At 37.9% G+C, this 72,089-nt stretch overlaps 7 protein-coding genes across 7 annotated transcripts; 2 read left to right on the forward strand and 5 right to left on the reverse strand.

Moving 5' to 3' along the window:
• LOC102187674 (olfactory receptor 14J1) lies at positions 5,197-6,298 on the forward strand. The gene has a single exon (XM_005701655.2). The coding sequence runs from the start codon at positions 5,254-5,256 to the stop codon at positions 6,217-6,219; it is 966 nt and encodes a 321-aa protein (XP_005701712.2). The 5' UTR covers positions 5,197-5,253; the 3' UTR covers positions 6,220-6,298.
• On the forward strand, positions 11,935-13,928 carry LOC102187941 (olfactory receptor 14J1-like). Its single transcript, XM_005701656.3, has 2 exons — positions 11,935-12,921; positions 13,898-13,928. The coding sequence occupies exons 1-2, from the start codon at positions 11,987-11,989 to the stop codon at positions 13,926-13,928; spliced, it is 966 nt and encodes a 321-aa protein (XP_005701713.2). The 5' UTR covers positions 11,935-11,986.
• On the reverse strand, positions 28,669-29,622 carry LOC102188213 (olfactory receptor 5V1). The gene has a single exon (XM_005701657.2). It carries the CDS (start codon positions 29,620-29,622, stop codon positions 28,669-28,671), a length of 954 nt encoding a protein of 317 aa, XP_005701714.2.
• On the reverse strand, positions 38,486-39,460 carry LOC102189577 (olfactory receptor 5V1-like). Its single transcript, XM_013977028.2, has one exon. The coding sequence runs from the start codon at positions 39,458-39,460 to the stop codon at positions 38,486-38,488; it is 975 nt and encodes a 324-aa protein (XP_013832482.2).
• Positions 48,188-49,126, reverse strand: LOC102189855 (olfactory receptor 12D3-like). The gene has a single exon (XM_005701661.2). It carries the CDS (start codon positions 49,124-49,126, stop codon positions 48,188-48,190), a length of 939 nt encoding a protein of 312 aa, XP_005701718.2.
• LOC102190122 (olfactory receptor 12D3-like) lies at positions 57,664-58,620 on the reverse strand. The gene has a single exon (XM_005701662.2). It carries the CDS (start codon positions 58,618-58,620, stop codon positions 57,664-57,666), a length of 957 nt encoding a protein of 318 aa, XP_005701719.2.
• Positions 63,763-64,712, reverse strand: LOC102188493 (olfactory receptor 12D3). The gene is given in 2 exon segments (XM_005701658.2): positions 63,763-63,806; positions 63,809-64,712. Coding segments are annotated over 2 exon segments (948 nt in total).

Consider the following 72,089-nt stretch of genomic DNA (forward strand, 5'->3'; position numbering starts at 1 on the left):
ATTTTAACATCTACCTTCTAATTCCTTTGGGACCACATAATTCAGGAAAATAAAATGTGAGTCTAACAGATACATGTCTTTTCTGGATTGACAGTTTTTAAAAAAACAATTTTTTTAAGGAATCTCCACACTGTTTTCCATAGTGGCTGTACTAGTTTGCATTCCCACCAACAGTGTAGGAGGGTTCCCTTTTCTCCACATCCTCTCCAGCATTTATTGCTTGTAGACTTTTGGATCGCAGCCATTCTGACTGGTGTGAAATGGTACCTCATTTGTGGTCTTGATTTGCATTTCTCTGATAATGAGTGATGTTGAGCATCTTTTCATGTGTTTGTTAGCCATCCGTATGTCTTCTTTGGAGAACTGCCTATTTAGTTCTTTGGCCCATTTTTTGATTGGGTCGTTTATTTTTCTGGAGTTGAGCTGCATAAGTTGCTTGTATATTTTTGAGATTAGTTGTTTGTCAGTTGCTTCATTTGCTATTGTTTTCTCCCATTCAGAAGGCTGTCTTTTCACCTTACTTATATTTTCCTTTGTTGTGCAGAAGCTTTTAATTTTAATTAGATCCCATTTGTTTATTTTTGCTTTTATTTCCAGAATTCTGGGAGGTGGATCATAGAGGATCCTGCTGTGATTTATGTCTGAGAGTGTTTTGCCTATGTTTTCCTCTAGGAGTTTTATAGTTTCTGGTCTTACATTTAGATCTTTAATCCACTGCTGGGCATACACACCAAGGAAACCAGAATTGAAAGAGACACATGTACCCCAATGTTCATCACAGCACTGTTAATAATAGCCAGGACATGGAAACTACCTAGATGTCCATCAGCAGATGAATGGATAAGAAAGCTGTGGTACATATACACAATGGAATATTACTCAGCCATTAAAAACAATACATTTGAATCAGTTCTAATGAGATGGATGAAACGGGAGCTGATTATACAGAGTGAAGTAAGCCAGAAAGAAAAACACCAATACAGTATACTGACACATATATACGGAATTTAGAAAGATGGTAATGATGACCCTGTATGCGAGACAGCAAAAGAGACACAGATGTATAGAACAGACTTTTGGACTCTGAGGGAGAGGAGAGGGTGGGATGATTCGGGAGAATGACATTGAAACATGTATACTATCATGTAAGAAACGAAGTGCCAGTCTATGTTCAATACAGGATATAGGATGCTTGGGGCTGGTGCATGGGGATGACCCAGAGAGATGATATGGGGTGGGAGGTGGGAGGGGCATTCAGGATTGGGAGCTTGTATACACCCATGGTGGATTCATGTCAATGTATGGCAAAACCAATACAGTATTGTAAAGTAAAATAAAGTAAAAATAAAATTTAAAAAATAAAAATAAAAAAACAATTTTTCCTACTTCTTGCATTCTTCGTCTAAGCCATATTTTGAGATGACTGGATCCCAAGATAGATAAAATCTGGATCTCCCAATTATTGGAAAGAAGGAAGCATCAACTTCCCAAGTCAGATTTTATGTGCATAAGAAATACAGTGGTGGTGGTGGTTTAGTCACTAAGTCGTGTCCAACTCTTGTGACCCCATGGACTGTAGCCCACCAGGCTCCTCTGTCCATGGGATTTTCCAGGCAAGGATACTGGAGTGGATGGCCATTTCCTTCTCCATGGGATCTTCCTGACCCAGAAATCGAACCCAGGAATCTAACCCATGTCTCCTGCATTGCAAGCAGATTCTTTACCGATTGAGCTACAAGGGAAGCCCAAGTATTTTGTTTAAAATCACTGGGATTTGGAATTGATTTATTACTGCAGCAAAACCTATGTTACTTTGACTAATATAAGTACCATACACATAAAATCCCAAATGTAAGAAATTGTATTATTTAAATAAAATTGTAAAAAAAAAATGCTTAAAACTGATACCTGCAGTAAATATTGCAGTTAGGTAAAATATCAGTATTCCTATTATGAATCATGTAAAATTACTAGAAATATAAGCCACTTTTGTTCATGCTGCCCCTTACAACAATAGTCCTGTATATAAACATAAGCCAGCACATGATTGTCTGAGCTAGAATTATAAAATTTAAAATCTCTAAATTTCTTTCGAAATCTACAGCTTGATTGGTGACAGTGTTATATAGAGAACGCAAACCAGCGAGCAGGTTTAAAGTCATATTTCTTACATTAGTTGAACTTGTACAAAAAGATGGCACGACTAATATAAATGTATCCAACTGAAACTTTATCACTCTTTTTACCACAAATACTTGGATTTTTCATAAACTAAATTCTGGGGGAAATTTTCAGTTAATAACTACATTGGACCATAGCCTTAGGACCACTCACTTATGGCAATAATTCTACATGAATCAATCTTACTAGTTACTTTAATTTTCTAGATTAAGGAGTAGCAGAAGAAAAAAGAAACATGTTAAACAAGTTCTAGTATTTTAATCCTTGGTATTCAGAAGGAAAAATAGAGGGGATAGTTAGGTCTTTCTTCTCAATCACACAGCACTAGGTTCTAAGTCAGCAAATCCTTGAAACTAAAAGGTGAATGAGATTTCAGGTCTTAAATTCCTCACTTATCTATCTGTGACATGTTCTCAGACCATAATGAAATTAAACTAGAAATCAGCAACAGAAAGATAACAGAATATCCAAGCCTTTGAAACCTAAGTAATATTCCTCTAAGTAATCCATGGATCAAAGAGAAAATCAAAGGAAATTAGATAGTATTGGGAAGTAAGTGAAAATAAAAATGCCACATATCAAAATTTGTGGGATGCAGTGCTTAAAGGGTAATACTTATTATTAAGTGTTCATTTTAAAAAAAGAATAAAGATCTTGAGTCAATAATCTAAAATTTTACCTTAAATGAAAAACTAAAAAAGAGAAACAAAATGAACCCACATAAAGTAGAAACAAGGAAATACTAAAGAAAAGTATAGAATTCTGATTTAACCCTCCCTGCAACATTTCCCCTTTGGTAACCACAAATTTGCTTTTGGTACCTATAAGTATGTTTCTGTTTTGTAGATATGTCCATTTATTATCTTTTAAAAATGAAATTCTACATATGAGTGATATCATATGATATTTTTCATTCTCTGAGTTACTTAGTATAAAAATCTCTAGATCCATCATATTTCTGCAAATAGCATCATTTTGCTTTCTTTTAAATATGTAGGAGTAGATGAAAGATTAAACATTTAAAAATTTTTATCTTATTGTTTAAAAGGTAGATCTCATCATGTTCAATGTTGGTACCACGATTTTTTTTTTAAATGCCTTTCCCATTGTCATAGGATTTGAAAACAGAATACATTCATTTTGGGATATATTGCCCATCTGTGGTAGCCTATTGTTAAAATGGTGAGTGGATGATCAGGTTCAGAGTTATTTTAGAAAAGATACAGTATTTGAATGAAGCCTAGACTCAGTGACACAGAAGTCATCTTTTAACTCTAATTTCCTTTGATTCTGTAATTTTGTATGTGTTTATGTAACAATTACTAAACATTCTCTTTTTAAATGAGGTCCATACAAACATGCATGACTTCATGGGTGACCAGTAAAGTTAAAATTGATCATTTTTACTTGAGAAACTTAAGTCTGAACTTATACTATAGAAAATAAATGATATATGTTGTATATTTTTCACTCTCTGGAATGCAGAATCTAAGATTCAGTTCAACCCAGACGATAATTAACTACTTTTCACTGAAGCAGTCCTTGAGGGACAGGTCCATGAAGTCCCATGCTTGAACTCATAGTGTTTACGTGAAACATCAACCACGCTGAACAAGTTTGTTCCCTAGTGCCAAGGCAGCACTGACTTCATGGGCTGTCCATAGGCTCATGGGTATCAAGCGCTCAGTGGAAAGTTAAAATGTCTCTGGGTCTATGCTCACTGTTTAATCTTACATGAAAACATCTCAGTCTTTTCCTTACATGAAAATTACAAAGATCAAGCCACCAGCTCAATTCTAGAATAAAGATGTTCAATTTTAGGATTAAAAGAGATTGGTTCCTACTGACGAAGATCAGCTCTGGTGAGTGAAACTTCTCTATATTTTATGAAACATTTTATAGGTGTACTCCAAAATTTTTATATTTCCTTTCACATTTCATTTGTTTTTATTTTTTTTTAGTTTTTTATTTTTTAAATTTTAAAATCTTTAATTCTTACATGCGTTCATTAAAACCGCGTTTTTCATGCTTTTGTACCCATTAGTCCTCCCAAATGCTTCTAGCAAATCCACAAATGACCCTCACAATGGTAAATTCAATACTTTTATTGTTATTTTACACTTCCTTTCTAACATTAATGAATCTACTGTACATGGGGGCTTCTCTGGTGGCTCAGTGGTAAAAAAAATCTGCCTGCAATGCAGGAGGTGCAGGAGATGCAGGTTTGATCCCTGGGTTGGGAAGATCCCCTGGAGAAGGACATGGCAACCCACTCCAGTATTCTTGCCTGGAGAATCCCTTAGACAGAGGAACCTGGTAGACTACAGTCCACAGGATCACAAAGAGTCAGACACAACTGAAGCAACTTGGCAAAAATTGTACATTATTTTTTTTTTCTTTTAAAACATCTGTCTTCCATTGGCTCTATGATGTTACTCCTTACAGGTGTTCTTCTTCTGTAAATATTCTTTTTCAGTCTGACTCAGTCCTCTTCTCTACATCTATTTAAATTTGATGGTATCTAAAAGTCTATCCTCAGACCTCTTTTCCATCTGTGTTTTAACTCAAAAGTATTCTTGTAAGAGCACTCTTACTGAATTGGCGGTGTTTCAAGCACTGCCATAGTCTACTGAGTTCCAAATCCTCATATCCAACTTTATGGTTGGCACACCTCCAACTGGGCTTCTCCCATCAGAACTCATTTCTTCTCCCAATCATCTCCCTGTCACTGTTATCTGTTTCAAAAAATAGGAAAATTTATCTTTCATCTGCACATTCATCAACCTTCAAGACTTTATCTGCTTATTATCTCTCCAGAAAATTCTCATAACTTTTTTTAACCTATGTGAAGCTGTTGATCACATTTAGAAGTTCAGTTTTTGAAAAAGGGCTGAAGATTTTTCTGAATTAAATGTTGCCACATTCCCATGAAGATAAATTTGTCTTGATTTTAGTAGCTCCTTGCTGAGTACACTTAGTTACTTGACTAATAGCTATATCAATATCATACATTCTTTCCTGCTGTTCCTTGGCTTCCTAAACAGAGTCATCCCAGCTACCTTCAGAGTGATCATGGCCAACCTGACCTCAGCGAGTGGATTCCTCCTCGTGGGGTTTTCTGCTGACCGTAAGCTTCAGATTTTACATGCACTGCTGTTTTTGGTGACATACCTGCTGGCCTTGACAGGCAACCTCCTCATTATCACCATAACTACCTTGGACCATCGCCTCCATTCCCCCATGTATTACTTCTTGAAGCACCTCTCTCTTCTGGACCTGTGTTTCATCTCTGTCACAGTCCCCCAGTCCATCACAAATTCACTTATGAACAATGGTTACATTTCCCTTGGTCAGTGCATTCTTCAAGTGTTCTTTTTCATAGCTCTGGCCTCGTCAGAAGTGGCCATCCTCACAGTGATGTCTTATGATCGGTATGTAGCCATCTGTCAACCACTGCAATATGAGACCATTATGGACCCCTGTGCCTGTAGGCATGCAGTGATAGCTGTGTGGGTTGCTGGGGGCCTCTCTGGGCTCATGCACACAGCTGTTAACTTCTCCATACCACTCTGTGGGGAGAGAGTCATTCACCAATTCTTCTGTGATGTTCCTCAGATGCTGAAACTAGCCTGCTCTTATGAATTCATTAATGAGATTGCAGTGGCTGCATTCACAACCTCAACAGCATTTATCTGTTTGACCTCTATTGTGCTTTCCTACATTCGCATCTTCTCTGCAGTGCTGAGAATTCCATCAGCTGAGGGAAGAACCAAAGTCTTCTCTACCTGCCTACCCCACCTATTTGTAGTCACCTTCTTCCTCTCAGCTGCAGGCTTTGAGTTTCTAAGGCCCCCTTCTGATTCCCAGTCAGCTATGGATCTCATGTTCTCCATTTTCTATACTGTGATACCTCCAACGCTCAATCCAGTTATCTATAGTTTACGGAATGAAGCCATGAAGGCAGCTCTGAGGAAGATACTGTCAAAAGAAGAATTTACTCAGAGAAAGATGCATTTAAAAGCCATTTTTAAACTCTAAAGTACCATACAAATAAAAGGTACTGTTATTATGTTTCAGATTGTAGCAGGAAAACATCTGATTTCTTTCCGGAACTCCCTCCTAACTTTTCTGTTCTTTATAGTCTTCTCAAAACATAATTCTTCAGAATTTAAGATGTTATGGTTTTAGGGATATTGGCCTTCTTTCTACAAATTCAATTTTTATTTTTAGGCATCTTATAGGATTTTTTTCTGAAATAAAAGAGAAAAGGTAATTAGTCTGGGACATGGTGAGCACAATTTAAAGCTGGCTTTTATAGATATATGTGTATACCTGAGTCCCTTCGTTGTTCACCTGAAACTATCACGACATTGTTTGTTAATGAGCTATACCCCAATAAAAAATAGAAAGGCTTGACAAAAATAAAGTTGGCTTTTAACAAATAGATTCCAGACTGCTGTCACATAAGTTGATTGTGTTCATGAGATAGTATATCTGTGGTGTATTATGTGAATTCCAATAGACCTCCAGGTTTCTTATGTGCATTAAGTACCCATATAATTTTCCCTTCCTTTTATGTATTATAATAGCTTTTCCCATACCTATTTATTCAGTCTCTAATAAATGTCAGGTACAGTATACACATTTTTCTTTTAATTTTATCAAGCAACTGTTCTCAGTTCAGTTCAGTCGCTCAGTTGTGTCCGACTCTGCAACCCCAGGAATTGCAGCACGCCAGGCCTCCCTGTCCATCACCAACTCCCTGAGTTCACTCAAACTCTCATCCATCGAGTCGGTGATGCCATCCAGCCATCTCATCCTCTGTCATCCCTTTTTCGTCCTGCCCCGAGTCCCTCCCAGCATCAGCGTCTTTTCCAATGAGTCAGCTCTTTGCATGACATGGCCAAAGTACTCGAGTTTCAGCTTCAGCATCATTCCTTCCAAAGAAATCCCAGGGCTGATCTCCTTCAGAATGGACTGGTTGGATCTCCTTGCAGTCCAAGGCACTCTCAAGAGTCTTCTCCAACACCACAGTTCAAAAGGATCAATTCTTCGGCACTCAGCTTTCTTCACAGTCCACCTCTCACATCCATACATGACCACTGGAAAAACCATAGCCTTGACTAGATGGACCTTTGTTGGCAAAGTAATGTCTCTGCTTTTCAATATGCCATCTAGGTTGGTCATAGCTTTCCTTCCAAGGAGTAAGCGTCTTTTAATTTCATGGCTGTAGTCACCATATGCAGTGATTTTGGAGACCAAAAAAACAAAGTCTGACATTGTTTCCACTGCTTCTCTGTCTATTTCCAATGAAGTGATGGGACCAGATGCCATGATCTTAGTTTTCTGAATGTTAAGCTTTAAGCCAACTTTTTCACTCTCCACTTTCACTTTCATCAAGAGGCTCTTTAGTTCCTCTTCACTTTCTGCCATAAGGGTGGTGTTATTTGCATATCTGAGGTTATTGATATTTCTGCCGGCAAACTTGATTCCAGCTTGTGCTTCTTCCAGCCTAGCGTTTCTCGTGATGTACTCTGCATAGAAGTTAAATAAGCAGAGTGACAATATACAGCCTTGACGTGCTCCTTTTCCTATTTGGAACCAGTCTTTTGTTCCATGTCCAGTTCTAATTGTTGCTTCCTGACTGGAGAATGAAATGGCAATCCACTCCAGTGTTCTTGCCTGGAGAATCCCAGGGACGGGGGAGCCTGATGGGCTGCCGTCTATGAGGTCGCACAGAGTCGGACACGATTGAAGCGACTTAGCAGCAGCAGCAGCAGCAGACCTGTTCTACCTATGCCCCATTCTATCAATTAGGACACTAAATTTAGAACAGATTAATTTCTTGAGACTTCTCCAAGAATAGTAAATAGTGATTCAAAGTTATATTTGTCTGATTCCAAGCTCACTTATTTTCCTCGGCTGCTGCTGCTTCTAAGTTGCTTCTGCTGCTGCCAAGTCGCTTCAGTCGTGTCTGACTCTGTGCAACCCCAAAGACAGCAGCCCACCAGGCTCCCCCGTCCCTGGGATTCTCCAGGCAAGAACACTGGAGTGGGTTGCCATTTCCTTCTCCAATGCATGAAAGTGAAAAGTGAAAGTGAAGTTGCTCAGTCGTGTCCGACTCTTCGCGACCCCGTGGACTGCAGCCCACCAGGCTCCTCCGTCCATGGGATTTTCCAGGCAAGAGTACTGGAGTGGGGTGCCATTGCCTTCTCCGTATTTGCCTCTACTCATTGCAAATGATTTGTTTCTCCACGTGTGTGCATGCTAAGTCGTATACATGTTTTTGTATCATCTGTAAAAATAAGCGTATTCTACTATTATACTCTAATGAGATAGCCTTCAGCAGAATGCTGTGTAGCTTTTAAAACAGTAAATCTATGTCCTTACAGCTTCAGAAGAAGCCTTTGTAATATAAATTGAATAAATTTATAGTCATATGATTATTACTGAAAAATATTAATAATGTATATAAAAGATGGTAAGAGAATTCAGAAATTACAAAACAACATCATGGATTTACATTCATTTTAAAGTATATTTATAAAGTAGTTGCATATATTTAAACAATAAATTTTAATGGACTGAGCCTCTTTATGAGATTCTCAGGTACTATTGCTAAATTTGTTTTAAGATCTTTTAGTAGATAGTTTTATGTTTATTAGAGACCACAATGGTTGCCCAAATTAGCTGTTCCAAATCTGAGATGCAATTCACAGACCTCAATTTCTATAAACACTGATTTCTAGCTTCCAAGGACACCTAACATTAAAAATTTCTTTTAATGTTTAAAATTTTGTTTGCCTTTCTGGAATGCATGATTTAGCTATTACAGTGGTTCTCTAAATGTGGCATTCAGTCCATCAGCAGCAGCATCAGGCAGTTTGTTAGGCATTCAAATGTATAGAGGTAACATTAAACCTTCTGAATCAGAATTACTAAGTGTGAGGTTTAGGTACCTGTTTTATCAAGCTCTCCAGGTGATCCATACCTCTGCTAAAGTTTGCAAACCTTTGAACTAGGAAGAAAATCCCCACAGTTTACCAACTCACTCCCCCTCTGTGTGAAAAGTTTCAAGTCCCAGGTGACAGAGAAGGAGAGAAAATGAGATAGTCTCATCATTCAGTTCAGGCTTCCATTACAAAAGATGGGGGAAAAAAGATCCCAAAAGCAACAGAAACCTTGGGTTCTCAAGGGAAACAACATGTTTTAAAACATGTCATTATAGATGAGAAAGGTCAAAAATTTTTGATCAACTTTCATAACTACCCACGCACCAATAGTGGCTGTGGTAAGTTTTATAATCTTAAGTGAGGAAAAAGAAAAATGTTTTATGGAAATTGACAGAACACTATATTCTTCAAACTGAATTTAAAAAAGCAAGACTATTCATTCTAACAAGGAAAATGAGCTGTTAACAAAGGTCATAGATTTACTTCACATGAATATATTATAAAATGAGCAATTTAAGAAAAGTCAATCAATTAAGAAAGGGTAATATTTTATATGTTTATATAAACATTTAGTAAAGTGATTGCACTATACCATGTGTAGTACTTATACTGTACTATAACAGGAGAGTAACTGTACTATAGTGATATCATAGTCTCTGATATCACCATGAAAGACAAAGCCTTGAATAGATAAATGTTTGGTGTAATTTTGGCTTTTTTCCCAATGTTTCTGCGTGTCTTCCATAAATACTCAGAGATTTTAGATGTAAGACAGTGGTATGAATTGCAAAGGAAAAGGTTTGGTGCTTAGATTCAATTCTGTCACTTAAGTATTCTGAATCTTATTTTTTTCTTTTAAAAATAGAGATTAAAATGCTTAGGCCATAGAAGATAAAAAAATAAAACTTGAGGCATATTTTATGACAAACTCTAGCATGGTGTCTGTCTCATGAAAATGAATGCTCAAAATTTTTCAGTTTATTTCCCAGACTGTTGATAATCACTGGTGGAAATTTGGCAGACTAAAATACTTTATGTACCAATATCAAGATTAAGTATGGATAATGATGTCATTTATTATTTTATTAGTTCAAGGGAAAGAGAGACAAAAAAACAGGCAGCAACTGCTTCTCCAATGCAGAAAGGGAGAAACTGTTGAAAGTGTAGCCTTTGCTCTTTAATTCTTTCTGTTTTCTATTAGCTGTGTGAGGCTTTAATAAAAATGGAGTAACAGGGTGATATTCTAGATTAACTTTGCAATTCACATGCATAGAGAAAGAGAAAGACTTTTAATTTGGCAGCCAAAACAAAAGTTTAAAAATTTAAATTTAATGTAAAATTGTAAATCTAATACTACTGACCCCTGCTGGTAGAAGGAGGGGGGCAGATGTTGAGTTCATTCTTCACAGAGGTTGATTTCCAAGAACCTTAATTAATGAGACACACACACACAAAAATTTCTGGTGAGATTTCACATCTGTTAATCATATCTAATTTGCTAATCATATTTAAGAAAATCTTATTTAGATCATCACCCCACCCCCATTTCTCATCAGTCTGAGAGGCTTTTGTTAGTTCAATAGCCTTTCTCATTTACTTTCTTTTTCTCTTCTCTAATGTCAAACTTTCCTGTTCATAGTTCAGATTTATTCTGTCTCCCTCATGTCTCCTCTGACAACTCTTTCCTTCCTGCCCTCAATTTTGCACATGGTTCAGAATAAAACTCAAAGAGATTGTTTCATTCAGCAGTTTTTCATTTTATTTTTTTTCCCCCAGCTGCTGCCTAGAACTCACAGACAGATGAAAAAATTAAGGAATATGAGAGGCTTATAACTAAATGACTGGTCAGTTCTCATATACTGAGGTATATTTTAATGAATGGAGAACTTTTGTTTATCTCCATCCTGCAAAGCCCAAAACACTATACAATGGCCTAAAACCTCATTTATTTCTTTTCTGAATTGTAGATCACTTTATACCTTTTTAGAGTGTTTTTCTGAAGTTGTATATTGGGTTTTTGAAAGTTTTCCTTCCACATAGAAAGCCAACTCAGAGCAATCACTCTTTCTTCCTCTTCTTTGCAAATGCCTTTGCATGTAGTAAATAGTCAATACATACTGAATGACTTTAGCTGAAGACAATGTGAAAAGAAATGAAATGAAATTTCAGAGAGAAAACCGTTAAGTACCAGAAGAAGCCCTAGACAGATTAAGCACTAAATCTGATTGTGAAATGTAAGTAATTCCTTCGTAAAAGCTTTTTTGTTCTTGATTTCAAGACATGTTTATTAAATAAAATGTTAGCTGGAAAGGCAGTAACACTGTATAATTTGGTTGTTGGCCTCACAATTATAGGAACTTTCTCTTTATTAGAATGGCTTGCCAGGGAAGAACCTTAGATATCATCCCATCCAACCACAATTCCTCTAAAGGGCCCTTCAGAATACTAAAATAGAGCAATATAATCTATCCAATTTTGTGAAACCCCTAATTAAGAACTGGTCACTTAATTTCTGTTCTTGACTTAAAGCAAAGCAACAGGTTTCACTTTGTGGAGATGGAACAGTGTTTTTAGTGGCGGAAATGCAACCATTTTTCTGTGATAGGACCAGTGACTCTGATCACATCTGCACTCAGGTTTACTTTTGTTTTCTGTAAGCTCCCTGCACACAAGATATACATATCTCCACCTTCGAGTCCCCAACATCTAGGGCAGAGCTGATGAATGACAGGTACTCAAAAATTAATTGTTGAAAGAAGCATTGATGAATAAATGAATATTTGAACATCTCTCTACTGCATTTCCTCCATCCTTTTTATCTTCCAGCTGCCAACACAATTTGTACCTTCAAAATGGTTATGGCAAATGTAACCACAATGAGCGGATTCCTCCTCATGGTGTTTTCCAACAACCGTGCGCTGCAGATCTTGCACGCATTGCTTTTCTTGTTAATATACTTGTTAACCTTAGCAGAAAACCTCCTGATTATCGCCATCACAACTCTGGACCGACATCTCCAAACCCCAATGTATTACTTCTTGAAACACCTTTCGCTGCTGGACCTCTCCTTCATTTCTGTCACGGTCCCCCAGTCCATTGAAAACTCACTGACAGGCAATGGCTATATTGCCCACGGTCAGTGCATGCTTCAGGTTTTCTTCTTCACGTCTTTGGCCTGGGTTGAGGTGGCCATTCTCACAGTGATGTCTTACGATCGCTATGCCGCCATTTGCCTCTCACTGCACTGCGAAGTCATTATGGATCCCAGAGCCTGTAAGCGGGCTATGATAGCTGTATGGCTGAGTGGTGGCATCTCTGGAATCTTGTATACAGCTGCCACATTCTCCATCACATTCTGTAGGGCCAAAATAATCCACCAGTTCTTCTGTGATATCCCCCAGTTGCTGAAGCTCTCCTGCTCCAGTGATTACCTAGACGTGATTGGAGTGGCCGCTTTCATGACTGTGCTGGCGTTCATCTGCTTCATCTCCATTGTTCTTTCCTATACGCTCATCTTTTCCACGGTTTTAAGAATACCCTCTACTGAGGGACGCTCCAAGGCTTTCTCTACCTGCCTACCCCACCTCTTTGTTGTATCATTTTTTCTTTCCACCGGCATTTTTGAGTTCCTAAAACCAACTTCAGATTCTCCAACTGCTTCTGACATTATCATATCTATCTTTTATACAGTAGTGCCCCCAACGCTGAACCCTATGATCTACAGCTTGAGGAATGAAGCCATGAAGGGAGCTTTAAGAAAGTTACTGTTGGGTGGTGAATTCACCAAGTAAAAAACATTTTTGTCCTGTTGTCGATGGCCATCCAATATTACACACAAGGAGCATATTTAATAACTGGAATCCATTATATACAAATGGTAAATACTGCCAAAGAGTCAGACACAACTGAGCAACTGAGCATGCATGTAATATGTATATAGTGATGTTGAGGAAAAACAACACTTTTTTTCCTGTTGCTAAGCCAAATACTATAACCATAATCATAATGAAAATGCTTAGTTTGACATCTTCACTTTTTTAGACACTGAAATAAGACTTTTTGTTATTCTTTCAAATTAAGAGAAAATAAACAATTATATATAATATTTTAGTGTAGGTCCACTACTTTCGTTTTCCTCCCAATACATATAGACATGCAGATACAAACACATATCAGGTCATACCAACAAACATAGCGCTTTTGGAAAAATGGCATAGACAAAATAATAGTGAAAAACAGTGACAATTTATCCACAGTTCCACTCACCAATTGTTTAATTCCAAATGTCCATTTAAATTTTTGTCTTTTAAATGCCGAGTTTACATGCTGATACAAACATATACAATTATTATGCATATTTAAGTAGTTTCACTAATATAATTTTCTTGAATACACAGAATTCAATGGAATTCGTATCATAATATGTTTAATCATTCACCTATTTTATACATATATGTTTTTTCCAATTATTCATTCATGCTAGAAATTGAATTTCTACTCTTCATAATTCCATGGAATGAGATTGCTGAGTCTCATGTGAAATGTTAAGCTGCTTTGGGTATGTGACTGTATTGTTTTCTAAAAATGTTAAATCATTTTATGTGGCTATTAGGAATGTATGGCCATGTCAGTTCTACATGTCTCCCATGATTTATGAATTTATACAACAAACATGCAGAGAGATTCTATTAGGTGGCTGAAATCATAACAGGTGCCTGAAACATAAAAGTATATAAAATATACACACATTGGGTAGTGTAGAGATTTTTAATCTTTATAGCTGCAATATTTTAACTTTAATTATTTTTAATGTGATAGATGAAGATATTAAATATATTATAATTTTTATTTTGCTCTCATATTATTCCTTTTAATTTTAAATATTTTTATTCTTTATCCATTATGTAAAAAGTTTTATAAACCTTAGAATTCTGTGTTTTACAACAGCAAAAACCATTTTTTCAGTCCCTCTTTAACTTTACTATTTTAGTTTTCTTTACTATGCAATCTCATATAATTTGATATGAGTTTCTAAACGTTGTAGCAACAAAGCTTAACCAGTCTAAGTTACCAGGGATAGTCTTGAATGACAAATAATTAAATCTTTTTTGTTAGTTATTCAATCCATCTGCAATAATGTGTAAATTATATTTTTTATGCTACATACCAACTAAATATGTTAATTTATAAAATATTTCTTTTATTGATGTATTATTTAATGAGCCTACTGAATTATAATGTATGTCCATTTTTATCTCCATTTCTATGCTTTCAAATTTTTATTAATTTATGTTTATATATTTAAGCTAGTTAAGTAATATTGTATTTTTTTTTACTGTAGTGATTTAGGTAGAGGACTATTCTTTGATTTACAAAGTATTTTTATTGCCTTGTATTCTTATTTTTAACCTCTTCATTCAGTTCAGCAAACACTGCATTTGTTCTTGAGAGCATTCAATCATACAAAATTTACAAATTAACTTGGGATATGTACTCTGTTATATAGTTTCCTTTAACCAAGAAACACTAAAATGTTTTACACTAAATGATATTTTGCTAATTCTCTTTATGAAAGTAGCTCTCACTTCTCAATAGCCTTTTTCTATGATTTTACATTTGTGTGGCTACTATAAACCTGATTCAATTTCTATTCATGTTAAACACTCACTGCAGATACCAAGCATCTTTGAACAATGCCATAAATTGTAGGAATTCCCACACTACTCTTACCACTATCTCCCAAGGCAGAAAACAAAAACTTACTTTCTTGATGTTTATTTCAGCTAGAACGTAAACATAGGACCTTGATTCTGAGATTAGATATTTCATCCTGAAATTTTAACTAAGAAAACAAAAATGTGAGAAGCAAGAACTATGTGGCATCCATTTCTAAAGAAGTTAGTGGTCCAGGCATTCAGTTTTGGGGAGTGGAAGTAGTAGAGTCTGTAACCCTGTTCCCCACATCCATGGTAGGAAATGCAGAGTCTGTCTAGCAGTGATAGCAGGGTACTCCCTTCTAGGACAGTGTCATTGTCCTGAGCTCATATCTTCCAAGCTTGATTATCAGACCTTCCAAGAGACTGTGTGGTATAGCTAAATGCAGTTAGGATTGGTTCTGTGTGATGCTACTAAGAAATTTGAGAACTATAACTGTTAATACTACACTGATTCTTAAATCCTGAACTTAAACCTAGCCACTTTATTAATTTCTAATAACTCTAGCAGTAATTGATTCCTGTGAAGGTTAGACTCTTACTCTCCCAGAGATACTAGGAGATCAGAAAGGTTTCTTCCTTGACAATTATATTTCAAAATGATGGCTCCCATCCCTGAGAAAGACATTCCTGGGTTGTAAAACTGACAAGAAAGGATGTTCCCTGGTGGCCTAGTGGTTAAGATTCCAGGCTTTCACTGCTGCAGCCCTGGGTTCAATCCCTGGTCAGAGAACTGAGAACCTACAAGCTTCACAGTGATGCTGAAAAAAGGGGAAAAAATGATAGGAAGTTTTAAAAAGATTTTTTTTAATGTATTTGAATTCTTATTTATTTATTTATTTATTTTACTTTACAATATTTCATTGGTTTTGCCATACATCAACATGGATCTGCCACAGGTATACACATGTTCCCCATCCTGAACCCCCCTCCCTCCTCCCTCCCTGTACCATCCCTCTGGGTCATCTCAGTGCACCAGATTTATATCTCTTTAAAAGGGGACAGAAAAAGAGTTTACCATTTCAAATTTTCTAAAGGCAGGAGCCTAGAGTGAGGAAGAAGCCAGTGGGTTGGTTGATCAGTCATTTGATGGTGATATGGCCTTTGAATTACCGCTGTTAACCCAAAATGCAAAACAACAGTTACTACATGAGCAACTGGGAAATACAGAACTTTGTACCATCTAGAGCAGTGATGCGCAGAGAGGGTGATTTCATCTGTAGGAACATTTGGCAATGTCTGGAGGTATCTTTGGTTGTCACAGTTGCTTGGGAGGATGCTCCTAACATTTAGTGGGAAGAGGCCAGTGGTGCTGCTAAACATCCTACAATGTATAAAACTCCAGACATAAAGAATTATCCAGCCCCAAATGTCAATGCAGCTGCCACTGAGAAATCCTGATCTAGACGCACTGTGGCTTAAGGAAGCTACTGCATGACAAGCTAAATATGTTTGAACAATTTTTTTCTCCAAGTAAGTACATTACAGCCAAATATAGAAGTAAGAATAAGTTGATAGGATGATGTCAATCATCCAACATCATATGTGAAGAAATGGAAAAGAGGTCATGGGAAAGACTGCATACTGCATTTATGAACAGTCTCTATATGATAGGCTGCGTCCATTCATGCTGCATCCTGTAATCAGGCTTTCACTTCCATTACTACACCAAAACTTCCTGCCTATGGCCAGTAATCACTTCCTTGCAATTAGCAACAGTGTCATGGTTGAACAATATTTCTTGACAATAATTGTATTTGGTGATGCCGACATGAGAGAATTTGTAGAAGATGGCTGAGAATATGAAAAATGCCATTAAATGATGCCACCTAAGGACTTACGTTCTTCTGTAAAACAGAAGGTGGGGGCACCACCAATAATGAAGAGAGCATAGATAAGTTAAAGAAAAATGGTAAATTTTGAAACAATTCCAGAAGGAAATAGGAAAAATTGGGAACAAAGGACAAATCACTGAAAAGTAAGAGTGAGTTCATTATTTTATAAAGATATCAGAGTACATTATCATGGAATTTTCTCCAGATTTTCTGAGCAATATGAGTGGAAGAGACTGCTGCTTTGGTGTGTGTGGTGGAAATAAGGAAGGAGAATATATACTCTGGGGAGCTAGAAGTCACAGAAAAAAGCAGTTTTCTACTCTCACTCTTAGAGATGTGAGTGCTGGCTCTAGAGGGTGTGGTCTGAAACTGAAGTTATTTTTTAAGCCAAAGACATGAAAAAGAAGTAGTGTAAAAGACTACATATTATTTGATTCCACTTTTACAATTGTTTATATGATTACTTTCTGGAAAAGCTGGAACTATAAGCACAGAAACAGATTATGGTCACAGTGGCTGCTTGGGGGAGAGGATTTACTAGAAAGGGGTGTATGCCAATTTTAGGGGGTGATAGGAGTTTTCTAGGGGCTTCCCAGGTGGTGCTAGTGGTAAAGAACCTGCCTGTCAATATAGGAAACATAAGAGACAGGGGTTCGATTCCTGGGTCAGGAAGATCCCCTGGAGGAAGGCATGGTAACTCACCTCAGTATTCTTGCCTGGAGAATCCAATGGACAGAGGAGCCTAGCAACCTGCAGTCCATGGGGTCTCAGAGTCATACAGGACAGAAGCAACTTAGCACATATGCAGGGGATCATTCTATGGCTTGAATATGGTTATGACTACATGACTACAAATGTTTGTTTAAAATCACAGAAATATGTAGTCAAAGGGTGATTGTTACTATATGTAAATTATACATTAATAAAAATTTTGGAAAAAGAAAAATAGTGGGAGAAAGAGAGAATAGTAATTATATGAGTTTATTCCAAGATCAAGCATTGAAACGAAGATAGGATAGTTGGTAGATGTGTGGGTTGTAACATGATGAGATCCTAAAATCCTTTAGTCATCTCCTTTGAAATGTCTTTCTAGGACTCGTCTATGTCTTTGTGACATCTTTTCATGTCAACTGTTGCATTTACCATATTATATTCTAAACATCTGAAATCAATATTTGTTTTCATCTTTACATGATGAATTATTTGAGGGTGGAGAATCAAGACTTGACTTTTTTAAAATTTCTATTTTCTGATGTCCAGCAGATATCACATCCCTTATATTAAGTTGGTAATCAACAGTCACTTTGAATAAAAATAAATAAATGAAGTCAAAGAGTTCTGAGATTAATGAGGAGGCTCAATCCCAGGGACTGAACCTGTGTCTCTTATGTCTCCTGTATTGGCAGGAGGATTCTTCGCCACTAGCCCCACTTGGGAAGCCCCTACTAATACTAAATTTGTTTATATCTTGAAATGCACACCAGGCTAGTGGGGAAACACAAAGGTCAGTTTAGATTTTAAGACTTTTTTGACTTATAATTTTTAAACTAAATCAGGTTAAAATTTAAAAAAAACAATTTCCATTTGAATTAGATGATATTAACACCATTTTAAAATGTGCTCTCTGCCACTTTGAATGGGATAAAAGTTTATGTCCTGTGCCAGTTAATAACATGAAAACACCCTTGCATAATGTACTTCTGCCATGCATTCATTTATTTAATTATGGATGTAGTTTAGTCATTGTAGTTTAGTCATTGTAGTTTAGTCATTTAGTCATTGAGTAGTCATTAGACATTTATTTTAGAAAATAAAATATAGGAAAGATGTAAGTTCAGTTCAGTAACTCAGTCGTGTCCAACTCTTTGCGACCCCATAGACTGCAACACGCCAGGCCTCCTTGTCCATCACCAACTCCCAGAGCTTGTTCAGACTCATGTCCATTGATGCCAACCAACCATCTCATCCTCTGTCATCCCCTTCTCCACCTGCCTTCAATCTTTCCCAGCCCCAAGGTCTTTTCCAATGAGTCAGTTCTTCGCATCAGGTAGCCAGGGTATTGGAGTTTCAGCTTCAGCATCAGTCCTTCCAATGAATATTCAAGAATGATTTCTCTTAGAATGGACTGGTTGGATCTCCTTGAAGTCCAAGGGACTCTGAAGAGTCTTCTCCAACACCACAGTTCAAAAGCATCAATTCTTTGGCACTTGGCTTTCTTTATGGTACGACTCTCACATCCATACAAGACTACTGGAAAAACCATAGCTCTGACTCGATGGACCTTTTCAGCAAAGTAATGTCTCTGCTTCTTAATATGTAGTCTAGTTTGGTCATAGCTTTTCTTCCAAGGCCAAAGAAAGATATACAATGAGATATATATCTTTTTTCCACATCCATCCATTTCCTTCAAATAAACACTTATTAATTTCTTTTTAAAATTTATTTTATTATTTTATTGGATAAAGTTGATTTACAACATTGTGCTAATTTCTAATGTACAGCAAAGGGATTTGTTTTATATCTGTCTATATATCTCCTTAGTTATTAATTTATTTAATGCACATAAAAAGCAGAGGACTTGAGGGAAGGGAGTAGCGATGGTTAATTTAACCATTTCAAATGTAGTCATAGAAATTCTATATCAAGGGAATTTAATGATGAATTAAAATAAAAAGATGCTATAGCAGTAGGAGATAATTTCCATTATCTCTATCCTATTTTTATCTGAAGTTATTCTTCCTTAGCTCAAAATCTCACTTTTTGTAGGTTCTTAATTGTGATAATATATGTTTCATGAGTTGGAATTACCTAATGAAATACTCCAAATACACAATTTTATTAAATGTATCTATATGTATGTATGTTTGTAATATCTGTATGCAGCATTTTATATATAGATATAAAATGTATATAGCTTTCAAAGCTAGGTAAAAAGAATTTATAGACAATCTAGTAGTAAATATCAAACATAAGATTGTAATCATGGGACTTCCCTGGCGGACCAGTGGTTAAGACTCTGCACTTCCACTGCAGAGGGTGTGTGTTTGATCCCTCATCCCGGACCTAAGATCCCCGGCCACAAGGCCAGTCATTAAAAAAAAAAAAAAGACTGTAATCCTAACAGTAAATTGTGTTCAAATAGGAAAAATCTAAGGAGAAGGCAATGGCACCCCACTCCAGTACTCTTGCCTGGAAAATCGCATGGATGGAGGAGCCTGGTAGGCTGCAGTCCATGGGGTCGCAAAGAGTTGGATATGACTGAATGACTTCACTTTCACTTTTCACTTTGATGCATTGGAGAAGGAAATGGCAACCCACTCCAGTGTTCTTGCCTGAAGAATCCCAAAGATGAGGGAGCCTGGTGGGCTGCCATCTATGGAGTCGCACAGAGTCGGACATGACTGAAGTGACTTAGCAGTAGCAGCAGGAAAAATCCATACCGTGATTCACAAAGAGTAGTAAAACTGTAGAAAAGCAGGAGATTTTATTATAAACTTGGACAAATTTATTTTAAATGCTGCAAATAGAAGTATCAAGTGGTAAAAAGCTTCCATGCTACAAGGTGAGACACATTCTTTGCAATTATGTTACCTAAATTATTATTCAACTTGGTTTAATTAGAACTTTATATGGGAAGCTATTATAACAATGATCCAGGATATCAGAATAGCTAATTGAATGAACTGAGTGAATAAATGAATGAATGGTTGCATGAATATAAAGAAAGTTGATATTAACAGAGTCTAGTTCTCATTCATTCTGGAGTCAGTGGCTCTTAGAGAAAATAAAACACCCTGGAGGTTTCCTAAAGTGTCTTCCTTTTTCTATAGTAATGACTCTACCATTGACTGGTATTTTGTGCTCAGTTACCCAACTCCTTTTCCTTGGGGAAAGCTTTAAACTTTGAATAAAGTTTATCTCAATGTTCTTTGTTAAGAAGCCTGCCCCCAGAGGCCTCTTCCAGGAGTTAAGTTGTGAGATTGTTAAAACCTTGAGGCAAAATTGAGATAGAAGCATCAGCAATTGCCTAACAAAGCTGGGACCTCTGGAGACAACCTAGTGTGCCCTGATAAATCACCTTGCTCTTCAGGGAAAATGGTTCTGAAGCACTTAAACAATTAGCTACTGACTGACTTGGTGTATAGTTCATATTTTAATAATACAATTATCTGGAAGTTTTCTAATGAGCCCTCTAGTGGCTGTAGTAGAACAAGACCTTGCTTGACAACAGCCAATTTCCAAGGAGACAAGTTTTAATTGCTTGGAAACTGCAAAATGATGGCTTTCAGCAGCTGCTGCTTGATCTATGTGAAATGAATGGATTATTTCTTGGGACAAAGTTTTGTGAGCACATATCTTTAGTACAGGCTAGCAATCGCCATAATCTCAAGTCTTGGTGAGAAAATAAATACTGTAGGGGCCTTCAAAGTTACTCTAGTTAATTCTCTATATTAGAAGAAGGAATTCAAGCTCCATTATTTCAAATTCTTTTTTGCTTTGTGATTAAATAATTTAGTGAAATATTCCAAACAGACTGATTCAATCCCTCTTTCTTTTTAACTATTTCATGAAAGCAATAAACCATGAGGCTCATTCTCAGTGTAGTATATACATCCAAGTCCAAGTGCAAGTCGCTCAGTCATGTTCGACTCTTTGTGCTGTTGCTGCTACTGCTAAGTCTCGTCAGTCGTGTCCGACTCTGTTCGACCCCATAGACCACAGCCCACCAAGCTCCTCTGTCCCTGGGATTCTTCAGGCAAGAATACTGGAGTGGGTAGCTTTTCCCTTCTCCAGGGGATCTTCCAAACCCAGGAATCCAACCAGGGTCTTGTGCATTGCAGGTGGATTTTTTACCAACTGAGCTATCAGGGATGCATCAATTAACAGCACAGTTTTTAGATTCAGATTGCTTGAGTTTAAACAATGGCCCAACAGTTGTTAAATATGTGACCTTAGGAAAGCTAATTAACAATTTTGTGGTTCAATTGTTTGTAAGAAAAAGGTAGTACTAGTACCTCTCTCATGTGGCTGTTGTGAATATCAAATAAGTTAATATACTTAGTGCTCAGTCTCTCAGTCCTGTCCTACTCTTTTCAACCCCATGAGTTGTAGCCCACCAGGCTCCTCTGTCCATGAGGATTCTCCAGACAAGAATACTGGAGTGGGTTGCTATTTCCTCCTCCAGGGGATCTTCCTGACTCACGGATTGCACCTGCATATCTGGTCTCTTATATTGGCAGATAAATTCTTTACCACTGAGCCACTTGGTTAGCCCTCTAATATATACTAATCACATTAAATAGTGTCACAATTGTGTCACACGCAGTAAGCACACAAGAGATGTTAGCTTTCATTAATCTGCTACCCAAATAACAATATGTTGTTTTCTACAGTTAATTTCAAAAGTTACTTTTGCATTTTTTTAAAGACTATGGTCATTTTAACAGAAAAGAAAATTGAAATTAAAGAATAACAGCCTAGAATAAAATTATACTGGTATTTAACAGTAATGTCCAAATTCAAACACAAGCCTACTGGCTAATCTGGTGTGCTTCCACCACCTCACAGCTATTTCTAGACCCACCAGCAAGTGCTGTTAGAGTCAATCCCTTCCCTTACTGACAGAATTGAAAACAGTATGGACAACTAAAACTGGAAGGAAGAAGTCCTCTGACTATTTTGTTTCACCGAGTATCGATAAAATTTCCAAAATACAGGTTCTAGTTCCCTTGATGATGACATAAACACGCTCGCTCTGTCTCTTCCATGAAATGACAGCTGTAAAATCTGAGCAGAAAGCAAGGAGAAGCTATTTGAGCATCCTGAAAAATAAATATTAGCAGGTGGGTTGGGGAAGAATACTAGAATTCAAACTGCCACCAAATTGGCAGTGTTTACCACTTTTTCTATCAGCGACATCTCATCCTGAGTTTAACACAATCAGAAACAGAAGCAAGAACGGGTAACCCCATACCATAGTCACAGAGAGCTCTAGGAGAAGCCCACTGAGACTCTCTGGCTCAAGGAGCACGAAGTGAATTACTAATACTAAGAATGTGGAGTACCAATATCTGTATATGTCTAGATTCTCTACAGAACAGAAGCAATAGGATGTGTACTTTTAGAGAGATTTAAGAAATTGGCTTATGTGATTATAGAGTTGGTAAATCTGAAATCTGCAGTTACACTGGCCAGCTGGGAATCCAGGAAAAGCTGGAGTTGGTTCTATTCTCATGAAACTGTAACTCCACAGAATGGAAAATCAGGTTCCCCTCCATCAGAAGTTTGACTCTTATGGGTTCTGTTCCCACTGATGTCACTGATCAGAGAAAGTCTCAAGGGAAATTAATATATACTTAAATGTAATCAAAATATAACATATTACAATTTGTGAAATGCAGCTAAAGGAGTGCTTAAATGTTCCTATTAGAAAATTTTAAAAGTTCTCAAATTAATAATTTGAATTTCAACCTTAACAAAAGAGAAAAAGAATAGGAAAAGAACCCAAATTATGTATATACATTAAAATAATAAACGACAGTAATCAATGAAATTGAAAATTGCAGTGCCTTCCTCCAGGGGATCTTCCTGATTGAACTGAATTTCTTAAGTCTCCTGCATTGGCAGACAGGTTCTTTACCACTAGCATCACTGCCTGAGGCATTAAAATTTTGTAGGAATGGGCTTCTTAGAGGGATGATAATTTTAAAAGTTTGGGAGACACTGATCTATGTAAACTCTCCCTTAATTGATTTCAATGTCTTTCTTATCAAAACCCAGCAATCTTTCCAGTGGAAATTGACAAGCTGGTTCCAAAATTTATTTGTAAATCAAAGATACTTAGAATACCCAACACATTTTTGAAAAAAGACCAATTTGAATATTTAAACAACTTTACCTCAAGGCTTACTATAGACCTAGACCTCCAGTAAACCTGAGAGTGTGGTGTTAGCACTAAATAGGTGAATAGATCACAGAACAAAAACAGTAAAATCTTGTCTAAGAGAGAAAGAGTGGAAGTCAGTTTAGCAGAGTAGCAGCCTTGCCATTATTCATGCTGCAAGGACAGACAGATAAAGCAGCTACACAGGCTAACAGGTGCACATAAGAGCACTTTGAGTGACTACCGCTTTCTTATCAATACCACTCCCAGGTTTTACTTATATTGATTGTGGCTTGTAGCCATGTTTCAATCTGTTCACCATGATGTATAGTATAACCTTCAAAAGCTCAGCACTGGAACACTCATAGGTCTTCAAAGAGACCCCTCATATGGTACTAAATCCTGAAGGGCTCAGGCTTAGGTGTCCCAGCTCCCGCGTCCTGTTGTCAGACTAATTGTATTCTTTGGTAAAATCAGATATTAGCAAGTCAGAGCAGAGAATACTTGTGGTGGTTCACAAACTCAGGAGTTCTGGGGTGAAACAAAAACTGACTCTTATAAATAGAGGGCAGGGGGAGAGAACATAAATAGAGAACACTCCAGATTGGTAGGTGGCAGCTAATTAAAAAGTAAGCAGGGGACTTACAAGACTTCTTCTGGGTGGCTGCCAGAAGAGTAGATCATGGCATCCACCCTAAGAATCTTAAAGTTTATATACAGGCCTTACCTGGGTTCAGTCGTGCATACCATCCAGATGTCTCAGCAGTACATTGCTCTCTCAAAGCTGCAACCCTGAAATATGGGTCCCGCTGTGGAAAGATGGGCAGAACTGACAACCAAGGACAGAGGAGGAGGTGAGGAGGCTCTGATTGCTGAGGTCCAGCTCTCGAGTCAACTGCTAGCTCATCATTTCAATTACCTCCTCCAACACCTTGGCAGAAACTCCTCCTGACTCCAGTCAGTCCTGGGGCCAAGTGTCACTTAGAAGTGCTCATCAGCTCCATCTCCTTAAACAGCCATTTAGAACCAGACACTCCAAGAGGCAGAACAGGCTTGAGTAAGATCAAGTCAGACAAAACCCAGGGCCTTTTTTACAATGATTGTGAGATTGGAGTGTGGGGAGGAGTCTAACTTCACCCTGGAAAAGAAGGTATGCCCAGCAACCATGGATGCTGCTGGAAGGCAGCCTGAGGATGAACCTCCATGGATGGGAGCAGATCCAGGAGAATCACAAACGGGGCCAGAGTCATGATGCAACCATACTGGAAGTCGATCCCCTCTGGACTTCAAAATTACATGAGCCAACTTTCTTTGTTACTTTAAAAAACAACTGACAATATCAAATTGTAGTGTGTGCTTAAAAATTTGTGAAGAGGGTAGATCTCAGGTTAAGTGCTCTTACCACAATTAAAAATTTAAAATAATAATTTTTAAAAGTTTAAAAAAGGCTTATTGAGATAAATAAAAATAAAAGAGAAAGAAGGAAAGAAAAAGAAGGAAGGGAAAGAGGGAGGGAGATTAAAGAGTTAGACCACACTGAGGTAGAAGATGTCCTTTTCATTAAAAAAAAAATGTCCTTTTCATTATAGGGGCCTGGAATGCAAAAGTAGGAAGTCAGGAAACACCTGGAATAACAGGCAAATTCGGCCTTGGAGTACAGAATGAAGCAGGGCAAGGGCTAATAGAGTTTTGCCAAGAGAACACACTGGTCAAAGCAAACACCCTCTTCCAACAACACAAGAGACGACTCTACACATGGACATCACCAGACGGCCAACACTGAAATTAGATTGATTATATTCTTTGCAGTCAAAGATGGAGAAGCTCTATACAGTCAGTAAAAATAAGACTGGGAACTGACTGTGGCTCAGATCATGAACTCCTTATTGCCAAATTCAGACTTAAATTGAAGAAAGTGGGGAAAACCAATAAACTATTCAAGTATGACCTAAATCAAGTCCCTTATGGTTATACAGTGAAAGTGAGAAATAGATTTAGGGACTACATCTGATACACAGAATGCTTGATAAACTATGGACGAAGGTTCGTGACACTGTACAGGAGACAGGGATCAAGACCATTCCCAAGAAAAAGAAATCCAAAAAAGCAAAATGGCTGTCTGAGGAGGGCTTACAAATACCTGTGAAAAGAAGAGAAGTGAAAAGCAAAGGAGAAGAGGAAGGATATAGCCATTTGAATGCAGAGTTCCAAAGAATAGCAAGGAGAGATAAGAAAGACTTCTTCGGTGATCAATGCAAAGAAATAGAGGAAAACAATAGAATTGGAAAGACTACAGATCTCTTCAAGAAAATTAGAGATACCAAGGGAACATTTCACTCAAAGATGGGCTTGATAAAGGACAGAAATAGTATGGACCTGACAGAAGCAGAAGATATTAAGAAGAGGTGGCAAGAATGCACAGAAGAACTGTACAAAAAAGATCTTCATGACCCAGATGACCTTGATGGTGTGACCACTCACCTAGAGCCAGACATCCTGGAATGTGAAGTCAAGTGGGCCTTAGGAAGCACCACTACAAACAAAGCTAGTAGCAGGTGATGGAATTCCAGTTGAGCTGTTTCAAATCCTGAAAGATGATGCTGTGAAAGTGCTACACACAATATGCCAGCAAATTTGGAAAACTCAGCAGTGACCACAGGACTGGAAAAGGTCAGTTTTCATTCCAATCCCAAAGAAAAGTAATGCCAAAGAATAATCAAACTGCTGCACAATTGCACTCATCTCACACGCTAGTAGCGTAATACTCAAAATCCTCCAAGCCAGGTTTCAGCAATACATGAACCGTGAACTTCCAGATATTCAAGCTGGTTTTAAAAAAGGCAGAGGAACCAGAGATCAAAGTGCCAACATCCACTGGATCATGGAAAAAGCAAGAGAGTTCCAGAAAACATCTATTTCTGCTTTATTGACTGTGCCAAAGCCTTTGACTGTGTGGATCACAATACACTGTGGAAATGTCTGAAAGATATGGGAATGCCAGACCACCTGACCTGCCTCTTGAGAAATCTATATGCCGGTCAGGAAAAAACAGTTAGAACTGGACATGGAACAACAGACTTGTTCCAAATAGGAAAAGGAGTACATCAAGGCTGTATATTGTCACCCTGCTTATTTAACTTCTATGCAGAGTACATCATGAGAAACACTAGGCTGGAAGAAGCACAAGCTGGAATCAAGATTGCCAGGAGAAATATCAATAACCTCAGATATGCAGATGACACCACCCTTATGGTAGAAAGTGAAAAACTAAAGAGCCTCTTGATGACAGTGAAAGAGGAGAGTGAAAAAGTTGGCTTAAAGCTCAACAGTCAGAAAACTAAGATCATGGCATCCAGTCCCATCACTTCATGGCAAATAGATGGGAAAACAGTGGAAACAGTGTCAGGCTTTATTTTTCGGGCCTCCAAAATCACTGCAGATGGTGACTGCAGCCATGAAATTAAAAGATTCTTACTCCTTGGAAGGAAAGTTATGACCAACCTGGACAGCATATTAAAAAGCAGAGACATTACTTTCAACAAAGGTCCATCTAGTCAAGGCTATGAATTTTCCAGTAGTCATGTATCGATGTGAGATTTGGACTATAAAAAAAGCTGAGCACAGAAGAGCTGATGCTTTTGAACTGTGGTGTTGGAGAAGACTCTTGAGAGTCCCTTGGACTGTTAGGAAATCCAACCAGTCCATCAAAAGGAGATCAGTCCTGGGTGTTCATTGGAAGGACTGATGTTGAAGCTGAAACTCCAATACTTTGGCCACCTTATGTGAAGAGCTGACTCATTTGAAAAGACATGATGCTGGGAAAGATTGGGGGAAGGAGGCAAAGGGGATGACAGAAGATGAGATGGTTGGATGGCATCACCAACTCAAAGGACATGACTTTGGGTAGGCTCTGGGAGTTGGTGATGGACAGGGAGGCCTGGCGTGCTGCAGTTCATGGGGTCACAAAGAGTCAGACACGACTGAACAACTGAACTGAACTGAACTGAGATAGGAGAGCATATATTCCAAGATTAAGCCTAGGCTCTTTCTTACTTTTATAGTATCTGATTAGAAATACATGCTGACACAAAAACATTATCTGATCAACTGATAAGCAAATGTGAATATAGAGGTTTATTTAAACTTTATAACCAGTTTTGCATGGGAAGGGGCACCATCTTTGGAATGAAGAATTCAAGAATGGATATTATCAACAAGAAGAAAATATCCTGAAAGAGTAACATCAATGTCTTTTGCTCAGAACTAACAAAAGCTCAAAATATGTACACTTAGGCTTAAGTGTGCCAACTGTTCAGTATCTGTCCCTACACTGAGTTTCTTATAAATTGAATGCCATTAGAAATAGCTGGCTGGTGAAAAAGTTAATTTTTAACATGACAATTGACTGCAGATAAGAGGTTTTTTTATACAGTTCATGAGGTTATTACAGCAAATATACTGGGGGTTGTTTGCCATTCTCTCCTCCAAGAAGGAGATTTCCTCTTCTTGGGCTCCAAAATCACAGCAGATGGTGACTGGAGCCATGAAATCAGAAGACAATTGCTTCTTGGCAGGAAAGTGATGAAAAACCTAGACAGTCTATTGAAAAGCAGAGACATTACTTTGCCAACAGAGGTCCATATAGTCAAGGCTATGGCTTCCCAGTGGTTATATGTAGTTGTGAGAGCTAGACTGTAAAGAAGAGAGAACACCAAAGAAGTGATGCCTTCAAACTGTGGTGCTGGAGAAGACTCCTGTAAGTCCCTTGAACAGCTAGGAGATCAAATCAGTCAATCTTAAGAGACATCAGCCCTGAATACTCACTGGAAAGACTGATGCTGAAGCTGAAGCTCCAGTATTTTGATCATCTGATGCAAACAGAGGACTCATTGGAAAAACCCCTGATGTTGGGAAAGATTGAGGGCAGAAGAAGAAGAGGGCATCAGAGGATGAGGTGGCTGGATGGCATCAGTGATGTAATGAATGTGAACTTGGGCAAACTCCAGGAGATGGTGAGGGACAGGGAGGCCTGGCATGCTACAGTCCATGGGGTTGCAAAGAGTCAGACGTGACTGGGTGACCAAAAAACAACAAAGGGAAGATTATATATCAAAAGAGAGTATTGGTGGCTGCCACTTTCTCCCCACAACTTTCACAGCCTCTTTAATATCCTTATTCCTCAATGTGTAAATTACAGGGTTTAGCATGGGGGTGACAACGCTATACAATACTGAGATTAGTCTGTCTTTCTCCAGTAAGTAAGTTGAGATGGGCCGCACATATGTGAAGATGGCACTGCCGTAATAGAGCAGAACAATGACCAGGTGGGAGGCACAGGTAGAAAAGGCCTTTTGCCTCCCCTCTGAGGAGCGGATCCTCAAGATGGAGGAGATAATGTAGAGGTAGGAAAGGACAATACACAAGAAGGGAGTCCAACCAATGAAGACCCCAATGGAGAGCAGGGCCAGCTCATTGACAGAAGTGTCCCCGCAAGACAAGATCAGCAAAGGGGGGATGTCACAGAAAAAGTAATTAATCTCGTTGTTGCCACAGAAAGGCAGGTGAAATGTCAGTACTGTGTGCACCACTGAGTTGAGGAAACCACCAGTCCAGCAGGAGGCTGCTAACCGGCTATACAGGACCCTGTTCATAATAACCGAATACCTTAAGGGCTTACAGATTGCAATGTAGCGATCATATGCCATAGCTGCCAGGAGGAGACACTCTGATCCTACAAAGAAAATGAAGGCAAAAAGTTGAGCCATACATCTGCCATAGGAAATGCTCTTCCTCTCTGACAGCAGATGGACCATCATCTGGGGAACATTGGTTGTGGTGTAGCAGATGTCAAGAAAAGCCAAATTCCCTAAAAAATAATACATGGGTGTATGTAGACGTGGATCAAGCACAGACACCAAGATAATGAATACATTTCCTCCTAAAGTACAGACATAAGTCAGAAAGAAGATGGTGAATAGCAAAAACTGCAGTTCATTTAGGTCGGAGAATCCCAAAATTATAAATTCAGACAGAGCTGTTTGATTCTTTCCTTCCATGACGTTGCCTGGTTCCCTTTGGTGAATTGGGCAAAGAGAAGCACAGATTAAAATAATCATATGCACAGTAGCAAAGATCTGCAAAACAAGAAAAGTGTTATAAATAAAAATCATCCCCATCTGTACCAGATTCCAACCCTGAGAAGCAGCATCCCTTCACAAACCATACTCAAACGTATCGTTGAACAGGGCTTTCCTGGTGGCTCAGATGGTAAAAAATCTGCCTGCAATGCAGGAGACCCTGGTTCAATCCCTGGGTCGGGAAGATTCTCCTGGAGAAGGGAATGGTAACCCACTCCAGTATTCTTGCCTGGAGAATTCCCTGGACAGAAGATCCTGGCAGGTTACAGTCCATGGGGTCCCAAAGAGTTGGACACCACTGAGCGACTAACACTTTCACTTTTTCACTTTCTTATCATCAAACACAGCTATAAGTACATCTAGTGTTCTACTTGTAAATAAAATCTCCGAAATACTTTGGACACTTGATGCAAAGAACTGACTCATTAGAAAAGACCCTGATGCTTGGAAAGATTGAAGGCAGGAGGAGAAGGCAATGACAGAGGATCTGATGTTTGGATGGCATCAGTGACTCTATGGACATGAGTTTGAGCAAGTTCTGGGAGTTGATGATGGACAGGGAAGCCTGGTGTGCTACAGTCCATGGAGTCTCAAAGAGCTGGACATGACTGAGCAACTGAACTGACTGAAAATTATACAGTACAGATAATGTTCAATTAGATAGAAACTCACAAAAGGGAACCATACATCCTAAGCATCCCCTGTTAATAAAAGCTAGGTCAGGTCCACCAGCATTTTCTTGGTAATGTGTGAGTATGTGTTGCAGAATAGTTTATAGAAGAAACTCTGGGATTCACTAGTTTCTTTAAAGCCATTCCTGCTCCTTTTTTCCATTCTTGAATACTGATATAAAATTTAATTTGTTATGTTTTATAGAGACTGAAGAGGACATAAGGATAAAAGGCACTAAAAGGCTTTTCCACCTCTTTGTTAGGTCAATCACCCTTTGTTAGGGTCTCCTGACACAAATTGTGGTTCATATCTGCAAGACCAGAAGAAACAGGTAAAAGGCATGGATCCTGGTTTATTGTGACCTCTTCTAAGAACAGAGAAATTTTTAGATTAAAGGGAACATGGTAGCTTTCTAGATGTTATACATTGTGGTAAGATATAGCACATACTTTTTGACCTTTCCTATTTACTACAGCTCTTCAGAATAGGTGTTATCATCTTCATTTTGCAGATGAAGTTTTGAAGTTCAGAGAGGTTAAACAGTGTGTTCAAGATCACTCAGCCAGTGAGAACTAAAGTGGGATCACACTTAGTTCTGTCTAAGTCTGTATCTCCAGCCTGTTTTGGAGACCTAGAATGGCAATCAGGTCTCATCTTCCCTGCCAATTCTTTTGCTGAAGACTGCTTACCTAACTTGGGTGTATCCTATGTAAGTTGAGAAAAATGTGTCCTGAACTTAGCAATTTCTATTGTGAATCAAGAAAATGGTAGTGATCACGTGTATTCCTTCCAACTGTCAACCTGACTTAAACCTATGCTTTATTTTGCCTTCAGAGATAGATTTTCTGAAGCCTGTTTTTGGAAAACTTTCAAATATCCTCTCCTTCCCTCCCTCTTTCATCCTGTCTTTCTCTCCCTCTCCTTCCCCACCCCAACTCCACTGCCCATACACTCCCCTCTTCCTATAGCTTTTTGAAACAGGTTCACATAGGGCAACATTGCACTTTGTATAATAGGGTGTTAGTACACATTCCTCAGACACATATCTTCTTGCCCTTAACTCTGAGATATCCAAGTTTTCCTGACATTTAGAAAAATTGAAAGTTATCATTCTAATTGACATTAGGAAAACTCTGCTCAGTTGTGTAGACTAAGAACAAACTCTTGGTGCCCAATCCAACAACCATTAGTCACTTCACTTCAGTAACAGTTATCAATGTTTCCATCAAAGATATTTCGTGACTTTCTTAGTAAGTTATTGGTGCCAAAGAGAAGTGAATAGAGAGAAATGTCATAAGCTTAATATGATCTAATGTCTCTGCTGCTGCTGCTAAGTCACTTCAGTCGTGTTCGACTCTGTGTGACCCCATAGACGGCAGCCCACCAGGCTTCCCCATCCCTGGGATTCTCCAGGCAAGAATACTGGAGTGAGTTGCCATTTCCTTCTCCAATGCATGGAAGTGAAAAGTGAAAGTGAAGTCGTTCAGTCGTGTCTGACTCTTGCTGAACCCATGGACTGCATGCAGCCCACCAGGCTCCTCCGACCATGGGATTTTCCAGGCAAGAGTACTGGAGTGGGGTGCCATCTCTACTACACTGATAATGGTGGATAGTTTAAATTTAAATTCCCAGTTCATTCTTTACCAATGATTTCTCTAGTTCCTAAATTGCTCGACAAATCAAAATTCAAGGAGAATTTTCTTTCACATTGTAGAGTGCCTTGGAGTTATTTTAAAAGATATCGTAGAGAGCATGCCCAATGTTCACCTTTAGATAAATTTTTCTAAAGTTTTCATCATCTATTTTTTTCTGATTAAAGTTAATATATTTGTGTTAGAATATTTAGAAAATATTGAAAATAAAATAAAAACATTAAAAATTAGTATCTCCAACCAAGAAAACCTCTACTAATGGTTTGCTATATGTTCATCTAATCAATTTTCCATGCACGAAATATTCAAAATGGAGATCAGAAAGTACATGTTTTAATCTGTGGTTTTTCCTTAAGCACCATTTTACAATAATTTCTCATGGCGATAAATATTCTCCTGAAACATGATGTTTGAATTATATACAACTATTCATATGAATATAGCAAATTTTTTATATACCCACCCTTATTAATGGATGATTATGTTTATGTCTGTTATGATAAATATCAGTAATAAGCATACTATATTAGATTCCTTGAAGTTGGAGTTAACTGTCCTATATTTTAACAAACTTTTAAAGATTCATCCTAATAAATTAGAGACCCCCTGATGCTTGTCATCATTCTGGAAAATTCAAGAGCCATTTGGCTACTGTAGGATTCAGTGTTTGTTAGACAAATTATTTTAAGTGCTGGGTAGAGAAAAGCACTTAAAACCTTTGAGTACTTTCTACCCAAAATCTAATTTACTCTTTAGATAAATCCTCTGAGATAAATAATGCTGTCATTCTGAATTCCAGATGAAAACACTGAGTCTCAGCAAAATAAATATCTGATAGAGCTATGTGGCCATCAGGTGAAAATTGCAAGCTTTATCTGTCCCAGACTAATACACATTTGATTGAGTAGCTAAAAATTAAACTTTATTGCCAACAATAGAATTTTCTTTAAAAATACTTTTACTACCACTTATATTCACATAACTGGATTATTTCAATTTGTTTCCAACTCTAATCGCTTATATTCCTGATTGTTAATGGCAGTGGGCTATGCCTGCCATGTCCTGATAGTTAAATCTATTAATAATTGTTACTAAATATCTGGTATTTAATTAAATAATTTTTGAAAAATTGATCCTTATTAAAATTTTTTAATTTCCTGGCTCTGCTGTAAATTAAGTGTTCATGCTTATATTATTAAAGGATACTGCTCCAGAGCTTGGCTTAGGTCAATTAATAGAAATGTGTGATAAAATTAAAATAATGATACAGAGAATCTCCTAGTTTAAAATGTTCAAATTCTAATTCAAGGAGAAATATTGATTTTATAGTTTGGTGCAAAAAGAAGCTAACAAGATAAATTAAACATGACTTTCTAAAAATGAAGGTGAGGGACTTCCCTGGTGGTTCAGTGGCTAAGACCCTGCATTCCCAATGCAGGGGGCCTGGATTCAATATTTGATCAGGGGGCTAGATCCTGTATACTGCAACTAAGATCTGGTGCAGCCAAATAAATAAATATTTTAAAAATAAAAAGCAAAAGTAAAAATGAAGGAGAGTATTGTATATTAATCAAAACAATAAACTTCACTGATTGCCCTGGTCCATACACAAATATATATTTGAATTCTAAGTTTGAAAGGATGCTTATTTGTATTTTTGTTTTAATTTCATCTTTTCCCTCTGTGACCTACTGTGGATATTTTCAGTAGAAGAAACAAATATGTTGGATAAAGGGTTAAATTCCCATAATATAGTATTTCACATTACCAGAATCAAATGAATTCTCTAATGCAAACTGCATTGTCAAGAGAAGGACCCTAAAATCCCATTCTCTAATCCATGTTTTTGATCACTGCTTATCTCTTCCTTCATCTTTTTCAATCTTTGCTTCCATTTTTGGGGTGGTAAGCGACCAACTACTAGACTAACCCATGCTGCTTATTTTATTCAACAAATGTATTTTGAAAACTTGAAATAAAATGATAAATAAAACAGAAATTGACGTGTAAGTCAGATTTTGACCATATGTTTCTGTCCTTTATTTAATGAAGAATTAGTTAGCCAGCAGAGGGCCATTGTGAGTGATGCTGAAATGCCTAAAATAACAGCAGCTCCGCGTTTCGCACACACTCAGCCTGCCATTCATAGCGTGGGATGAGAGTTCGATTTCTCCCTCCTTTGGAATCTCACAGCTTATTACACTCCACGTTCCCACTTACATACTCTCATCTAAAGAACAAGGCATAGAAAATGTATCTCCTAGAGATGTAGAGCTATAGATAAGCAATTAAAAAGCTACTTACTCACCTGTGATCAAAAATACACCAAAAGTGCAGAGATCACAATTCAAATTGTAGACCCTAATGTAGAACAACTTTCATGAACACAAGGAAGTGACAGATATTAACTGACCCTGGAAAGTCTATGCTGAATACAGGGTCTTCTACCCAAATGCCAGGTGCATCCTTAATTCCTGAAAGTCAGTGCAAGGAACTGGAGTGGGCAAGGACAATGCTCCCTGGATGCAGAAGGTCCCTGTGTTTTGTGGACTCTTCTAAGGACCCTAGAGACACACCTTTGAGGTCCAGAGACTCACTCCTTCCAATTCCTGCCCCAGTCCCTAAGCATCTGGTTGTCTTCCAGTGGCTCTGTTGCCATTGCAATTCTGCTTCTGGAAGTCTCATGTGAAATCAAAACTGTTCCAGGTAGACTCTTACCTTCTGGCCCACAACTGACCAATGAGAATCATCTTGCAGCCTTTCCCCATTATTAGAAGAAAAGCCGTTTTCTAGTTTTTTGTTCCTCTACCACATTATTGTATATTGGTCCTTGAACTCTACAATTCCAGTGGTACAGTCGAGCTCTTTAACTTGTTCTCTTTTTTCCTCTCAGCTGAAGTTAAAGGGAAGCACCTTTCTGGGACTGCGGGAGGCTTACTTAACACCCCAGTTCTCACCAAAGAAATCCTCTTTAGCCACAGAATCAGTTCTCTAACTATATACTTCTTTAGTGACGTAGCACCTTGTTTTTGGATAGATTTGCTAGTAACCTTCAATGTCTCAGCCCAAATGGAAACATAATATTTTAACATCCTGGAAGATGTGTAATGTATTGATATGTGGGTTCCAAGAGGTTTGTTGTTATTGTTTTTTTTTAATGAAACTGATTTTTGAACAAAAATATTCAGAAACCACTTCTGTTACCACTTCTAAAATTCTCCCTTCCTGTCCATGTTAAGCATTTAAGCCATATTCAAGCAGTTAAGTTCCTCAAGCCACCATGACTTTAGAATATAATTCCATCATCCATCATCCATTCTATCATTATACACTGGAAAGCTTTTCACTCTGGAAAACTAAAGATAATACTAACATTTTTATGGGCTTCCCTAGTGGCTCAGATGTTAAAGCATCTGTCTACAATGCAGGAGACCCAGGTTCGATCCCTGGGTTGGGAAGATCCCCTGGAGAAGGAAGTGGCAGCCCACTCCAGTATTCTTGCCTGGAAAATCCAAGTACCTCAGAATCAGAGGGGACTTCTTTAGAACAAATTAGATTTATAGCAAAGTGAAACCAGCTTTCCACAGAGTAGAGTTAAATTACACATGGTTGATCTTCAAAATTCTACCATCTAGCCCAGTTGTACCTGTACCATCCACAGAAGCATACAAGTGTTCCTCACATTGCTTGGAGTTATCAAGTTTTCTAGTTTTTGTCAATCTGAAGGAACTGAGGTGGTGGCTCATTATTATTCTAATTTGAATAACTCAGACTACTAGCAATTTTGAACATCTCCTCTATGAGGAGATTTTTTGTGTGTCAATCATTTGGATTTCCTCTCCTACTAATCTGCTATGTTTATTCTTTGCACATATTCTTAATTAAGTTTCCTGGGGTTTTTTTCTCATTCATTTGTAGGAATTCCTTATTTAAGACATCATTGGTCATTTATAAATTTAACTTTTTCAAATAATTTATAGAAAGGGGTCATCTGTGCACTAATTTTATACCCTTCCATAGAAAAGAATTCATTAATTTTGTCATGGTAAAATCCATATTTTCTCAGGTTATGGGCTGTGCAGTTTAAGATTTATTTAAAATTTCCCCCTGCTAGTTCATAAATATATTCTTTGAAACTTTTTTATATTAACTTTACAATTTTTAAATTTCAAATTTTGCTGCTTGTTCCACTTAAATTTCATCTTTTTACAAAGTGGAAGTTAGAAAACTAATTTTCTTTTTCTTCATTTAATCATCTGATTTTTCCAAAATGTAACCAAATTTTCATTATTTACTATAGCACCATACTTAGTATATACTGTTTCCATAAAATTCTTGGATCTGTATCTAAGACCTCTATCCCATGATATTTTTCTTTTTGAACCAAGAACTTGACTTTCCATTGGTAGGCCTTAGTTTATGTCTTAATGCCAGGTTGGACAAGTCTCCCTTTTAATTTTTTCTCCAAAAACTAATTAGAAATTGTGAAAATAATACCTTCACACAATCTTTAGATGTTTGTTAAGTTTACTGAATGAATAAAATGCTTATGGGCCTACCTATGTGATGGAATACCATATAGCAATGAAAAGTGAATGAGCTACAGTGTATGCAACAGTATGGATGACTATCACAAGCATTTACTAAGCATTTACTGTCAACAGAAAGAAAAAAGGAAAGTCCGTAAACAAGTCTAAAACACAGATTACTTGATACCAAGTGAAACAAGAGAGATTTATTTCTTCCTAATACACAGCTCATAACCATCTAAAGCACCTTCCCTCTCTCTTTGCTTCATTAACTTCTAACAAATATGTTCTTTGAGTTTAATTCAGACAAAATGTGTAAGATTTAGTAAAATAGGGTGAAGAATGGGGAAACTTAATAGGAGGCTTTAGTATTAGTCAAGAAAATTGAGAGAGAAAAAGAAAATCAATCCCTAAGCAAGAGTGACTTGAGTGGGGGTGGAAAGGAATATATTAATATTTTTAATTTTAATTTCCTTTTGACATGTAAAATGTTGGCTTTGTCACTTATTCACCTTGTCTCACATGGTGTCCACAGTGACAGTCCCCTGGAAACCGAGGTCAACCCCACCCACCATGATCATTAACCACAGAGCAGCAGCCCGAGCCATAAAGGGCTGGGCTGAATGGCTACAGGCTGCAGGAAGCACTGAGGGTCTCCACCCACGAGGCCTGGTGTCCTCTGGCCCATAGCCTTTGAGCCCAGGGACTGTTGCCCTTCTAACCAGAGGCCGCAATGTTCCGAAGGAGACTGTGTAGTCTCCAGTCTCTTCTCTGGATTGGATCTGACAAATTCATATGTGATATGGTAGTACACCCTATATCATTTTCTGAAGGCTTTAATGTTCTTTTATACACTGAGGTAATGACAACCCACTCCAGTACTCTTGCCTGGAAAATCCCATGGACGGAGGAGCCGGGTAGACTCCAGTCCATGGTGTTGCCAAGAGTCGGACACGACTGAGCGACTTCACTTTCACTTTTCTCTTTCATGCATTGGAGAAGGAAATGGCAACCCACTCCAGTGTTCCTGCCTGGAGAATCCCAGGGACGGCGGAGCCTGGTGGGCTGCTGTCTCTGGGGTTGCGCAGAGTCGGACACGACTGAAGCGACTTAGCAGTAGCAGCATACATTGAGGTATGCAGTATTCTAGAACTGATTTTTGTATAAACTGTAAGGCTGGAATCATAAACCCCTTTGTCTTTTTATTGAAAAGATTATTCTTACTCAACTTTTCTTTCAAGCTTCTTCTGGCCTCATCTATCATATAATCAAATACATATGTTTATTCATGGAACTTTTTTCAGTTTGTTTCAATGATCAATGTATAACTGAATCATTAACACACTATCTTTTTAACTTTGCAATTGGTTGCAACATCTCTTAAAGCAAGTTGCCTATCTTAGTTTTCTTCTTTCAGAGAAGCACTACCCAATAACCGCAAAGATAGAATTGTCCTAAGTATACATTGTCCAATATGATAGCCACTAGGCCTGTAAGTGACTACGCACAGCACAGGCACGTGAGTTATTGATAAATTTGCCAGATAAAATAGAGGATACCAGCTAAATTTCAATTAGGTAGCTCAAGATTCCAATTTTAGCCCTCCAATCTTACAAGAATGTTAAAATGCTGTTCAGAAACTCAAACACTTCCTAAGATCATCAGAAGTCCTCACAAGGAGTCCCTAATGCCAATTTCACAGTTTTTTTTTTTTTTTAATTTTCAACTCTGTTCAGTGTTGGCCTTGTGATTCCTGTCTTTTTAGTTCACTGATCTCTGGAAAAAAAAATTGTAATATTTTATACAGACTTTTTAAACAAGAGTGTTTGCTAATCACTGGCTGTAAAAATTTGCATTGATTTTTAATTTTACTTGAGAGTAATTTGCAAAAGTCAGCTCTAAAAGTAAGATGGACAGTTTTGTAATACATCATTTTCTTAGAAAATTTACACAGCAAAAGAGAGGGAGCTTGAAGCCTGCCACTTTCTCCCCACAAACTTTTGCAGCCTCTTTAATATCCTTATTTCTCAAAGAGTAGATAATAGGGTTTAACATGGGAGTGACAACACTGTACAATACTGAGATCAGTCTGTCCTTCTCCAGTGAATACGCTGATATGGGTCGTACATATGTGAAGATGGAGCTGCCATAATAGAGAAGGACAATGATCAGGTGGGAGGCACAGGTAGAAAAGGCCTTTTGCCTCCCTTCAGAAGACCTGATTCTTAAAATGGTAGAAATAATATAAAGGTAGGAAAGTATGATACACAAAAAAGGAGTCCAGCCTATGAAGACCCCAATGGAGAGTAGGGTCAACTCATTGACAGAAGTGTCCCCGCAAGACAAGATCAGCAAAGGGGGGATGTCACAGAAGAAATAATTAATCTCGTTGTTGCCACAGAAGGGCAGACGGAATGTCAGTACTGTGTGCACCACTGAGTTGAGGAAACCACCAGTCCAGCAGGAGGCTGCTAACCAGCTATACAGGACTCTGTTCATAATAATCGAATACCTTAAGGGCTTACAGATTGCAATGTAGCGATCATATGCCATGGCTGCCAGAAGCAGGGACTCTGACCCAACAAAAAAAATAAATGCAAAAAGTTGCACTACACAACCCAAATAAGAAATGCTTTTTCTCTGTGATAGTAGATGTACCATCATCTGGGGGACATTGGTGGTGGTGTAGCAGATGTCAAGAAAAGCTAAGTTTTCCAGAAAAAAATACATGGGAGTGTGGAGGCATGGATCAGTCATGGTCACCAAAATTATGAAGGTATTTCCTCCCAAAGTACAGATATATGCTACCAGGAAAATAGTGAAAAGTAAAAATTTTAACTCATTTAAGTTGGAGAATCCCAAGATGATAAACTCAAATACAACTGTTTGGTTTTCTCTTTTCATATACAGCTCTGGTTTTCTTTCTGAAATTGAGAACGAGGAAGCATAGATTTCTGTAGTCAGGTATTGCTCCAGAAACAGGCTACAAAACTAGAAAATAAAAGTTTCACAGAGGAAAAGATATTATTTATCAAGAAAATATTAGATGGATCTGTAAAAAATGCACAAGCCCACAGCAAATAAACTGTGTGCTTTAGCACCCAGCATGAACATTATCAGCCTTTTATCTGTTGGTCAAATATTTTAAAATGAACACTACAGACAGATTTGAATTTTCAAGTAAAACACATGCACTAAAGGAAGAAAAGGCCCATTTACTCTGTCTTCCTGGGCTTCAGCAATTTGGAAGCTCATTAAAACAATTGTCAGTGGGTCAATCAACTATGCTGCCCTGATTGTGAAGCAACTATATCCAATAAAAATTAATTAAACAAAAAACTGTGCTGCCTTGCACACTATTGGAGGCTGACATTTGTAGATTAAATGTAGAAACAGTTGGTCACAATTAGAGAATTAGGAGAGCAGAAAAAGACATAGTGGTACCACGGGTTGATAATATATTTGAGGGGGAGGGCAGTTCCATAAAATACAGAGGAAATTCACAATTAGTCTTACCATTTATATCTTACAGTTCAATATGCTAGGACTTGGGTATTCAGCTAATGAAAATAAGTTCTGGCTGTTGAAAGCCTTTCTTAAAAAAAAAAAGAACTCTTTATAAAGGGAAAATGAATTAATATTTTACTTATCATTTACTGTACAAAGTTTATCCTGTAATTTATGCCACTAGAAATTACTACAGCCAAGATGCACTAGAGTTAGCTATTACTGGTTCATAAAAGCTTGTTGTTAATGTCCAGAAATTTTGTAGGCAAGATATTAACCACAATCATTATTTAAAATGAAATTACATAAACTTCCAATTGAGTCAATTATATTAAAAACAGAGGTAACTTATATAAGACATCACTCCCTAATCATTTTACCTGTTCCTATTATCTTTGCTTTAGAGATTATTGCTTTTATTGTATGTGTATGATGGAGATGCCATAAAATGGCTTGCTACTGATCATTGCTACTATTGCTACTGATCATTTATTGCTACTATTCATTTATCAGTGAATCATGTTGATAGCTTGCAACTAGTCAGAGTGGAAGTATTTATGCCAAGGTGCTGGTAATTCTACAAATTATGAGATTGATTCATGGTTTTGTTGATTGTCTAGGCTTAAGAAAGTGGTGGAAATATGTTAATGAAATCTGCCTGCTAAGTCGCTTCAGTCGTGTTTGACTCTTTGTGATCCCATGGACTATAGCCTGGCCAGATTCCTCTGTCCATGGGATTCTCCAGGCAAGAATACAGAGTGGGTTGCCATTCTCTTCTCCATGGGAACTTCCTGACCCAGGGAGCGGATCCGGGCCTCCTGCGTTAAAGGCAGATTATTTACTATCTGAGCCACTGGGGAGCCCAGTTGGTGATGCAGTTTAAACTTAAAAATGTGTCGTGTTTGTAGCCATTATATTGTAAATAACACAAAAAGTGGAGGAACTTTTCTTCCAGTATTCAAAAGTTTTGTACTTTTAGGAAAACTAATGTCACTGACAAATGAGAGAAATTCAGACATATAACTTCCTTGATTCACTTTCGTCTTATTAACATAGACAAACATATCAAACACTGATAGAATTTATCAATGATGTGAGAGACTTCTTTGTTGAATTGACGTTCACAGAATATTATTGTTGATTTTTGCTAAATGCTTGAATCTATAGCCGCACTATAGCTGAAATTCAAATTCAAGGACTTATTTACAGCTCTCAAGTCCATTCACTCTCACACACTCCTGGATAACCACTTCAAACCTCCAGCTATGCTTTTTCTCTATATTTATTCTCAAATGCTGATCTTGCTTTCTTGTCTATGAGAAATTTGAAGCAATTGAAAAGAACTTCAGATTCAGCATCACATGTGTTTGCTTCTATGTACAAATATGCTTTCCCATTTGTGTCTATATTTCTAGTGAGTGATTATGCTTTTTTAAAAATTCAGTTTAATTGGAGAATAATTGCTTAACAGTGTTGTGTTGCTTTCTGCTATACAACAATGTGACTCAGCCACAGGTGTACATATATCTCGTCCCTTTTGAGCTTCCCCCCGAGCACCCCATCTGTGTTTTTTATTTTTTTTAATATTGTAGTGGTTTCTGCCATATATTGACATGAATCAGCCATCGGTGTACATGTGTTCCCCATACTGAACCCCCTCCCATCTCCCAAAAGTACAAGCCAAACCTCTCACTTGTGTTTTTGATGATACTCCCTCACTTAATCAACTGTGCATTCCAGAAATGCTACTCTCTCCTCCGTAATTCTTTTTCCTTTCTCTGATGAAGCATTCTCTTCAGCAAAGGAACAGACTATTATTTCTCCGAACATAAAAAAAAAAAATTGTTGTCTTTCTTTTTCACTATTTTTCTTTACCGTCCCATTTTTCTGATATTTATATCAAAACTTCTCAAAAACAATAACTAAACTGATGGTCTCCATTCCTATTCTTTGCCATCTCTCGAACTTACTTTGTTAAGACCTTTATCTCAATATTCCCCCAATTCCTAGTTGTTGGATCAATTATGAAATGTTTATACACAGAAGATTACTGCTTATTTTCACTTCTCTAGCTACCGAGTCCTCACTGCTGCTGCTGCTAAGTTGTTTCAGTCGTGTCCGACTCTGTGCGATCCCATAGACGGCAGCCCACCAGGCTTCCTCGTCCCTGGGCAGGCAAGAACACTGGAGTGGGTTGCCATTTCCTTCTCCAATGCATGAAAGTGAAAAGTGAAAGTGAAGTCACTGAGTCGTGTCCAACTCTCAGCGACCCCATGGACTGCAGCTCTCCAGGCTCCTCCATCTATGGGATTTTCCAGGCTAGGGTACTGGAGTGGGGTGCCATTGCCTTCTCCGCCGAGTCCTCACTATGTTTCAGTTAATAGTTATAATCTTATTCTCAATAGTTTAATGCTGCTAATCTTGCCCAGTTCATGCAGTGCTTAGTCGCTCAGTCGTGTCCAGCTCTTTGTGACCCCATGGACTGTAGCTTGCCAGGCTCTTTTGTCCATGGGATTCTCCAGGCAAGAATACTGGAGTGGGTTGCCATGCTTTCCTCCAGGGGTCTTCCCCACTGAGGGATCAAACCCAGGTCTGCTGCAATGCAAGCAGATTCTTTACTGGCTGAACCACAGGGAAGCCCAATTATGTGTAAATCACCTTCCATCATCATGCTTCCACTCATAACCCTCCAATCACCCTAGCTCAGATTGTAAATTCAATTTTTTTTTTTGTTGTTGTTGTTGCTTTGCCCAGTTCGTGGGAATCTTATTTCCCCCTCCAAGGATAGAACTAGGGTCCACCACAGTGAAAGCAGTGAGTCATAACCACTGGACCACTAGAGAATTCCCTACGAAATCAGATTCTTAAAAAAATGCTACAAGCTCTATAAAATCTTTTTCTTTTCACTCTTCCAGCCTAATTTGCCCTCTTTCTCCCCTTTGTTCACTCAGTCAAGTCACACTGGCCTCTTTGCTATTCCCCTTTGCTCTTCTCCATGACAAGCTGTCTGACAAAAGTCTTAACTTTATTTCAATCTTACCTCAAATAACATTTATTTAATGAAACCACTATGATCATCCTATTGGTGCCCTCCTACACTCTAAACCCCTCTCATCCTCCTTTCATTTCCCCATGACACATAGCACCTTCTGAAATCCCATGTACATTATATCTATTTATCTGCTTATTGTGGATTGCCTATTCCCCTAGTTGGATATGGGCTCTCCTAGTGACTCAGTAGGTAAAGAATTTTCCTGCAAGGCAGGAGACTCAGGTTTGACGCCTGGGTCAGGAAACTCCTCTGAAGAAGGGAATGGCAACTCACTCCAATATTGATGCCAGGAGAATTCCCATAGACAGAGGAGCCTGACGGGCTACAGTCCATAGGGTTGCAAAGATTTGGACACAACTGAGCGACTAACACAAGTTGGATACAAGTTTTACAAAATCAGTGTATTGACTGTTAATGATGCACTCTGAGCATCTAGAACAGTCCCTGGCACACAATACATATTTGTTCATTGTTAAATCAGTCTTCCAGATCTCCTTTCATAAAGAATTAACTTAGTTTATTTCTCTTTGCAGAAGACTCATAGGGAAATCTCTTTGTTTTTCCAAGAAAACTTATGTTAGCCCCACTTACCCAGCTTGGTTTAATTTGATTTGCTGTCATAATGGTTCAACCAGGAGTTGTCAAGGAGGAAAATGTTACCCTTATAAAGAAGGATTAGCCTCTCCCTCATATTCTTATGTGAACAGGAATGAAATTATCTCTTTCAGTGTTACCATCTCTGCCCACTTATGTTTGGAACCACCGTAAGTGTGGCAGGAAAATGCTGCTCTCTTTGAACTCACATGCCTAACACCAGGAACCCTATTCTTTCCTCCTGCTTATATAATTTCTTTAGAAAAACATACACAGTGTAGTGAAAATCTAATTACTTTTCCCCAAATAGCAATGATGAAGACTTTGGAGACTTTGAATATCTTACTAGTAATTAGGGTATATTATAAAATTGTTTGTGGGCTTCCCCAGGTGGCACTAGTGGTAAATAACCCACCTGCCAATACAGGGGCCATAAGAGACAGGGTTCAATCCCTAGGTCGGGAAGATCCTGGAGGAGGGCATGGCAACCCACTCCAGTTTTCTTGCCTGGAGAATCCCATGGACAGAGGACCCTGGCAGGCTATGGTCCATAAAGTTGGAAAGAGTTGGACATGACTGAACTGATTCAGCATGGACACATAAAATTGTTTATAGTGGCAGAATTTAAAAGAACAATACTGCTATTATTATTTTGCACAAAATAATACTGCCATTATAAATTTTCCATAATGTTATATCCTTATTGCTGGATATAGTTGAAAATTACTATGATTATTATTGCTTTTATTGTATTTAAAATGATGTTAAAAAAATGATGTTCAAGTGACCTTCATTATATAATTATGTAAATTTAAATAGCATGTAATTTCAGAAACTTAAGTTTTTAACAACTGTATTTTTATACTATTTGTCTCATTTGAGTCACATAACAACTTTTAAGATGGGTGTATATGATGTAGGCAAAATTCCAAGATAAATCCTAACAAACCTAACCTGTGTATAATCTCCTCCCTTTGAGTACAGGTAGAATAGATGAACATAAGGTGATATTGGACTTCCCTGGTGGCTCAGACGGTAAAGCGTCTGCCTACAATGCGGGAGACCTAGGTTCGATCCCTGGGTCAGGAAGATCTCCTGGAGAAGGCAATGGCACCCTACTCGAGTACTCTTGCCTGGAAAATCCCATGGACAGAGGAGCCTGGTAGGCTACAGACCATGGGGTCACAAAGAGTCGGACACGACTGAGCGACTTCACTTCACAAGGTGACATTACTTCCATAATTATATTATATGGCAAAATATATACATATATTGCAGATGTAATGATATCCTCAAGTTAATTAGCATTAAAATAGGGAGATTTTTCAGGTGGGTCTGACATAATCATGTGAGCCCTTTAAATCTGAGTTGAAAAGGTCAGAGTTAAAGTAGAAGAGGAATTTAAGTGTGAGACGTTCTCCACTCTTGCTTAAACATGATTAGAAGTGTCGGCAGCCTATAAAAATCAGCAGTAGCTTCAACTGACATTCAACGAGGAAGTGAAGATCTCTTTCTACAACTGTAAGGAATTTGGCCAACAACCTGAATGAGCTTGGATTCCAGAAAGGAATGCGGCCCAGCCAACAGCTTGATTTCAGCCGTTTGATAAACTTAGCAGAAAACCCAGACATACCACACCTAGAATTCTAACCTACGGAACTGACAACTAAGCTAATAAATGATTGTCATTTTAATAGAAATGACAATAGAAAATAGTACAGTGAAATTATTTCTATATGAGAATTTTACAAATAATAAATAATGCAGAAGGGTCACATAAAATTTCATCTTCTCACAGTACACTATTTCTCACTATTCCACATCTATTTCCTTATATCTAAAGTATCAAAATACATTTGTTTGACAATATAAATCTTTATTCCCACATAGAAGTGATGGTTATGTCCTCTCCAACTCCCTGTTATTTTCTATCTGAGAAATTTTGGGCAAGTTCATTGTGATAAAAATAATAGAGAAATAGAGGCAATTATTCAACAGAGTAAAATCTTAAAAGATAGCATAATATTTAAGTTTTGCTTTTTATCTTCTTCTATAAAATATCATCATAGCCACTGTAATCAATTGACAATATTAGACATTTCACATTTTTATTCTAGTCATTATGAATATATTTTTCTGTCCCACAAATTTCAGCCAGTTTTCTTGGTGAAGAGATTCACAGAAATTCAGCCATGAAGATTATTCTAGATATCATCTAAATCTACAAGTAAAACATCCAATGTTAATATGGTTAGATTAAGTCAGTGTTCCCTTTTTATCTTCAAAAAATTTTCCTAAAAGAAATGATAGAAGAATAAATCCAAACTTTATTTTTTAAAAATTAAGAAAAGTCTGAATCCCAGAACAATAAAATAGAAATAAATGCTTAGAAAACAATGGAGATAAAACAAGGGGGTAGATGATGTTAAGAAAGGAAGCCCACTGGTGCAAAGCTAAGAAAAAGCTGCTGAATTTCCCTTTGTTAAGTAAGTTGCATAAACTAAGCTATTAATCAGTCAGCAGTAGGAATTTTTCTTGACCTGATTTGGTTTATAGGAGTAGTCAGCATGGACTCAAAGAATCAAAGAAGTAAGCCACATTTGACAGAATTATTTCAGGAAGGAAGTGATGATGTAGCGAAAAACTCTGTGTATTTGAAGGAAATAGTCTGTTATTAAAGCTGTGAGGAGAACAGATCTACAACCGTGAATCTCAGTTGGTTTACAAAGAAAGAAATCACCGCACTTCAAAAACCAGATCCAAAAAGCTTCAGCTAAATTTACACTTTTGCCAACAGTTTTACACAAACTGTCAAGAGGAGAACTGAAAGTCAGTCAACATATTAAAAGTCCTTCTGAAGGAGTCAGAGAGCTAACCAGGCAGTGAGGGTTTGTAGGACTAAGATCTAGAACAGGAGGGCAGTACAGAAAGGAGGGTCTAGCATTTTTTTAACCATTTTTCTCCTTGAGGTACAAGCATACCTTAATTTTTTGTATTTCAGTTTATTGCAGTCCACAGATACTGTGCCTTTTTTTTTTACAAATTGAAGATCTGTGGCAGCCCAGCATTGAGTGAGCCTGTCAGCACAGTTTTCCAAACAGCATTTGCCCACTTTGAATCTCCTGTCACATTTTGGTAATTCTCACAATATTTCAAATTTTCCAGTGTTATATTCATTATGGTTATTTGCGATCAGTGATCTTTGATGCTATTACTACAGCTCACTGAAGGTTCAGATGATGGCGAGGAAAAGTGTTTTTAATGAAGGTACATACTTTGTTTTTAGACATAATTCTATTGTACATTTAATAGATTACACACTATGGTATCAACTGAATATTCACTGGGAAAAAAAGTATTCATGTGACTTGCTTTATTGCCACATCTGCTTTAGGGCTGGAAATAAACCCGCAGCATCTCTGAGGTATGCCTGTACTGGCATATTCTGAAAATAAGTCATAAGAAAATATCTGAGAAGATTTCATTTATCCTAACATTAATGATTATTTCTACATCACTAATATCTTGTGGTGGAGAAGGCAATGGCATCCCACTCCAGTACTCTTGCCTGGAAAATCCCATGGATGGAGGAGCCTGGTGGGCTGAAGTCCATGGGGAAGCTAAGGGTTGGACACGACTGAGCGACTTCACTTGCACTTTTCACTTTCATATTGGAGAAGGAAATGGCAACCCACTCCAGTGTTCTTGCCTGGAGAATCCCAGGGACAGGGGAGCCTGGTGGGCTGCCGTCTATGGAGTCACACAGAGTCAGACACGACTGAAGTGACTTAGCAGCAGCAGCAGCAGTATCTTGTGGACCACTACTCTTAGACTGTTATAACTTTCTGGTACTTTTATCAAAGATCAAATATAATACGGTTTCTCTTTTAGACAAATGTTCTCTATTCATCCTAGATTTTACCTCGAATTAACATTTAGAATGTCTTTTTCACCTGCCATTTCCTGCCATACTTGTATGTTTATATTCTTACCGGATTCGTTTTAGTTATGTATAAGTTCCATAATGGTGAAACTGTTTTTTTTTTAATTATTGCTCTTATTACCAGAAAAATCGAATTAAACCATGCCCAGAGAGAATAAATTGTCACAAATGAAGTTGTCTTCGAAAGTAAAGCCTGAATACTAAACTCATGATTATTTTTTAAATATATTGTTCTATGCATAAAGAGGATTAGTTAGTAGGAAGGAAAACTCAAAACAATTTTATTATGTAAAAAGCAAATAAAAACTTTTATCATACCCTTGCTCTATTCATAGCCTAATTCTACACTATAGATATTTCTTGGTGTTAACATAATTAAATAAAAATTAATGATCATCCTTGATGCTTCTCATCTCCCTACAATTTCTAAAATGAAAATAGAATTCAAGAAATGTATCAGATTTATTAGATATGAGAAAATGAATGTCATAAAAAGCACAGTTTTTATTTATTCCTGTGTGGCCAATGATTTTCTTTAGACAGACAGCTTCAGTTTCCTCCCAAAGACTCTCTTCAAGGCCAACTTCACTTCCTTATTCCTAAGGGTGTATATCAATGGATTCACCAGTGAAGTGACAGTGGTGTGTATGACAGCCACATACTGTCCCTGTGATACAGATGTGGCAGAGGCAGGGGGGATGTAGGTGAGCCCCACAGTTCCATAAAACAGAGATACCACCATGAAATGGGAGGCACATGTGGACAGAGCCTTGTGGAGCCCACGGCAGGTCCGGTTCTTGAACAGAAGGAAGCTGATAATATACAAGTAGGAGAGGAAAGTGAGAAAGCACGCTGCCATAGATAAGCTGCCAGTGACAATAAAAATGAGCCACTGATTGAGCCGAATGTCACCACAAGCCAACTCTAAGAGGGGCTTCACATCGCAGAAGAAGTAGTTGAGTTTCAGAGAGTGGCAAAAGTTCAGACGTGCAGTCATGACAGAATGCATCAGAGCATAAAAGAAGCTGGTGATCCAGGCCACAGTTGCCAGGAGAATACATGCCTTGAAGTTCATGATAACAGTGTAGCGAAGTGGATAACAGATGGCCACAAAGTGGTCAAAACCCATCATGGCCAGCAAGATGGACTCAGTGCAGCCCAGAAAGTGGAAGAAGTGTAGCTGAGTGATGCAGCCCAGAAAAGATACAGCCTTGTGAGCAGAGAGGAGGTTTGCCATTAGTATGGGCAGTGTCACTGAAGAATAGCAGATATCCAGACAAGAAAGATTTCCCAGGAAAAAATACATAGGGGAGTAGAGTCTTGGATCCGAGATGACAACCACTAATATGGATCCGTTTCCAAACAGATCGATCATGTATATAATCAGGAGGGTCATAAGGAGAACAGGCTGCAGCTCCTGAGTGGAGGTCAGTTCCAGCAGGAGAAACTCATTCACTGTGGTAACGTTCTCCATCACTCTGAGAAGGAGTGATAACAGTGGCATTAGTAAAGCTGCTCTAGTAGACTGTATGGGTTAAATGAAGCAAGTTCATCATCTGAAAGTATATAGGGATGATCCATGGTGAGTAAATGGAGAAGGAAATGGCAATCCACTCCAGTACGGTTGCCTGGAAAATCCCATGGACAAAGGAGCCTGGTACACTACAGTCTATGGGGTCGCAAAGAGTCGGTAATGATTAGAAATGCTGAATTAAATTCACTTGCAAGATAATTAAGGGCCGAAATTTGTGATAAATTCTGAGTCAGTGTGATATATGTGATACACAGAACAAAGAAGTGTATTTAGGATGCTGAATTAAACCTATAAAGCAACTCATAAAGAATAAAAGCAGATATTTAGTGAATACAGTAAGAGAACAGGACTCAGTTTTAGCCTCATTGTAGCATTAAAATTAGTGTATCTAAAGAGTCTTGTCAGATGTATTTGTAAAAATTTAAATATTTTTAAATGGACATAATAGACATGCTTCTCATTTCTGGTACAAGTAGAAACTTAGCAATAGTCTTAAATATCCGCTTAAAAAAATAAGAGTAGGTTCTCCACAATCTAAACCTTCATGAAACTAGAAGAAAAAAAATGTAAACCCCAAAACTTCAAATCATGTGTAGGCAGAGGGAATACAAATCAGCAGATTTGGTGTCAGCATTACAAGAGGGCATCACAGCAGCAGGGTTATTTATGCAGGAAAATCCCAAAGTACTAAGAAGTTTTAGTAGCAAAAGAATATTGAAAACAGCAGAAAATTATCAGTCCCAGAAAGAGAGTGCCTCACATTGAGAGTGAATTTCTCCAGAATACCAGAAAACCAAGCAAGTCAGTGTGCACATAATGATGAAGAGAAAACTGTTACCACAAAGACAGTAAAAATGTTGCAGCTGAAGAGGGGGCCAGTGAGCCAAGAATCTGGGGAAAATATCCTATCCCCAATGCCGTATAAACCTCCTGATAACTCGCCCCCCAAATCCAACTTGTTCATATATAAACAATAAATAAACCTCTGTATCCACATGAAAGTATGATAAGAAACAAACAGAAAAATAGGAAATCATGATTTCTCAACAGAATTACATCACCTGAAAGAAATATTTGTAGTGAAACAGAAAAATGGCAGCCCAGCACTCCTAAGTGAAGCCACTAAAACTATAACATACGTTTTAGTGAGGATAAAATATACAAATATTCAAAACAGAAATTCAAATTAAAATTCAATGCTATACTATTTTGACAAAGATTAAAATGTTTGCAACATTTATTTTCTTGAAGGTGGTGAAATACACACAGATGGGGATGTCAATTGATTTAATCTCTAACAGACATTTTAGTAATAATGGATGTGAGAGTTGGACCATAAAGAATGCTGAGCACCAAAGAACTGCTGCTTTTGAATTATAGTGCTGGAGATGACTCTTGATAGTCCCTTGGACAGCAAGATCCTAAAGAAAATCAACGCTGGATTTCGTTGAAAGGACTGATGCTAAAGCTGAAGCTCCAGTACTTTAGCCATCTGATGCGAAGAGCCAACTCAATGGAAAAGACCCTGATGCTGGGGAAGATTGAAAGCAAAAGGAGAAGCAGTTGACAGAGGATGAAATTGTTAGACAGCATGGCCAACTCGTTAGACATGAATTTGAGCAAACTCCAGGAGATAGTGAAGGACAGAAACCCCGTGTGCTGCAGTACATGGGGTCACAAAGAGTTAGACACAACTTAGCGACAAAGCATGGAGGAGCCTGGTAGGCTGCAGTCCAGGGGGTCGCTAAGAGTCAGACACGACTGAGCAACTTCACTTTCGCTTTTCACTTTCATGCATTGGAGAAGGAAATGGCAACTCACTCCAGTATTCTTGCTGGAGAATCCCAGGAACGGGGGAGCCTGGTGGGCTGCCGTCTATGGGGTCGCACAGAGTCGGACACGACTCAGCAGCAGCAGCAGCAGCAACTAAACAACAAAATTACACGAAACATCACTCCCTAACCATTTTCGATACCCCTACTATCTGCATTTTAGAGGTTATCACTTTTATTGTATCTGTATGTTGGAGGTGCCATAAAATGACCTGTTCATTTATTCCCAAATTCACGTTCAGTGAACCACATTAACAGCTTGCAGTTGATCATGGTGGAAGTATTTATGCCAAGGAATTGGTAAATTCTACAAATTTAAGCGTGGTTTATGGTTTTTTGATTGTCTAGGCTTAAGAAAGTGGTGGAAATGATGCAGATTAAACTTAAAAGTGTGCCATATTTGTAGCTATTATGTTGTGAATAACACAAAAATGGAGGAACATTTCTTCTGGTATTCAAAAAGTTTTGTACTTCAGGAAAACTAATATCACTGACCAATGAGAGAAATCCAGGCATATAACTTCCCTGATTCACTTTTGTCTTACTTATTAACATAAACATATCAAACCCTAATGGAATTCATCAATGATGCAAGAGATTTCTTTGCTGAATTGACATTCACAGAATGCTAATATTGATTTTTGCTCTATACTTGCTGAAATTCAATTATATTTGAAATTCACACCATAGCTGAAATTTAACTTCTATTTGATCAAGTTACAATGTATTCAAGGATTTATTTACAACTGTCAAGTCCATTCACCCTCACATACTCCTTGATAATCATTTCAAACCTCCAGCCAACCTTCTTCTCCATATTGACTGTCCAATGCTGACCTTGCTTCCTTGTCTATGAGAAATTTGAAACAATTGAAAAGAACTTTCAGACTCACTATCATTTGTGTCTATATTATTAGAAAGTGATTGTACATTATTTTTAATTTATTTTTACTTGAGGATAATTGCTTTATAATGGTGTGTTGCTGCTCCTGCTGTTAAATCGCTTCAATCATGTCCGACTCTGTGTGACCCCATAGACGGCAGCCTACCAGGGTCCTCCATCCATGGATTTTCCAGGCAAGAGTACTGGAGTGGGATGCCATTGCCTTCTCCAATAATGGTATGTTAGTTTCTGTCATATAACAATGTGAATCACACAGATATCCTCTTCCTCATGAGCCTTTCTCCCTGTCCAATCTGTGCTTTTTTAAAGCCAAAGCTCTTGCTTGTGCTTTCAATGATACCCATTTGCTTAATCAGGTGCACACTCCCACAATGCCATTCTCTCTTCCATAATTATTTTTCCTTTTTCTAATGTAACATTCTCTTCAGCAAAGGAACAGGCTATTATTTCTTCTATCATAAGAAAAATTTTAAAGTCTTCGCTTCTCTCTGTTTTTCTTCACTGTCCATTTTCTCTGATCTTTACATCAAAGTTTCTCACAAACAATGTTTAAATTGGTCTCCACTCTTATTCTTTCCTGTCTCTCTTCAACCTACTTCATTAGACCTTTACTTCAATATTCCCCTGAACTCTAGTTGTTGGATCAATTATGAAACACATATGCACAGAATCTTCCACTTATTTTCACTTCTCTAGCTATCAAGTGAGTCCATGTCATGTCTCAGTTATCATTATTAGCAGTTGTAGTATTATTATTAATAGCTTCTTGCTTCTAACCTTACCTGTAAATCACCTCCCATCATCATGCTTTTTCTTATAACCCTCTTGCCACACTTCAGCTCAGATTGTAAATTCAAACTTAGTTATTCATTGCCGCACCACACAGCTTGTGTGATCTTAGTCCCCCAACCAGAGATGGAACCTGGACACTTGGCATGAAAGTGTGGAGTCCTAACAACTGGACCACCAGGAAATTCTCCATAAACTCAAATTCTAAGAAAGACTACAAGCTCTGTAATGTCTTTTTCTTTTTACTCTTCCAGCCTAATTTCCTCCCTTTCTCCCCTGAGTTCAATCAGTCAGTCACACTGGCCTCTTTGCTCTTCCGCTTTGCTCTTCCCTACAATTAGCTGTCTGACAAAAGCCCTAACTTCATTTTAACCTTACCTCAAATGGTATTTATTCAATGAGACCCACTCTGATCATCCTATTGGGGCCCTCATACACTCCATACCCACTTCACTCTCCTTTCATTTCCCCATGACACATAACACCTTCTGAAATCCCATATCATTTATTTATTTATTCTCTTTATTGTGTATTACCTGCTCCCCCAGTTGGATATAATCTTTACAAAGTCAGTGTATCGTCTCTTAATGATGCCTTCTGAACATCTATAACATTACCTGGAACACAGGTATTTGTTCGTTGTTCATTATTTGTTCATTGTTAAATCAATCTTTTTAGTCTTCTTTCATGAGGAATTAACTTAGCTGATTTCCCTTTGCAGAAAACTCATAGGAAGTCTCTTCGTTCTTTCAAGACAACTTATTTTTGCCCCACTTACCCAGTTTGGTTTAATTTGATTTGCTGTGGTATAGGTTCAACCAGGAGTTGTCATGAAGAAAAATGTTAACCTTATAAAGAAATAATAGCCTCTCCCTCATATTATTATGTGAACAGGAGTGAAATTTTCTCCTGTAGTGTTACCATCTGTGCCCACTTAAGTTTGGAACCACTGGAAATGTGGCTGGAATCTGCTATTCTCGTCCAACTCACATACCCAACACCAGGAACCCTCTTCTTTATAAACCCTCCTGTTTATATGATTTCTTTAAAAAAAAAAAAAAAAGCACACATAAGCATACTGAGAATCTAATTACTTTTCCCCAAATAGCAATGATGAAGACTTTGGGGACTTTAGGTATCTTACTAGTAATTAAGGTATATTGTAAAATTTTCTATAGGGGCAAAATAAGAAAAATACCATTATCATCATTTTCCACAAAAATAGTACTACCATTATAATTTTCCATAATATTAAATCCTTATAACTGGATAATGTTGAAATTTTTTATTATTGCTGTTGTTTTTATTGTTGTACTTAAATGATGTTAATGTGAACTTCATTACATAACTACATAAATTTAAATAACATACAATTAGCAAAATAAGAGAAGCAATTGTTCAAAAAAGCCTGAAATCTTAAAAAGAGCATAATATCTAAAAGTTTTACTTTTAAAATTTTATTTATTTATTTATTTAGTCTGCTCTGGGTCTTCACTGCTGCTCGAGATTTTCTCTAGTTGCAGTGAGTGGGGCCCGCTCTCTAGTTACGGTGCATGGGCTTCTCATTGCAGTGGCTCCTCTTGTTGTGAAGCACTAGCTCTAACACACTTGAGCTTCACTAGTTTCAGCACTTGCACTCAGTAGTTGTGGTTCTTGGGCTCTAGAACAGAGGCTCAGTAGTTGTGTGCCTGGGATTACTTGCTCTGAGTATTTGGATTTTCCTGGATTGGGGATTAAATCTGTGTCTCCTGCAATGGCAAGCAGATTCTTTTACTCTGAGCCACCAGGGAAGACCTTAAAAGTTTTGCTTTTTATCGCTTTCTGTAAAATGTCATCATAATGTAATCAATTAACAATAATATAAAGTGATTCACTTTTTTCTAATCATTCTGCATTTATTTTGCTACCACACAAATTTCAGCCAGCTTTCTTGGTGAAGAGATTCACAGAAATTCAGCCATGAAAATTATTATATAAATCATTTAAATCTACAAATAAAACATCCAGTTCTAATATAGCTATTATTAAGTCAGTGTTAATAACAGTGTTAATAATACTGTTGGATTAATCAGTGTTCCTCTCTTATCTTCTAAAAACTTTCCTGAAAGAAGTAAGGAGAGAAAGAAGCATAAATCCAAACTTTATTTCAAAACTAATATTAGAAAAAAATCTGAATCCCAAAACAATAAAATAGAAATCAATATTCAGAAAACAATGGAGGCAAGAGAAGGGAGTAGGAAGATGTTAAGAAAGGAAGTCCATTTCTGCAGTTAAGAAAAAGCTGCCAAATTTCTCTTTTTAAAGTAAGTAGCACAGGTTAAGATATGAACCAGACAGCAGCAGGAAATTTTCTTGACCTTATTTGGTTCCTAGAGCAGAGCAGTCAGTGTGGACTAAAAGAAGTAAGCTGAATTAGACAGAAGTTATTTCCGGTTGGGGACAGCGATGTAGAGAATAATTCTGCATATTTGAAGGAAATAGTCTGTTACTAAAGCTGTGAGAACAGATCTAGAGCTGCACATCTCAGCTGTTTTACAAAGGGAGAAATCTCCTCACTTCTAAAGTGGGATCAAAAATGCTAGAGCCCAGTTTCGATGCATGAGACAGGGCACTCAGGGCCAGTGCGCTGAGATGACCCTGAGGGATGGGATGGGGAGGGAGGTAGGACAGGGGTTCAGGATGGGGGACACATGAACACTCATGGCTGATTCATGTCAATGCATGGCAAAAGCTACTACAATATTGTAAAGTAATTTGCATCCAATTAAAATAAATTAATCAATTTTTAAAAATGCTACAGCTAAACTTATGCTTTCGGCAACAGTAGGTTGCGCTATTTTATATAAACCTCAGGTTGGAAACGAAAGGTTGGTCAATGTATTAAAAATCCTTCTGAAGGAGCCAGAGAGCTAACAAGGCATTGAGGATTTTCAGGACCAAGATCCAGAAGAAAAAGGCAGTATAGGAAAGAGAGTCCAGCATTTTTCACCATTTTTCTACTTGAGATACCTACATACTTTGATTTATTGTTTTATTTTATTGCACTCCATGGATGCTGTGTTTTTTGTTGTTGTTACAAAATTGTAATGTTGTTACAACCTTGAAAGGTCTGTGACAACCTGGCACAAGGTCTAACTAAGCAAGCCTGTCAGCTCCATTTTCCCAACAGCATTTGAATCACCTGTCATATATTCGTAATTCTCACAGTATTTCAAAATTTTCCAGTACTTTATATTTGTTATGGTGACCTGTGATCAGTGATCTTTGTTGCTATTACTACAGCTCACTGAAGAGTTCAGATGATAGTTAGCATTTTTTTAGCAATAAAGTATTTTTAATTAAGGTACATGCATTTTTTTAGACATAATACTATTGTACACTTAATAGATTACAGTAGAGTGTACATATAATGTTTACACGCACTGGGAACCAAGTATTCATGTAACTTGCTTTATTGTCATATCATCTTTATGGTGGTGGTCTGGAAACCCACAATATCTCTGAGGTCTGCCTGTATTGGCATGTTCTGAAAAGAAATCAAAAGAAAATACTTGAGAATTTTTCCTTTATCTTAACATTAATGATTATTTTTATACCACTAAGATCTTGTGGACCACCACACTTAAACTGTTATACCTTTGTGGCAATTTTGTGTGTGTGTGCCCTGCTAAGTCATTTCAGTTGTGTCCCACTCTTTGTAAACCTATGGACTGTAGCTCACCAGGCTCCTCTGCCCATGGAACTCTCCAGGCAAGAATACTGGAGTAGGTAGCCATTCCCTTCTCCAGCGGATCTTCCTAACCCAGGGATCAGATCCGGGTCTCGTGCATTGCAGGCAGATTGCTTACTGTCTGAGCTATCAGGGAAGCCTGATTAATAGGAAGGAGAACTCAATTCAAAACATTATTATGGTGAGAAAAACAAATCAAAACCTTAATCACACCCTTCTCTGTTCATAGCCTGATTTTTCTACACTATCGACATATCTTGGTGTTAACATAAGTACATAAAAATTAATGATCATCCTCGATGCCTCTCACCTTCCTACCACACAGCTATCAGTAAATAATGAAAGTTGAGTGTTCAAACTACATCCAGAATCTAACTGCTTCTCCTATCCCCACCATTATTACCCTTGTCTAGGCTCCCATCAATTCTCATCCAAAAGATTATAAGGAAATCCGTTTCATCCTTGCTCCCCTACTCTCTGTTCTCAATACAGTAACATTGTGATTCCTTCACCACAGAAGTCAAGTCAGTTCTTCCCTCAAATGCCCCCTATCATACTAATTACTCAGAGTAAGTACTGAAAGCATTCAGCCAAACAACAGAATGCCCATGACATGACTATCACCAACTTTCTGCCTTTATTGCCTGCCGCCCACTTCATGACTCACTGAGCTCCAGGCACATGGGACGTCTTACTGGAACAACACTCTAGACCAATACTCTTTCATTCTCTGTCATTTCTACATAAAAGTATGTAGAAATACTTTCACATACTTGCATGACTCACTTCCCTACTTCCTCTGGCATTCTGCTGAAATGTCATTTCTTGAAGAAGATTTCATAGACCCAATCTTACAGAAGAGTGCCCACTGGCACATGCTTATTCTTGCTTATTCTGTGTTTTATCTTCTGAAAAACATATGCGTTAACTTGTTCATCTTATCTTTACAAACCTTTTCAAATGAAAAAGATCCAGGTCCTCATGTCAGGTACTCATGGATCTTTTCCAAGGTAGTATCCTCTGCAAATTGAACACTGCTTGCTGAAAAATATATTTCAAGTGAATGAATGACTAATGAAGAGTAATTGGAATCATATATGTGAAGAACACAGTTACTAATGGAACAAATTTCTGATACGAAAAGACAATTCAAGAAATGTATCAAAAGTATTAAAATGAGAAATAAATGTCATAAACATAAAATGGAGTTTTGATTTTTTTTCTAGTGCTGCCAATGATTTTCATTAGGCAGCTTCAGTTTCCTCCCAAACACCCTGCTCAGAGCCAACTTCACTTCCTTATTCCTAAGGGTGTATATCAAAGGATTCAGCAGTGAAGTGACAGTGGTGTGTATGACAGCCACATACCGCTCCTGTATTACAGAGGTGGCAGAGGTTGGGGAGATGTAGGTGAGCCCCACAGTGCCATAAAACAGAGATACCACCATGAAATGGGAGGCACATGTGGACAGAGCCTTGTGGAGCCCACGGCAGGTCCGGTTCTTGAACAGAAGGAAGCTGATAATATACAAGTAGGAGAGGAAAGTGAGAAAGCACGCTGCCATAGCTAAGCTGCCAGTGACAATAAAAATGAGCCACTGATTGAGCCGAATGTCACCACAAGCCAACTCTAAGAGGGGCTTCACATCACAAAAGAAGTGATTGAGTTTCAGAGAGTGGCAAAAGTTCAGACGTGCAGTCATGACAGAATGCATCAGAGCATAGAAGAAGCTGGTGATCCAGGCCACAGTTGCCAGGAGAATACACGCCTTGAGGTTCATGATAACAGTGTAGCGAAGTGGATAACAGATGGCCACAAAGCGGTCAAAACCCATCATGGCCAGCAAGATGGACTCAGTGCAGCCCAGAAAGTGGAAGAAGTGTAGCTGAGTGATGCAGCCCAGGAAAGATACGGCCTTGTGAGCAGAGAGGAGGTTTGCCATTAGTATGGGCAGTGTCACTGAAGAATAGCAGATATCCAGACAAGAAAGATTTCCCAGGAAAAAATACATAGGGGAGTAGAGTCTTGGCTCCAAGATGACAACCACTAATACAGACCCGTTTCCAAACAGATCGATCATGTATATAATCAGGAGGGTCATAAGGAGAATAGGCTGCAGCTCCTGAGTGGAGGTCAGTTCCAGCAGGAGAAACTCATTCACTGTGGTAACGTTCTCCATCACTCTGAGGAGTGATAACAGTGGCATTAGTGAAGCTGCTCTAGTAGACTGTATGGGTTAAATGAAGCAAGTTCATCATCTGAAAGTATGTAAGGATGAGTAAAATGGTTAGAAATGCTAGAATTAAATTCACTTGCAACATAATTAAGGACAGAAATATATGGTAAATTCTGAGTCAGTGTGATATGTGTGATACATAGAACTAAGAAGCATATTTAGGATGCTGAGTTAAACCTATAAAGCAGCTCATATAGAATAAAGGCAGATATTCAGTGAACATAGTAAGAGAATAGGACTCAATTTTAGCCTCATTATAGCATTAAAATTAATGTATCTAAAAAGAGTCTTGTCAGATATATTTATAAAAATTTATTTCTGGGTACAGATAGAAGCTTAGCAATAGTCCTAAATATCTGCTTATAAAAAAGAGTAGGTTCTCCACAACCTAAACCTTTGTAAAACTAGAAGACATTTTTTAAAACCCACAAACTTCAAATCACGTGTAGGCAGAGGGAATACAAATCAGCAGAATTGGTGGCAGCATCAGAAGAGGGCATCACAGCAGCAGGGCTACTTATGCAGGAAAATCCCAAAATACCAAGCTGTTTAACAGCAAGAGAATATCGAAAACAGCAAAAAAATGTTCAGTCTCAGAAAAGAGTACCTCACATTGAGAGCAAATTTCTCCAGAATATAGAAAAGAGCAAGTCAATGTGCTTGTAATGATGGAATGCAGAGAAAAGTACATTACTACAGAGGCACTAAGAATGTTGCAATACAAGAGGGGACCAATTTGCCAAGAATCTGGGGAAAATATCCTATCCCCTTTCCCATAAACCTCCTGCTATAACTTGCCCCACAAATTCAACTTGTTCATAGATAAACAATAAATATGAAAACTTCTGCAACTACATGAAAGTACAATAAGAAAAAAACAGATAAATAGAAAATCATTTCTTAATCAAATATATTTGTTCAGAAAAAAAAATTGAAGTGAAACAGAAAACTTCAGCACAACATTCCTAAGTGAAGCTACTAAAACTATAACATAAATTTTAATGAAAAAATATACAAATATTCAAAACAGAATTTCAAATTTAAACACAGTGACATGCTCTTTTTATGACGATTAAAATGTTTGAGACATTATATTTGCCTGAGGGTGGTAAAATACACACAGTTAATAGCAATAACTATTAAAAATCTCACACTCAAAGCAATTCCACTTTCTAAATTGTCCTTCAGATGTGTTTGCAAATGTCAAAAATTATGTATTTGCGATGATATTTATTTAAGCATCGCCATATGAAAGATTACAAGCAAACTAAACGACCATACAAGACTAGTTAAATAATTTTCAGTACATAGGAAATAGTAAAACGAGGCAGCTCTTTATATACTGTTTTTCATCTCTTGCATAAAAAAACACTCACAAATACAGAGGTAGAAATGCGTATTAGCTGCTATATCTGCTTCATACAAAAGATGCATGATTAAACAGATTAAGAAAATCAAAGCTTTTCCAACTAAAAAATTGTGCCATAAACCCACTTGTTCCATCCTATAATTTTGACAAATTATATTCAAAGAGCTTCCCCAGCTACTGTCACTCACCCTTTCTAATGGTCTCAATTTCCTTCTATAAAACACACACACATACACGAAACACCAAAAAAAAAAAAAAAAGCCACACATTTGTACACATACAAAAACAAAAACCTTCCTTCTTACCTATTCTCTTATGTTCTACCTACTGACAGTGGCAATTCACCCTATTCTTTACTCCTCTGTGTACATACCTTGGAAAAAATATACGGTTTTGGTGCATAAGGAAACCCAAGAATCGGGGCTATAATATGTTGATTATCTCTTTGTACAAAATTATCAGAAAGATTTTAGCTGCTCAGAGTCTTATATGACAAATATCGTATCCCTAAGAGTAAATACAAATCACAGAGGACTTGGCCTTCATTCCCATTCTAAGCACAAAATAAGCACATTGAATCCCCTCTGAACTCTCCCTAGAGATGTTCCAAGCATAGATGTCTAGGGATCTCTTCTCAAAGGGTTATACTCTCTACTTTAATCTTTCAATAAATAGTTATTTTGGTTTTTTTTTAATCTATTTGGTAGAAAATTTTGCTACATTTAACTAGAAAAGAATATTATGCTGAGCCAGTGATTTCCACTGAAAGATTAAAGAAAGAGTAAGTATGACAATTTTTAAACAGTACAGCTCCTATCATTGGAAACTCTTAACAGCTTGAGGATCCAAAGTGTGTCATTGTTTAGAGAAATATATTAAGAAACTAAAAGATGATAAAGTTTAACAATAAGTTTTGACAAGACAAGGTGATTGATTTAATTTGAGAGATGTCAGAGCAAAAGAAAACAACAACAAAATAAGGGCTTTATAATCACCAAAATGAAAAATAAAGTACCCTGTTAGACTCAAAATAGATCCTGTCTATAAATGGAAGAAAAATTGACAGATTTTTCTTAAAATCTGCTTTAGCCAAAAATTTCTTAATAATGATTAATTATAGATGCATACAACAAAACTCTCAGACTCTGGAACAAGATCACCTGGAGTTAGAATCCTGGCTCTGCTCATAGCGTGACTACAGTTAAGTTACTTTTCCTTTCTGGTCTCTGGTTTTCCTCTTCTGTAAACATGATAATAATGAAACCAATATGATTTGATTGATGTGATGACTAAGGTTAAATAAAATAATATCTGTGAGTAAACAAACTCTCTATAAGTGATTATACACACACATACACACAATCATGGCTACAAAGAATTCTGAATAAGGGTTATAAAGACATTTTGCAAGAAACAGAGAATTTGTGATGTTAAGAATCATAGTCTGGAAACCTCGATCACATATCTAGAATTTTATCCAGTTCTACTACTGCAGGATGACATTTGCCAAAGGATTACTTTTCATCCAATTTAAAACATATTTTCTTTCATGGATATTGACAAGTGGATTCTAAATTAACAAAAAAGAATAACAGAGGTTCTGGTTCAAGATGGCAGAGTAGGAGACCCTGAACTCACCTCTTCCCATGGACACACACAGTCTATAGCTACACAGAAAAGAAAACCAGAAACTAGATGAAGAGCTGTTACACATCAAATCAATGAGAAATATTCCACACTGAATCAGGCAGAGAGACCAAGATGCAATCTGGCCAAACACTCTATTCCCAGCATGGCAACTCACAACTCCCAGCTTCTCACTGAGGAGTGAAGAGTTTAGACTCCACATCTGGCACCTCAACTCTAAAGAATTTCACTTGAGGAGCAAACACTCAGACATCTAACTTTGAAAAACAAGGCTTGCATGTGTGAGACCTACAAAGTTATAGAGAACTAAAAGAGGGTTCTTAAAAGGTTTACAGGACCTCACTCTGGCTAACTGACACTCCACTACTCCCCAAAGCTCAGAAAAGAGGCAGTAGATTGCAATTTGTCCAGTCTTGGGGAATTCCCTGGTGGTCCAGTGGTTAAGACCAAAGTCCTTCCCAGAGTGACCCTCTTACGTTCTCATGGAAGGACTAGACATAAGAGGTGAAAACAGCAAAGGAAGCCACAGGAGACTTTCTTGCATCAAAATGCTTTTTTTAAAAATCAAGTTGTGGAATTCCATGGTCATTCAGTGGCTAGGTCTTGGAGTTTCCAATGCAGAGGGTGCAGGTTCAATCCCTGGTCAAGGAACTAAGATCCCATGTGCCATATGGCACAGTCAAAATACAAAAAAAAAAAAAAAGAAAGAAACTCCCATAGAATGAAATGTGTCCAGTCTTCACGTGAAAAAGATCTATTTGCTTATTTTAAAGGCTTGACCTAAGTGGTAGGCTTCTTATCTAACACACTTCTAGTGGCCAACTACAAAACTCTCCATAGACAGAGGCCTTAGCAGACACCATCTCTTTTCTATCCCTCTGCCTCATTCAGATTGCCAATATATCCCAACATCCAGGGGACATCTCTTGACCATTTGACTCTAGTGGCCAGCAGGGCTCACGTCTTTTGGCTCCCACAGGTCTGTACCAAACAGAGAAACAATTCTTAACTGGCTATCTCCTTTGGCACAGCACAGAGACAGACAGAAACACCCATTCTTTCTGTGAAATAGGACTATTAGCTTCCCTTAAAAGCTACAGCCTAAGAGGCAGGCTTCTCATTTATCACACAGCTAGGGGGCAAGTCCAATCCTTTGCAGAGCTCAGGGAGTCCAACGGATGCAATCTTCAGGCTATAGCTCTGCCCTAGCTCAGAACTCTGGTGTTTCCGAGAAAGAAACATCTTTCCAGTGTTCCGGTTTTTGTTGCTGACACCCAGAGACCACATAACCCAGATAGCCTGCTCTGGTCAGAGGGGCTTGTGTCTTTGGGCTTACCAGGACAATCACAAACAAAGAAACTGTTCTTAACTGGCTACCACCCCAGGGCTCAGTGAAGGAGAAGCAAACAAACTCACTTCCTACAGACATCCACTGAAGGAAGTCTATAGACATCCATTGAAAACTACTGCCTGGGAGTCTGGCTTCCAATTATCCTGCATCCAGATGCTGATGGAGGCATTTATTATAAATCTCAGTTTTAATATGTCTTCCCTTTTCAAGGTATACAACAAGGAATTTACCAATAAATTGAGTACATTTTCTAGCATTTAGATCAACTGATCTTTTTCCAATCAATAAATTGATATGAGAACATCTGCCATATATGATAATAGAATGGCCAGAATAGAAAAGAAATAGATAAATCATTTATCATGTACTAAGTGCCTGCTCTCATCCCTCCCTAGGCTTCTTATCTCTTTTTAATTCTCTGTAGCATCTAATTACCCTGACGTGTATACTTATGAATTTGTGCATTGTGTGAGATTGTAGAATTTCTTTTGCTCAGTCTTGCTTCCTACACCTAATATGCTGCCTGACACAATATACATTCAATGACTATCTCTTAAATAAGTGAGTAGGTAAATAAAAACTGAGCAAATAATGACACATAGTTGAGTGCAGAACATGGTTATGGGGCTATAAATTCCTGAGGGAAAACCATGCAGACCATTTATTAGAGTGAAGGGATAAAAATCTTAATCAGAGTCAGATATAAGCCTCATTAATCTCAGTGGTGCTGCCAGCAGTCTTTAAATAACTTGCTCCCAAGGTTTTCTTCAGCGCCAGCCTCACTTCTTTATTCCTAAGAGTGTATATCAGTGGATTCAGCACTGGAGTGACTGCACTATAGATGATGGCCACCATCCGGTCCTGAGTCATGGAAGTGGCTGAGGCAGGACGAATGTACGTGAAGCCTACAGGTCCATAGAAAAGACACACCACCGTGAAATGGGAGGCACAAGTGGACAAAGCTTTGTGGAGTATTCTGCAGGACTTATGCTTGAGCAGAAGGGAGTAAATAATATACAAGTAGGAGAGAAGCGTCAGGAAGAAAGCTCCCATAGATACGCTGCCTGTGACAACAGAAAGAAGCCATTGGTTGAGCAGTGTGTTACTGCAGGCCAGTTCCAAGAGGGGCTTGACATCACAGAAGAAGTGATTGAGCTCTTGAGAGCGGCAAAAGTTCAGGCGTGCAGTCATGACAGAATGTACCAGAGCGTTAAAGATGCTGGTGATCCAGGCCACGGCTGCCAAGAGAATACATACCTTGGGGTTCATGATGACAGGGTAACGAAGTGGGTTGCAGATGGCAGCGAAGCGATCAAAAGCCATAACAGCTAGTAAGATGGCCTCTGTGCTTCCCAGAAAGTGGAAGAAGTATAGCTGAGTGATACAGCCCAGGAATGATATAGCCCTGCGAGCGGAGAGGAGGTTTATAAGGACTTTGGGCAATGTCACTGAAGAGTAGCAGATATCCAGGCAAGAAAGGTTTCCCAGGAAAAAATACATGGGGGAATGCAGTTTGGGTTCCAAAATCGCAATCACTAATATAGCTCCGTTTCCAACCAAGTTTATCAAGTAAATGATTAAGAAAATCACAAAGAAGAAAGGCTGCAGCTGCTGAACACTGGTCAGGCCAAGTAACAGAAACTCATTTACTGTAGTGACATTCTCCATTGCTTTGGGGAGCAAATGTAATGATGACAGTGAGGTAGTTTTTTTGAATTTTACACTGTGGGAATTAAGTGAAGCAAGTTTATTATTTGGAAAAGCCAAACGGTGAGCTCCAGTGTGGAGAATATTTAGAAGTGGTAAATAAACAGCTTTACCACTCCTAAATATGAGTCAAACATCTTTTTATCACTTCAGAATTTATCATGTACTAATAAAAACAGCTTATAATGAGTAAGTCAGATATAGATAAAAGACACTTTTTTAAAGCACAAAATGTAAAACATGATTATATCTTATTTACAACATTAGAATTAGAGGTTAGAAAAAAAATTAGAGGCTAGAAAAATTTAAAACATACAAAGGAAATAACTGTTCAGCTTATGATTCTCAGTTCTGGCAGTAAAAGTGATATAGCCTAGTGAGGATTTCTTCTTTTCTCCTAAGATATTTTAAAGCCTCAGGAAATTAACGCATCCTTCCTAGAAGCCTAAACTTTCAGCAAAACTAAGAAACATAAAATCCAGAATCTTCAAATATTGTGTTTAAGCAGAGGGAATAAAAACAGCAGTTAGCATCAGTAGTCACAAGACTGCAGCACAGTGGTGGGTTTGTGTGTGTAGCTGAGAAAAACTTGAAAGAATAAAAAGTGTTAACAGGAAGAGAATTTTGAAAACATTCCCGATTTTTCAGGCCTAGGAAAAAATGCCCTACCTTTATTGGGAATTTCTACGAGAGGAGGAGAATTAGAACAAGATAAAGCATAAGCATTGAAAGAGAAAGGAAAAATATATATTAAATGCTTTGCCATTTGTAAAAAATAATCACCACCTTATTAACAGAAGAGGGAGCCCTTGAATTGAGGAATGGAAAAACCACCTGGTAGACCCCCTCCCTGGTGGCTCAGATGGTAAAGAATCTGCCTGCAGTGTGGGAAAGATCCCCTAGAGAAGGGAATGGCAACCCACTCCAGTATTCTTGCCTGGAGAGTACCATGGACAGAGGAGCCTGGTGGGCTACAGTCCATGGGGTCGCAAAGAGTCAGACATGACTGAGCAATTAAGCAGCAGCCTACCCACCCTCACCATACTAACATTCCCCTGCTAACAACTGGTCCAGAATATCACAACCCAATGTAAGCTCCCAATAAAATAGTTTCAAAAGTTGATAGAAATAATGAAGAGTACAGTTCACAATCCTAATAGAAGTTTTTCTATGGACTTCCCTCCTAGCTCAGTCGGTAAAGAATCTGCCTGCCATGCAGAAGACATGGGTTTGATTCCTGGATCTGGAAGATCCCCTGGAGAAGGAAATGGCAACCCACTCCAGAATTCTTGCCTGGAGAATCCCATGGACAGAGGAACCTTGCGGGCTACAGTCCATGGGGTTGCAAGAGTCAGACACGACTGAGTGACTTTCACTACTACTTTCACTTCACTCACTAATAGAAGTTTTTAACATCTCTCTCTATATATGCCTTATAGAAAAAGCAAAAAAAAAAGTAAGAATATAAAAATCTGAAAAACATAATTTACAAATTTGATTGATATATATAAACAGCTCAGTAAGAAAAGAATTCACACCCACATAAAAAGTAAAATACAGATGGAGAGAATTTATCACTACACTAAAAATATACACTAAAGGAAGTTCTCTAGTCAGTAAGAAAAGATCCTAAGCAGAAGAACGGAAATGCAAAAAGAAGTGAAGAATATCAGAATGGGTATGTGTCTGTATACATGTAAGGAAAAATTGACCCACTAAAAGTGAAAAATTGACCCACTAAAAGTGAAAAATGACTATACAAGGCAATAATGACTATGACTTGTGGATGTTAATACTATGTAGAATAGAATACACAAATGGAAAAAGAAAAGAATTCACATTATTTTTAATGGCACATTAAACATTTACAAAATCAAGATAGGTTGAGGTGTTTTTTTTTCCCAGCATCAAAAATTTTAATAGATTGAGTCATTCAAAGAATATGCTTTGACTATGGTAAATTTTTTAAAAAGTAAGAAAAAGATATCCAAAAATGCACTAAATGCTTGAAATAAAGCAACACACAGCTAAATAATTCATAAAGGGAAAATCCAAATAGATTTTCTTTAATATTTTAACCAAATCATAATGAAGATGAGACATAACAAAACTTTTAGTATGTAGTTAAAGAAATAAACAGAGAGATGTTATGTCTTGAATTCATATCTTAAAAAGAAGAAATATTAAAAATCAGTACTCTAAAGGTGTATTTCAAAAAACTAAATGAATGAATGAATAAAACCAGCACCTCAAATCTAAAGAAAGCAAAAGAAAGGAAATAATGAAAATAAAAACATAAATCATTAAAATAGAAAAGAAAAGTGCAATAAAGTCAATAAAGTGAAAACTTAGTTATTTGAAAAGATTGTGAAAGTGATAAACTCCTGTAAGACTTAAAGAAAGAGTGCTCAAAATATCAATTTAAAAGGTAATATGGCAATGGATATTATCAATGTCAAAAATTATAGAAGATCTTTATGAGCAAATTTATGCCAATAAATTTAACAATCTAGATGACATTTACAAATTACTTCAAAACAAAAGTAAATTATTAAAACTAACAGTAAAAGAAAGAAAATTTGAATAGTTTGATATCTATATAGGAAACTATAGCTGCTATTTAAGACCTTCCCCAAAAGAAAATGCCAAATCCAGATTTCTACCAAATAGTTAATGAAGAAATAATAATTTACACATAGTCTCCTAAAGAAAGAAAAAAAGAATACTTCTCAACTTCTTTTATAAGGCTAACATAACCTTGATGAAAGTAGTGAAAGTCACTCAATCATATCTGACTCTTTGTGACCCTATGGACTATACATTCCATGGGATTCTCCAGGCCAGAATACTGGAGTGGGTAGCGTTTCCCTTCTCCAGGAATCTTCCCAACCCGGGTCTCCCTCATTGCAGGCAGATTCTTTCTTACTTCCCACAAGGGAAGCCCAAAGCCCCCCAAAAAGAATACTCTCAACTTCTATTATAAGGCTAGCATGACCTTGATACCAATACTTGAAAAAGGACTTAACAGAAAGGAGATGTGCAGATTACCCTGTTTCATGACTACAGATGCAAAATTCCTTTCTCACTGTCTCTTATGTGACTCTGTGCAAATCACCATCATCACTCATTTGAATTATTGGAATGATCTTATTTCCACTCTTGTCCAGTCTCCTATTCTCAAGGCAGCATCCGGGATTATTCTGTTAAATATGTCTAATGATTTAAGCTTCCAGTTCTACTCTATCCCTGGATTACTCAGCCACATTGATCTCTATGTTGTTCCTAAAACACTGACTACATTCTCATCTCAAGGTCTGTGCACCAGCTCTCTACTTGTATGAAGCATTCTTATACTTAATAAATTCATGTTTAATTCCCACATCTCTTTCAGACCTTTGCCCTACAGCTACACCCTCATCTGAATTTCTCTGATTGTTTTGTTCAGTCATTAAGTCCTGTACAACTCTTTGTGACCTGATGGGCTGCAACATGCCAGGCTCCTCTGTCCTCCACTATCTCCTGGAGCTTGCTCAAATTCAGGTTCATTGAGTCGGTGAGTCTATCTAACCATCTCATCCTCTGTCACCCTCTTCTCTTGCCCTCCATCTTTCCCAGGATCAGGGTCTTTCCCAGTGAGTCAGCTCTTCACATCAGGTGGCCAAAGTATTGTAGCTTTAGCTTCAGCAACAGTCCTTCTAGTGAAGAGTCAGGGTTAATTTCCTTTAGGATTGACTGATTTGATCTCCTTTCTGTCCAAGGGACTCTCAAGAGTCTTCTCCAGATTAAATTACAAAAAAAAAAAAAAAGCATATCCTTTCTTACTATGTTGTTATCAATGGCACTTATCTTAATCTGCTGTACTGGATTTTATTAAATATGTTTTGCAGTGTCAAACACACACACACAAAACTATTGTCTATTTTATTCACTACTGCAACCCAGCACCTAAAACAGTGTCTGGAACATTTTTTTGGTGCTCTCTCTATACTTACTGAATTAGCTACTGGATTGTGATTATCTGTTCAATCATTATCAGCTACAAAAAACTATCCTCAAAAGGTCAGATTTGTCTTCTTTTAAACATTCTCACCTACAATCTATCCATACTATTCTCCTGAATGTGATGCTATACTCACAAAAGACTCTTTCAGTTTATCAGAGGACATGGCAACATAGAAAGTGAGCAATGAATATCTGTGATTAAGTAAATAACTTTTAGCCATATAGGGCCCGTTTTAGCAATTCGTTTTTGTCATGGACTGTTCTCAAAGACACTTGTGAGTCTTAATGATTAATTGCTGTCTATAAACTGAAGGGTTAATAGGGTAGCAGAGATGTGCCTGCAAACGGGTCTCTCTGCTCAGGCTGAGCGTCCTTGCATACGAGGCATTCTGCCAAAGAGTCTGGACACAGCCTTGAGTTTAATGGTCCCTTGCAAACGAGGGAGCATTCCCTTCTTGAGATAAGAGGGAGATGAGGGCTTTGTGCAGACTCTTCAGTAGACAGAGATTTCACTCCCCTTTGCTGTACGATAACATGTATGCACCTGCACTGTACTGAAAAGGCTTATTCTTACAGTCTGGAATTCTGCCTAAGGAGGGCTGTATAATAATAAACGGCAATTAGTTTGCCCAGTTCTGTTCCTCTGGCCAGAGTGGTGTCCTGTCTGTCTCTTGTATGTCTTGTATGTTCTGTGTCATTTCACTCGTAATCCCCAGTAATCTACATCTGGAGCCCAACGTGGGGCTCGAGTGAAACCGAAAGAGGTAAGAAACCCCGGGGGGATTTTAGATCCATAGCAGGGGAGCTTTCAGAAACATGGGGAATTGCTCACCCTAGCGGAAAAAATTGCTAGGTGAATTCTTGTACATAATCATGGGGAATTCTTCACCCTAGCAGATGGGAACTTGCAAAAGTTCATGGTTCAAAAAACCATGGGGAAATCCTGCTAGGAAGAAATGAATGTTCATTATGGGCACAATATGTGAATTTATATATTAAATCATGTGACAAAATTTATGTAATGCTATAACACAGGCTTTGACTTTGCTATCTACTGATAATGAGACTAAATCTAATGCTTTAATGAAGGAAGAGGCAATTTATGAGGATATGCCAAATGTTGGTGGAATTTCTGCATTGCCTAAAAGTAAGGATACAAATAAGCCTCCTTCCGGAAATGGTGAAACATCTGATAGTTCAGAATCAGATTCGGAGGCTTCTTCGGTTTCGTCAGAGGAGGGCAAAGAGATTAAAGAAATGACCCATCTATTCTGGGAATAGTGGAAATCCCGTAAGGAGGAGAAAAAATCTACACCTCTGCTCCTCCTTGTGCTTCTCTTCTCCCCACTGCGGTTGATCGGCCCTATGTGGGCAGGGAACATTGTCAGTTCTCCTTTCCTTTGTCTATGCCTCATGATGATGACTTGTCTGCTCCCCCTGGTGGGTTTATTGATCCTCCACAGTTGTTTCCCATTCAGAGACAGCAGGATGGCAATGTGATAAATGTTCAATATGCTCCTTTGGAATATAAATTTTTTAAAGATCTTAAAGCTGCAGTAGTGCAGTACGGTCCTCAATCTCCCTTTGTTTTGGCTATGTTGAAATCATTGGAAAAAGGCAAATTAATCATTCCGTTAGATTGAGAATCTATTGCCCAAGCTGTCTTGGAGGGCTCTCAATGGTTGCAACTTCGTAGCTGGTGGGAAGAAGAAGCTAGAAAGCAGGCTCAGATTAATAAGGGACAAAATCCCCCTGGTCCTCTCGAGGACAAACTAATGGGAGAGAGCCAATATTGGGCTTTAAGAGAACAGGCTAAATATTCTGATCAGGACTTACAACAAGTCTGCCAAGTCTTTTTACAAGCATGGCGCAGTGTAGTGCCTACTGGCCAAGCCCAGCCCTCCTTTGTTAAAACAATGCAAGGCCCTAATGGGCCATATACTGATTTTCTGGCAAGATTGAGGGTAGCTGTGGAACAGGCTGTAGGGAGGGATGAAATCTCAGGGATATTATTACAAACTTTGGCATTTGAAAATGCAAATCCTGAATGCAAGCGTATACTGGGACCTTTAAAGGGACAGGGTGCATCTATAGCTGAATATATCAGAGCCTGCTCGGGAGTAGGAGGAACTGAGCATCAGGCTAATGTCTTTGCTACAGCCTTGGCCAAGGTTATGAGACCACCAAAGGGAGGTAACTGCTTTCATTGTAAAAGACCTGGTCATAAAAAAAAAAAAAAAAAAAGAGTGTCAAAAATTAAAAGCTGATCAAGGTGCAATTCCTAAAGACAGATCTCTTGCTGAAAAAAATAAGACTCCTGGACTTTGCCATCGGTGTGGAAAGGGGTTTCATTGGACTAATGAATGCAAATCTAAAACAGATAAAATGGGCAACCCAATACCAGGAAACTATCCCGCGGGCCTGAGTCCTTGGGGCCCAGGAACAATACCGGGGACTTCTCCTCCTTGCCCTCCTCCCATTCCATCTGCCCCAACCCTGTTCCTTCTCAACAACCATTACGAGTCGATGCCCCGTTAAAAGGACCTCAGATGATGATTTCGGACTTAGGGAGTGCTACTTCAGGGAGTGTTACTGCTGATTTGCCACTAGCTGATAATGTTCTTTTGTCACCAGGGGGAGGCATTTATAAATTAAAAACAAATGTATTTGGACCACTGCCTAAAGGCACTTTTGGCTTGATATTAGGCCGTAGCAGCGCGGCTTTGAGAGGTTTAACCATAATTCCTGGGGTAATAGACTCTGACTATGTTGGGGAAATTTTAATTATGGTCTCTACTTCTACCACGCTTTCATTGTTAGCTGGGGAGCATATTGCTCAAATACTTCTCCTACCTTATCACCCCTTTTTGGCTCTTCCTAATGAACGAACAGGAGGATTTAGAAGTACTGGGCGACATATATTTTGAAAAATGCTTATTAAAGATTCTCGCCCTGTTCTCTCTTTGATTATACAAGGAAACAACTTTGAGGGCCTAGTAGATACAGGGGCAGATGTTTCAATCATTTCTTCTCAACAATAGCCCCAAGATTGGGAAAAAGAAAAAACCCTTTAATGCTGATGGGATTGGGCTCCATTGCAGACGTCTGGAAGAGTACCCATCCCTTGCAGTGTCAATTCCATAATGGAAGATCAGTGTTTGTTACCTTCTATATTGTAAATATACCTATTAATATATAGGGGAGAGATTCTCTCTCCTTTGGGGCCTTCTGTAACCATTCCATTGGAAAACTAGTGGCCACTGCTCAAATTCCTCGAGCACTCCCATTAAAATGGTTAACTAATACTCCTAAATGGGTTGAGCAGTGGCCATTACC

This window comes from Capra hircus, chromosome 23 (assembly GCF_001704415.2).
Source record: "Capra hircus breed San Clemente chromosome 23, ASM170441v1, whole genome shotgun sequence".
In the NCBI taxonomy this organism is placed as follows: Eukaryota; Metazoa; Chordata; class Mammalia; order Artiodactyla; family Bovidae; genus Capra; species Capra hircus.

Bases quoted from the DNA above. Each gene is read 5' to 3' on its own strand.
- LOC102189855 (XM_005701661.2), bottom strand. From the start codon at position 49,126: ATGGAGAACGTTACCACAGTGAATGAGTTTCTCCTGCTGGAACTGACC.
- LOC102188213 (XM_005701657.2), bottom strand. From the start codon at position 29,622: ATGGAAGGAAAGAATCAAACAGCTCTGTCTGAATTTATAATTTTGGGA.
- LOC102187674 (XM_005701655.2), top strand. From the start codon at position 5,254: ATGGCCAACCTGACCTCAGCGAGTGGATTCCTCCTCGTGGGGTTTTCT.
- LOC102190122 (XM_005701662.2), bottom strand. From the start codon at position 58,620: ATGGAGAACGTTACCACAGTGAATGAGTTTCTCCTGCTGGAACTGACC.
- LOC102189577 (XM_013977028.2), bottom strand. From the start codon at position 39,460: ATGAAAAGAGAAAACCAAACAGTTGTATTTGAGTTTATCATCTTGGGA.
- LOC102187941 (XM_005701656.3), top strand. From the start codon at position 11,987: ATGGTTATGGCAAATGTAACCACAATGAGCGGATTCCTCCTCATGGTG. The intron at 12,922-13,897 runs GTAAAAAACATT...GGTAGTGTAGAG, and splicing joins TTGGGTGGTGAATTCACCAA to ATTTTTAATCTTTATAGCTG.